Source organism: Oncorhynchus gorbuscha, linkage group LG23 (assembly GCF_021184085.1).
Source record: "Oncorhynchus gorbuscha isolate QuinsamMale2020 ecotype Even-year linkage group LG23, OgorEven_v1.0, whole genome shotgun sequence".
NCBI classification, from domain to species: domain Eukaryota; kingdom Metazoa; phylum Chordata; class Actinopteri; order Salmoniformes; family Salmonidae; genus Oncorhynchus; species Oncorhynchus gorbuscha.
Genome location: NC_060195.1, coordinates 55,049,915 through 55,122,003, shown reverse-complemented (window position 1 = coordinate 55,122,003; position 72,089 = coordinate 55,049,915). Strand labels below are relative to the sequence as shown.

Below are 72,089 nucleotides of genomic sequence, written 5' to 3'. Positions count from 1 at the left end.
TGGGTCTAATGAGACTGGAACATATCGTAACTAAAAGGACCAAAGGTAGGATCTGATGAATAAATATCATGGCCTCAGGTCAGGTAGAAACCACCCAAATCAAATAATGATACTACACGTTTCGACAGCACTGTCAGTTCAGTCCCATAATACACTAGAATGTAACAGACGTTGTGGGGTTAAACAATAATTACTGTAACTACCAGCCAAGTCCATCTTTCTTGCTGTCTTCTTGCTAGCAATGTCATTCTCAGTATAATGGGACATGGCGTGAATCTTGTGTTGTGAGTGGGGGTGGTCACTAAATGGCTAACTCGTTCCACGACTGGTGCGAGAGATTAGAGAATTCAGACCCATCCCCAGATCAAAGCTGAAGCTTTATCTCTGATCCCAGATCTGGGCTCAACACTTCTCCCTAACCCTCGTCAATGAGATGGGGAACTTAAATGCTCTCTGAGTATTCTCCTTTTATCTGGAACAACCACTAATATTCCTCATTACTCCAGCAGTCTGGCGAGAAGAAAAAGAGAAATGGATTGGAGGGGACTGACCCTTCCGGAATTCCTGTTGAGCCATCTTGCCTTTTGTTTTCAATGATTAAACAAGTCAACGATGGCATCAGGGTCAGAGATATGTGGTGTATCATGACTGCACGATGAGCTTGGTGGTGGGCTAGAGAGCCCCTTAACAGTAGGCCGGTGGTACCTTGCTGCGGCAGCCTAGACATAGACAAAACTGCTTGACTCAGGGAAGTGGTAGGCTAGAGGAGTACAACATGCTGGCGGTGGCAAAGGAGGCGGGGAGAAGAGGTAGAAAGAAAGAACTTAACACATCTGTTCCAAATGTTTTCTCTGTGAGCGAGCTAACTCCCGGGGGACTCTGAGAGACTCTCACCTTGGCGCGTCCCAGGGGGGTGTTGGGGAGCACCACTTCGACAGGTGCAAAAGCTTGTTTCACACCACAGTGCACACCTAATAGGCATACTGGAGTTGGGTGTGTGCTTTGCGAAGCTGGACCTGAACTGATGGCAGGCAAAATGTAGTACAGTCCCCATCCCCCATTCCACTCCACGGCTGAACAGCAGATGGTACGGTAGCCTATGGGAACCGAACCTGCAATTCCCTGTTCATCAGAGGATACAGGGCAGAGCAGGCAGGCCAGCCCATCCTTTAAAAAACCTAGATTGAAGCTATTAAGCTATAATAAACTGCAAAATAAAAAACCTAGGCTACCTCATGGACTGGAACTGTTGTTGTTTGGCATTCAAAGAAACAAATTTGTTCTTTCATAAGTACATCATTTATTAACCATAAATAAATAAATAATTTATTATCCTCTACGAGAGCGTCTAAATTGCTACAGTCTATTTCCTACCATGACTTTTTTTTTAACTTGCAACTAGGAGTAAGAAAGTAAAACATGTATACAATATTGAGTGTTAAAATTGAGCATTTGGAGCAAGAGTGTTAAAATGGAGCATTTGCTTCCTGAGTTGGGAAAGGACGAAAAGCCATATCTGATGCCACTAGGCCTGTGTTTGCTGGAGCATATACAGTATAACCACTGCGAGTCTGAGCCCTGGAGCCTAGCGGCTTGCCTTTGAGTGAGAAACCCATGAAAATGTAGCTATCTGGGGGGGGGGGGGGATGTTTCAAGGTGCTAATGCATTACTAGACAGGTGTTAGGGTGGCACTCCGAGCTCAAATCTACAATGCTAATGTCTTCAAAAACAACAAGCTGGTCTTGTGGGTCCTTTTGGAGGATGCGGCCTGTTTATCCCATGTTGGTTCCAAAATAACCCAGCAGAGGTTTGGTCGGTAATAGCTGCAATCAATAATTGAAGGTACATCTCCCTCTGTGTGAGCGCCAGGCTCTGGCACACCAGCACAGAGGCAGACAACACGATTGCTGACTGCGTCGCAAGACTTGTTTTCGATCTTCTGCAGCGAAAGAAAGTAGGACAGAGAAAACAAGAGAGATTTATGCCGTCGTGGCTGTGCCGTACTTGGCGTATATAGCTGGTGTATCACTTGTAAACTTGAGCTCGGTAGTTTTGTTGACGAGGGACCTTTTGTAATTAATCTCAGTTACAGGAGATACGCTCTGATAAAATGTGATGAGTTAACTGTTCGCAAACATCAGGCGTTATGTGGTGAATATGAAACCGAGCTATCACAGGCCACTGGACTGGAGAGAGATATATCAACTGTAATTTAACAACACTATGTCTCTATGATGAGTTGTCAAAATGAAGAACATGTGAATTGTGAACAGATTTTTCAAACGGTACAATTTCAATGGCTGAAGGTACAGCTCTGCTAACAACATAGTTGACTTACCTAAGGCACCCAGATAACTGACAATGGCTCAACCCAACATACTGTAGACCTTGTCCTTGGTAACCTGAAAGAACAATGATAGGTAAATAGAAGAGCATATAAACGCTTAGAACAAAAAGGTTCTATCTAGAACCAAAAAGGATTCATCGGCTGTCCCCATAGGAGAACCCTTTGAAGAACCCCTTTTGAGTTCCATGTAGAATCCTTTCCAGAGGATTCTACGTTGGGACCCAAAGGAGTTCTACCTGGAACCAAAAAGGGATCTCCTATGGGGACACAGGAAGAACCCCTTTTGAGTTCCATGTAGAATCCTTTCCAGAGGATTCTACGTTGGGACCCAAAGGAGTTCTACCTGAGACCAAAAAGGGATCTCCTATGGGGACACAGGAAGAACCCCTTTTGAGTTCCATGTAGAATCCTTTCCAGAGGATTCTACGTTGGGACCCAAAGGAGTTCTACCTGGGACCAAAAAGGGATCTCCTATGGGGACACAGGAAGAACCCTTTTGGAACCCTTCTTTCTAGAAGTTTAGAACATCTACCATTCCCGTGTTTCAATTGTAATTGTAAATTACTATATTGTAATTACTTCGCCACCATGGCCTATTTATTGCCTTAATTCCCTTATCTTACCTCATTTACACTCACTGTATATAGACTTTTTTGTTTTCTCTTGATCTGGTGTATTATTGACTATGTTTTGTTTATTCCATGTGTAACTCTGTGTTGTTGTATGTGTCGAATTGCTATGCTTTATCTTGGCCAGGTGGCAGTTGTAAATGAGAACTTGTTCTCAACTAGCCTACCTGGTTAAATAAAGGTGAAATAAAAAGAAAGGAAGAAAAAAAAAGAAAGAAAGAAAGAAAGAAAGAAAGAAAGAAAGAAAGAACAACAATATATGTTTTTGAAATGTCTCTCCAAAGATGATGAGGGATTCTGCCTGCACTTCTCATCGGTTTGCCTGTGTTGCCGTGACTACAAGAGTATGTAGTCCAAACGTGGCAGGCTTATGTAAAAGAGGATAGATAGAAGCTGTAAAAACTGGACGCACACACACACACACACACACACACACACACACACACACACACACACACACACACACACACACACACACACGCACGCACACGCACACGCACCCAAAGACTCTTCAGACACACAGACGCGCACACACTTTTCAGCCCCACCTCAAGGTCATCCTCAGCAATAGCTTAGCACTCATAAAAACAGAACACGTCAACTCGGATGCACCCATTTCAGCATCAGCAGCAGAGCTCTGATAATCACGGCCCTGGGTATTCTCTTATATTCTGACTGACTGTCCACCATCCATTTACACACCATCTGTAGTCAATACGCATCCGAAAGCTCAATCTACTCGAAAGACCTTTCTGAATGCCTGTGCTTCTTTAGCCAGTCAGTGACAGGTAGGCGTGGTTTTCCATGACACTAATGGGTTGTGATGTTCTGAAAATGATCTACAGCTTATATGAGTCACTCACAGAGAAGGGGAACAAAGAAGAACAAAAACAAATCTAATTTATATGGAAGGCATAAACAAACTAAAATGAGAGGACTAACATTTTTTAAACATTTGAGTTGTTTTGCAGATGCTCTTATCCAGAGCGACATGCAGGAGTGAGCGCATACATTTCCATATTTGTTTGAACTGGTTCCCCGTGGGAATCGATCCCACAACCCTGGTGTTGCATTTGCCATCCTCTACCAACTGAGCCACACATGACATGTTAACAGCCGGACTCCTATCCCCCCCTCTCTGCGACAGCTGTAGTGAGAGGACTCTTTTCTATAGCAGTCATTTATCCACCAAGGCAGTCAGCCATCATGCAGTATTGAACTGTCATTTGGTAAATACAGGTTGATATACCCTGTTGGGAGAGTATTGTCTTGTATAGTTTTTTTTAAAGTCAACTTAGATGATATCCACTAGTAGCTTATATAACCACTGTTTTACACATGAATACAAGTTAATATGTACCTTTTGTAACTATTTTCAATAAAGATGAGATTACATCCAAAAGTATAATGGAACCCACTCTCTCCCACAGTGATGCGCAACAAGCAAGGTTTTATTCTAACTAGTTGCTCTACAGGAGAGACAGTCAATTCCCCCAATGGGGTAATTTTGGGAACACCACAGTAATCAATGCATTTACCTTAGGGCATGTAATCAGGTATTAAGATGCAGCTTGTAAAATATATGTTTTATTCTATTTTAAACCCCTTCTTGCCAGCTGTAGTCTCCGGATGATTAGGACCAGAATAACTATGCTAATTGTTCAATCAGCGCACTTTGCTCCGCTTCAAAGCAGAAGATTTTTGCATAACATTTCCCTGCAAGTTCAAAGTGATCGCTATGCCGAACAAATGGCCTTGACTATGGGGGCTGGTTTAAACGACGCCCCGAAGAGAGGGAGAGCGGTTGTGAGTTGGCCATGTAATTGCGTAATTAAAACAAGGTTATCATAGAGTAGAACATTTCGTTATATGTGTTGTAAAAGCCCATACTTTCTCACTGAAAAAGCCCATGCTTTCTAACTGATCCTAATTGGGTATTCGTGACAAGTGCTTAAGCGTTGTCTCATGGTGTATGTCAAAATAGGGTAGGCCTATTAGCGCCATTTTGGTGAGCAGGACTTTCATTCAAAAGCACTGCTTTTCCATATAGTCAGGTACTTTCAATGTGGGTCACCAGACCGGTCCTTCAAACCTTTCCAGTGCGGCGGATTCCCTCCAGGAGGCCTTTCCTTTCCTAAAAGGTTGTTTGAACAGAGTCCCTAAACTTAGATGTATGTGGTGGGCCTGGCATTTTGCTGAAGAAAAAAAAATGCTTCCAAGATTGTACTTTTAAGGTTGATTGTACAGGGTCCCTAATCTATCGTTCCAGGACGACATGTCACATCAACTCCTCAAAGTTCTCCTGACCAAGTTTCAGTCCTAACAGTCTTCTGTCACAGAGCACTGCAACGTGCTTTCTCCGATCCCCAGAGTCTGACAGACAGACAGCTACATGAAGCAGCCCAGGAAGGAAGCAGGATTTGGGACTGACGGACACGGCTGAGGCCCTACCTAAGGAGCAGTAACCCCTCCGAGGGACGAGTGGAGTGGCAGTCAGTCGGCAAGGTCATGATAGCAAAAGGGGGCTGCGTGCCTCCCAGCACTGCATTAATCCATCCACAATGTCACCGCACTGCCTCACCGAGTCACTGCCACCTCGATCACCGCCACCTCTCCTGACATTTTCGCTGTGTGTGAAGCTCAGTTGTATCGCACTTCTGTCATACATTTGATCAATTATTTGTTTGGTTTATTACTGCATTATTTCAATGAGAAGACTTGAATCTATTTTATTTTTTAATATATTTTTTTTTGTATAAATATGTCCACGTTGTCTTGGCTTTACAGACTGTGGGAAGGAAGGCTTGATCTTATTGCTAAACAAATCAGGTTCACTGAAGGTTAGAGGTTAGGTTAGAGAATCTAACATTATCCAGGATTGCTTCGATTTGGGGATTTACCTAGCATTGTATCTGGTACAACTTTACAGTGGTTGGTGACAAAATCGTTTGCATTTCCTGGAACAACTCAGCAATGAATGTGGTAGGCGGTATGTGATCCTGGACGTGGTGGATGTGGAATGTTGTGATGAAGAGAGCTGCATACCAGACGGGTGTTTTTGTCTGTGTCCACTGATTTTTTTTAAAAGTAGAAATTGTGCACCAATACTTAATTTAACAGCCTGTTTGTAACGGCTGTTGGAAGGAGAGGACCAAGATGCAGCGTGGTAAGTGTCCATGTTTGATTTATTCGATAAGCTGAACACTGATACACAAAGTAAATAGAATAACAACCGAAACAGTCCTGTTTGTTAGAGAGACAGAGAAAACTACCCACAACTCAAGTGGGAAAAACAGGCTGCCTAAGTATGGTTCTCAATCAGAGACACCGATTGCCAGCTGCCTCTGATTGGGAACCATACCAGGCCAAACACATAAAAATGGAAAACATAGAGCATAAAACATAGAATATCCACACCAACTCACGCCCTGACCAAACTAAAACAGAGACATAAAAAAGGAACTACGGTCAGGATGTGACACTGTTATATTAACATAATAATTCAATAAATCAGACTTATAATATGAGAAAACAATTCAGCATTTTGATTTCTAGGAAGGGTTTAACCCATTTAACCCCAACATGTCACCATTATTGTAAAGCCCGAGGTATTTTGTTGCTTTGACGGTCATTTCTGAAGATCAATTATTTCATGTGATTAGTGATTTTTAAACTTTATTTAACTAGGCAAGTCAGTTAAGAACAATTTCTTATTTACAATGACGGCCTACCAGTGAACAGTGGGTTAACTGCCTTGTTCAGGGGCAGAACGACTGATTTTTAGCTTGTCAGCTCGGGATCCTATCCAACAACCTTTCGGTTACTGGCCCAACGCTTTAACCACTAGGCTACCTGCTGCCCCAATTCATTTACATCTGTCCCAAATTTTAAGGTCAACCCTGTTACGTGAACTGAAATCAGCAGGGGTTCAAACTGTAGAACCCAGTTCCTACATTTCAATAAACAAATTGATTATATCAAACAAAACTATGCTACCTTGTATCTCTGGGACCTTCAGGACGACAAAATGGAGCAAGATTACTGAATGTAAGTACACTATTTACCTTCAGAGTTCAATGTATCAAACCAGTTGCCGTGATAAATGCATTTTGTTGTTGTGCACTCTCCTCAAACAATAAAATTGTCTTTTTTCAGTGTAATAGCTAGTGTATATTCAACAGTACAGTTAGATGAACAGGAATTTAAGCTTTCTGCCCATATAAGACATGTCTATGTCCTGGAAAGTTGTTAGTTACAATGTCATTCCAAACACATTAGCACACGTTAGCAACAACCGTCCCGGTTTAGGGACACCAATCCCGTAGATGTGAAGAACGCCTGCTCTTTCCATGAGATAGACTGACCAAGCTATGATCCCTCATTGATGTCACATGTTAAATCCACTTCAATCCTTGACACAATTGAGACATGGATTGTGCATGTGTGCCATTTAGGAGGGAGGATGGGCAACACAAAAGATTTAATTGCATTTGAACGGGGTATGGTAGTAGGTACAGCTGAAGTCGGAAGTTTACATACACTTACATTGGAGTCATTAAAACTGGTTTTTCAACCACTCCACACATTTCTTGTAAACAAACTATTGTTTTGGCAACTCGGTTAGGACATCTACTTTGTGAATGACACAAGTAATTTTTCAAAAAATTGTTTACAGACAGATCATTTAACTTATAATTCACTGTATCACAACTCCAGTGGGTCAGACGTTTACATACACTGAGTTCACTGTGCCTTAAACAGCTTGGAAAATACCAAAAAATGATGTCATGGCTTTAGGAGCTTCTGATAGGCAAATTGACATAACTTGAGTCAATTGGAGGAGTACTTGTGGATGTATTTCAAGGCCTACCTTCAATCTCAGTGCCTCTTTGCTTGACATCATGGGAAAATTAAAAGAAATCAGCCAAGACCTCAGAAAATAAATTGTAGACCTCCACAAGTCAGATTAATTTTTAAGAGCAATTTCCAAATGCCTGAAGGTACCACGTTCATCTGTACAAACAATAGTACGTAAGGATAAACACCATGGGACCAAGCAGCCGTCATACCACTCAGGAAGAAGACACGTTCTGTCTCCTAGAGATGAATGTACCTTCGTGCAAAAAGTGCAAATCAATCCCAATACAGCAAAGAACCTTGTGAAGATGCTGGAGGAAACAGGTACACAAGTATCTATATCCACAGTAAAACGAGTCCTATATCGACATAACCTGAAAGGCCGGTCAGCAAGGAACCCACTTCTACAAAACCGCCATAAAAAAGCCAGACTACGGTTTGCAACTGCACATGAGGACAAAGAATGTACCGTTTGGAGAAATGTCCTCTGGTCTGATGAAACACAAATAGAACTGTTTGGCCATAAAGACCATCGTTATGTTTGGAGGAAAAAGGGGGAGGCTTGCAAGCCGAAGAACACCATCCCAACCATGAAGCACAGGGGTACAGCATCATGTTGTGGGGTACTTTGCTACAGGAGGGACTGGTGCACTTCACAATAATCATGAGGGAGGAAAATTATGTGGCTATACTGTAGAAAAATCTGAAGACATCAGTTATAGCTTGGTCGCAAATGGGTCTTCCAAATGGACAATTACTCCAATCATACTTCCAAAGTTGTGGCAAAATGGCTGAAGGACAACAAAGTCACGGTACTGGAGTGGCCATCACAAAGCCCTGACCTCCATCCTATAGGAAATGTGTGGGCAGAACTGAAAAAGCATGTGTGAGCAAGGAGGCCCACAAACCTGACTCAGTTACACCAGCTCTATCAGGAGGAATGGGCCAAAATTCACCCAATTTATTGTGGGAAGCTTGTGGAAGGCTTCCCGAAACGTTTGATCCAAGTTAAACAATTTAAAGGCAATGCTACCAAATACTAATTGAGTGTTTGTGAACTTCTGACCCACTGGGAACGAGATGAAAAAAAACCATAGCTGAAATAAATCATTCTCTCTACTATTATTCTGACATTTCACATTCTTAGAAAAAAAGTGTTGATCCTAACTGACCTAAAACAGGGAATTTGTACTCGGATTAAATGTCAGGAATTGTGAAAAACTGAGTTTAAATGTATTTGGCTAAGGTGTATGTAAACTTCCGACTTCAACTGTACCTGACGAACAGGGTTGTGTCAAGATCTGCTGCTGGGTTTTTCACACTCAACAGTTCCCTGTGTGTGTCAATGGTCCACCACCCAAAGAACATCCAGCCAACTTGACACAACTATGGGAAGCATTGGAGTCAACATTGGTCAGCATCCCTGTGGAAGTCAATGCCACAACAAATTGAGGCTGTTCTGAAGGCAAAAATAATTAGGAATGTGTTCTTTGTACACTTACTGTAGATCTGGCTATAAAGGTACGTAGCGCATCACTCTTACTTTGGTACCTTTTGCACACTCTATCTCTCAATTTCTCTCTCTCTAGCGCCCTCTCATTCTCTCTGTCACTCTCTTTAGCTCTCTCTATCTCCCTCATCGCTCTCTATATCTCTCTCTAGCTCCCTCATCTTTCCCATGTCTTGCTCTCTCTCTCTTCTCTATCTATGTCTGGCTATTTCACTCCCCCTCCTCTCTCACTTGCTTCAATGTTTAATGTTTAATTTAAACCATCACTGCAAAGTAAAATCAACAGGGGGCTGCATGCTGTGTGGAGAAGTGACAGTTCCACAGTGCCCCCAACTGGTTATCTGGGGAAGTGTCTCATTGATGGGATGCAGCATTACAGAAGTTTCAAAGGCAACAGGCTGTTTATTAAAGCAGACCGAGCTCAGCCATATAGCCAAAGGTGTTTTGCTATGTTTAGCTAAAATAAGAACCTCAGAAGATTTCCTTTATAACACACTCCATCCATTTCAGAGACAGCTAGCATATAAATGTACTGTCAGTCAGGAACAGTGTTGGGTAGGTTACTTTCTAAATGTAATAATTTACAGTTACTAGTTACCTGTCCAACATTTGTATCAATAACGTAACTTTTGGATTACCTAAACTCAGTAAGGTAATCTGATTACTTTCATCTACTTTCAAATTACTTTCCTGTTAAGAGACATTAGAAGAAGACAGAAAGGATACATCAAATGTATTTGGTGTGTCATCATAGTGGTCTCTGACTTGCTGTCAGACTCGCTCAGGTGAATCAAACCTAAACTTGTGTCTTTTTCAATGCTGAATTGAATGACATTGAGTAAACAGAAAGGTGTCGTGTGTTTTTTTTTAGCAAACACCCTTTCTGAATTGAAAAGTAATCCAAGAAATAATCATCTAGTTTTTTTAAAAGTATCTGTAATCTGATTGCAATATTTTAGCTGGTAACATAACTGTTTACAGTTACTGTTTTTTGTAATCATATTTCATGCAACTGATTACATGTAATCAATTACTCCCCAACCCTTGTCACGAAACTACAGAGACAGACAGAGAGAAAGAGAGATCCTTTTCTTTGTCTTGGTCATGATTAGAGGGAAAGAGAAAGACTGGTTAGCCTACTGCTGTGTGGAATGATGTCAGTGCCTTTGTGGTCTAATGAGACAGGTACAGCTTGACAAACAAGTCTTTTTCACGGTTACATTTTCTGGAGATTGTCTCTTATTTAAAAATAATAATAATAATAATTTACCCCCTTTTTCAAACCCAGGTTCGTCTGGGTTTGGCCGGTGTAGGCCGTCATTGTAAATAAGAATTTGTTCTTAAACCTAGTTAAATAAAGGTTAAACATTTATGTAGGTGTCATAAGCAGCCATAAAATAACGCAATATATGTCACAGCAGGTCTAAATACATGTGTCATGACGGTGTTATGACCACATCATGACATGGTTATGACCGTGGCATAACGTGTTATGACACTGGGTGTCTAGTGGAACCCAACTGGAAAATGCAAATATGTATAACTAACGTTATGTCCTCAAGCGTTGGTGTATAATTGTATTTAAATTCCGTTCACTTGGGAAGTGAGTTGAAACTACAATTCAAAAATGCACATTCAATTCTTGAATTGTCATTTCACTTGAACTGAATTGAAATGTAATTAACCCCATGGTTGCAACCCTGCATGGTGACAACTGAGTACAACGACACTAGGATCTAGCACCGGACACTTATCACGTTGTTATTGTCTTTTCATTGACAGACAATGAGAGGATAAAAACACTTCAGACCTGCTTCATATCTTACTCATCTTCAGCCGGCTCTGACAGGTTCCTGTATCGCGCTTTATCCTGCCGGATTACCTTCACACTCTCATCTGAGCAGCTCAGTTTTCTCACAGCATTTTACTCGTGTGGAGAGTAGACACTGTAGTAAGAGTGAAATGGGGAACAGTGTGAACAAAATAATCACCACGTTACTTGAAACGAGATCCTCCAGAGAGAAGCCTGGAGATTGTGTTGTTTTACACTACAAAACACTAAACTGTAAATGAGATTGAGGTCACATTTTGAGTCTAGGATTCGGTTTCGTTACAGAAAGCAGATGTTAATTACCGAGAGGGCAGTTTAGTTCTCTCTCTCTCTCCTTTACGGAGAACCAGAAAAGGAGTTTGTTTGTGCACAGTTTAACTGTCTTTTAGCCTATTAAGGGCTTGTAAGTAAGCATTTCACAGTAAGGTCTACACACGTTGTATTCGGCGCATGTGACAAATAAAGTTTGATTTTATTTTTGTTTTCTACTGTTTCCATTATCAAACAGGATAATACTTGGTATCTCAATGACATGGCAGCTCAATGGCAGCTGATAACCAATGCAGCTGACAAATAGATTTTGCACAAACAGGTCCATTTTATCGATGAGTGTCTCTTCCATGGGAGATTAAGGATTTTTTTTTAAAGAACACCAAGGCCCTACCTAACCCATAACGCTCCCTATCACTTAGAACAAGCATCAGAGGCTGAGTAGAATTCAATACTCTAGAATAAGGAAGTCATACAAAGCAGCAGGACAAACACACAAGCCGTGCGCCCTCCTGCTCCCGTCTTAGCTTTGCAGTCACATTTTGTCTCTGTAGACGCTGGTCAATGGAAAGTCTTTCAGGGCACTCTGGGATCCACCTCTTATCAGTGAGACTTGCCACAAAATAATGGAGGGAAAAAAAGCTCTCTGTTTGAGATTGATAAAAGGCAGGAAGACCGTTTACCCATCAAATGCTCGGGCTTATCAGTAACGCCGGTCTCGAGGGGTCGTCGGCTCTGCACTCGTGTGCTCTAAAGAGTATGTCTGTCTGTGACTGGGTCCAAATTGGCACCATATTCTATAGACCCTGGTCAAACGTAGTGCACTAAATAGCGAACAGGGACACAGTCTCCGGAGCCATCTATCCCAGCTTTATGACTCTGTTTATTGATGCATCCCGGATTTTTTTTCATTAAAACCAGAAGTACCTTGTTTGAAGATATGCCTCTCAATTGTGTTTGCTCATAGTGTTTTATGACCATCTGGCCTCAGAGACATGCTAATATTTTTCACGGACTATCTGTTTTTTGTTTGTTTGTGTGTACGCACGCATGAGTGTATGTGTGCATCTGTCCGTCTGTGTCTGTCCGTCTGTTTGTGGGTGCCGGTGCATGCAAGCGTGCATACATTTACATTACATTTAAGTCATTTAGCAGACGCTCTTATCCAGAGCGACTTACAAATTGGTGCATTCACCCTATGACATCCAGTGGAACAGTCACTTTACAATAGTGCATCTAAAATCAGTCACTTAACAATAGTGCATCTAAAACTTAGGGGTGGGGTGAGAGGGATTACTTAACCTATCCTAGGTATTCCTTAAAGAGGTGGGGTTTCAGGTGTCTCCGGAAGGTGGTGATTGACTCCGCTGTCCTGGCGTCGTGAGGAGTTTGTTCCACCATTGGGGGCCAGGGCAGCGAACAGTTTTGACTGGGCTGAGCGCGGGAGCTGTACTTCCTCAGTGGTAGGGAGGCGAGCAGGCCAGAGGTGGATGAACGCAGTGCCCTTGTTTGGGTGTAGGGCCTGATCAGAGCCTGGAGGTACTGAGGTGCCGTTCCCCTCACAGCTCCGTAGGCAAGCACCATGGTCTTGTAGCGGATGCGAGCTTCAACTGGAAGCCAGTGGAGAGAACGGAGGAGCGGGGTGACGTGAGAGAACTTGGGAAGGTTGAACACCAGACGGGCTGCGGCGTTCTGGATGAGTTGAAGGGTTTTAATGGCACAGGCAGGGAGCCCAGCCAACAGCGAGTTGCAGTAATCCAGACGGGAGATGACAAGTGCCTGGATTAGGACCTGCGCCGCTTCCTGTGTGAGGCAGGGTCGTACTCTGCGGATGTTGTAGAGCATGAACCTACAGGAACGGGCCACCGCCTTGATGTTAGTTGAGAACGACAGGGTGTTGTCCAGGATCACGCCAAGGTTCTTGGCGCTCTGGGAGGAGGACACAATGGAGTTGTCAACCGTGATGGCGAGATCATGGAACGGGCAGTCCTTCCCGGGAGGAAGAGCAGCTCCGTCTTGCCGAGTTCAGCTTGAGGTGGTGATCCGTCATCCACACTGATATGTCTGCCAGACATGCAGAGATGCGATTCGCCACCTGGTCATCAGAAGGGGAAAGGAGAGATTAATTAGCAATGATAAGAGAGACCATGTGAGGTTATGACAGAGCCAAGTGACTTGGTGTATAGCGAGAATAGGAGAGGGCCAAGAACAGAGCCCTGGGGACACCAGTGGTGAGAGCGCGTGGTGAGGAGACAGATTCTCGCCACGCCACCTGGTAGGAGCGACCTGTCAGGTAGGACGCAATCCAAGCGTGGGCCGCGCCGGAGATGCCCAACTCGGAGAGGGTGGAGAGGAGGATCTGATGGTTCACAGTATCGAAGGCAGCCGATAGATCTAGAAGGATGAGAGCAGAGGAGAGAGAGTTAGCTTTAGCAGTGCGGAGCGCCTCCGTGATACAGAGGAGAGCAGTCTCAGTTGAATGACTAGTCTTGAAACCTATCCTAGGTATTCCTTAAAGAGGTGGGGTTTCAGGTGTCTCCGGAAGGTGGTGATTGACTCCGCTGTCCTGGCGTCGTGAGGGAGTTTGTTCCACCATTGGGGGCCAGGGCAGCGAACAGTTTTGACTGGAGCTGTACTTCCTCAGTGGTAGGGAGGCGAGCAGGCCAGAGGTGGATGAACGCAGTGCCCTTGTTTGGGTGTAGGGCCTGATCAGAGCCTGGAGGTACTGAGGTGCCGTTCCCCTCACAGCTCCGTAGGCAAGCACCATGGTCTTGTAGCGGATGCGAGCTTCAACTGGAAGCCAGTGGAGAGAACGGAGGAGCGGGGTGACGTGAGAGAACTTGGGAAGGTTGAACACCAGACGGGCTGCGGCGTTCTGGATGAGTTGAAGGGGTTTAATGGCACAGGCAGGGAGCCCAGCCAACAGCGAGTTGCAGTAATCCAGACGGGAGATGACAAGTGCCTGGATTAGGACCTGCGCCGCTTCCTGTGTGAGGCAGGGTCGTACTCTGCGGATGTTGTAGAGCATGAACCTAGGAACGGGCCACCGCCTTGATGTTGGTTGAGAACGACAGGGTGTTGTCCAGGATCACGCCAAGGTTCTTGGCGCTCTGGGAGGAGGACACAATGGAGTTGTCAACCGTGATGGCGAGATCATGGAACGGGCAGTCCTTCCCGGGAGGAAGAGCAGCTCCGTCTTGCCGAGGTTCAGCTTGAGGTGGTGATCCGTCATCCACACTGATATGTCTGCCAGACATGCAGAGATGCGATTCGCCACCTGGTCATCAGAAGGGGAAAGGAGAAGATTAATTGTGTGTCGTCTGCATAGCAATGATAAGAGAGACCATGTGAGGTTATGACAGAGCCAAGTGACTTGGTGTATAGCGAGAATAGGAGAGGGCCAAGAACAGAGCCCTGGGGACACCAGTGGTGAGAGCGCGTGGTGAGGAGACAGATTCTCGCCACGCCACCTGGTAGGAGCGACCTGTCAGGTAGGACGCAATCAAGCGTGGGCCGCGGAGATGCCCAACTCGGAGAGGGTGGAGAGGAGGATCTGATGGTTCACAGTATCGAAGGCAGCCGATAGATCTAGAAGGATGAGAGCAGAGGAGAGAGAGTTAGCTTTAGCAGTGCGGAGCGCCTCCGTGATACAGAGGAGAGCAGTCTCAGTTGAATGACTAGTCTTGAAACCTGACTGATTTGGATCAAGAAGGTCATTCAGAGAGAGATAGCGGGAGAGCTGGCCAAGGACGGCACGTTCAAGAGTTTTGGAGAGAAAAGAAAGAAGGGATACTGGTCTGTAATTGTTGACATCGGAGGGATCGAGTGTAGGTTTTTTCAGAAGGGGTGCAACTCTCGCTCTCTTGCCATAAGGTCAACTCTCGCTCCCTTGCCATAAGGTCAGATGGGTCTCCATTTTGTCATGTCACAATACTGTGGTGCAAAGTAAAGTCTGACATTTTCTACCATACCTCAGTGTCTTTCCCCATCTCAAACACCAGCCAAACAGGTGTGGTGCTCTCTCTACGCAGCCCTGACAGCCCAGTCATGTTGTGTCTACAGAGTGACAGAAACACAGGTCGTCATTGTGCAACATGCTGCAAATTTGAGTTCCTGTAGGCAGTGAGCCTGTCAGTGTTTCCAACTATGTACTGTAGCCTATGTCACTGTGTTGGTGTTTGTCTGCAGTCTTCTGCAGACAGAGAGCAGAGGTGCCACTGCCACCCACATAGTGGGCACGGCAGGGGGGAGAGGAGTGTGGAGGTGTGGTACTGTAGTAACCAAGCATACGTAAGGGAAGAACTGAGACAAAATGTTAATGATTTTGCATTGTGTTTTGATTAAAGGGACGGGTATGTTCTATTGTCTCCTGCTCTTATAGCATATGAATATCACATCAAAATCAAATGTATTTATATAGCCCTTCTTACATTAGCTTATATCTCAAAATGCTGTACAGAAACCCAGCCTTAAACCCCAAACAGCAAGCAATGCAGGTGTAGAAGCACGGTTGCTAGGTAAATCTCCCTAGAAAGGCCAAAACCTAGGAAGAAACCTAGAGAGGAACCAGGCTATGAGGGATGGCCAGTCCTCTTCTGGCTGTGCCAGGTGGAGATTATAACAGAACATGGCCAAGATGTTCAAATGTTCATAAATGACCAGCATGGTCAAATAATAATAATCACAGTAGTTATCGAGGGTGCAACAGGTCACCACCCCAGGATTAAATGTCAGTTGGCTTTTCATGAGAGTATCTCTACCGCTCCTGCTGTCTCTAGAGAGTTGAAAACAGCAGGTCTGGGACAGGTAGCACGTCCGGTGAACAGGTCAGGATTCCATAGCCGCAGACAGAACAGTTGAAACTGGAGCAGCATCACGGCCAGGTGGACTGGGGACAGCAAGGCGTCATCATGCCAGGTAGTCCTAAGGCATGGTCCTAGGGCTCAGGTCCTCCGAGTGAAAAAGAGAATTAGAGAAAGCATACTTAAATTCACATAGGACACCGGATAAGACAGGAGAAGTACTCCAGATATAACAGACTGACCCTAGCCCCCCGACACATAAACTACTGCAGCATAAATACTGGAGGCTGAAACAGGAGGGGTCAGGAGACACTGTGCCTCCATCCGAAGATACACCCGGACAGGGCCAAACAGGCAGGATATAACCACACCCACCTTGCCAAAGCACAGCCCCCAAACCACTAGAGGGATATCTTCAACCACCAACTTACCATCCTGAGACAAGGCAGAGTATAGCCCACAAAGATCTCCGCCACGGCACAACCCAGGGAAGTTGGAATGCAGTGTGTTTGATCCGTTTTCAGTGAATAGGCTATGTTATGCAAATGTCATCAGCCTACATTGTAAAGTGCGTTTGGAGGTCAAAAGCTAATGTGGCCAGACTTGTGGCCTGGACTTCAACCTTCAATACTAATGCTCATCCTAAACCCTTGGTCATAAGCAAATGTTGAACTCTACGTGAGCCAGTGCAGTAAAGTCAACATCTTTACCTTCTGCAAACACTGAGCACGCAGCACCAGTCCATTGGCAAATGTTTATTACCCATTAACCTTGAATGATAGAAGACCTTTTGGCTGTAACGTACATATCAGCCTCACTGCCTACTTAGTCTACTGAGGTTGAACTGTCAATGTTAACTTGGCTGAATGTATTACAAGTTAAAGGACTTAATGTTGCAAGGTGATGCTATGTATGACACACACACACACACACACACACACACACACACACACACACACACACACACACACACACACACACACACACACACACACACACACACACACACACACATGAATATAAGGGATCTGACGTTGCATATTACACACAATCACATGAATAAGATGTCTTCCGAAACTTGAAATACACCATATGGGACTCTTTCCTTCTGACTAGAGCATATACAGTCAGAGAGAGTGCATGAATCCATTCTATCAGTTCCAGCCACTGGTTGCAGCAACCAATCATAACCTCAGGAGGTCTATGGGGAGATAAGAAGACAGACTGGTTTGGTACGCATTGTTTCTACAGACAGACTGGTGTGTTATGGGAGGGCAGGCAAGGTGAACTGGACGTAGAAGTGTTGCAGGTAACTCTAACACTGTGGCCAATACAGACACATAGTTGGACACATGACAGAGTTTTGACTCAGATCGATGCTTGATTATATTGGATGAAAAGAGCAGCACATTACTGCAGTTTCTAATATTCCAGCTAGGGGGTAACAGTATTAACAACAACACAAGTTACATAACTAAACTAACAGATGGCTTCTCTCTCTCTCTCTCTCTCTCTCTCTCTCTCTCTCTCTCTCTCTCTCTCTCTCTCTCTCTCTCTCTCTCTCTCTCTCTCTCTCTCTCTCTCACACACATACATACAAAGACTCACACATAGAAAGACTCACACACATAGACTCTCACACAAAGACTCACACACATAGACTCACACACATAGACTCACAGATTTACAGCAAGCTAGTTTAAGATGACAAATGACACAGTCGACTGGCTATATTATCAGTGACTCCAGCAGATGGGAGAGGGATTTGAGAGAGAAGGGATAATTGCAGTCATTTTAAACACTGGTGGCTGTCCTAAAAATCCCTTTAGGAATATTATAGTTAATCTTATGGGTATTTATGAGAGCCATCCACCACTTTCAATACAAACACACAAGTTGTTCTTAGTGCTAGTGTTGGTCAGAGTTGGACTGCTGATCTAAGATCAGGTCCCCATGTTGATGCAATCTCATTAGTTATGAAAATCTGATCCCAAATCAGCACTCTTACTCTAAGATGATTCATATATGCAGCCCCTGTTCTGCTGTATCATGGCCTTTTGTTTTGGAAAAAAATCTCTATTCCCTGCAGGTTATTAGGCCCTGAAGAATAGGGATATCCCAGCTCTCACTAGTTACCTTAGATGCAGCTCACTACTATTGACTGTAACAGACTGTTGTCAACATGTGTTCCATCAGGTGAAGATAACTCAAACAACTCCAGTTATCGGGCAAAGTGGTTCTCCTCTGCTTCCTTGTGCTTGCAGGAGTCTTTTTACAAACCTCAATCGTGACGTGAATCGTGAAGGTCGTTCCTTTACCCTATTTAAAAAAATTAAAAAATCCACCAGTTTTTGATCCTATATAGTTGTATACTGTGCGTTTTTTTTATCTATCAAATTCCTGTCCATGCTTGCATGTATGAAGGCTACCTACTGTAGCATTCCGCTCTCCATTCCAAAGCCCAGTCAAAGTGTCATCGTTGTTATACAATAACACAGTGTGCTGTCTTGCTATGTGCTGTATATTTCCAGTCCCTGAAGGGTGAACATTACTCTACAATAGCTATGATGACAGGGTCTCTCTGTTAGCTCCAGCATGACCTCACCACGCCCTTTTACAATGCAAAGGTTGTTACATTGTTGCTTTTACTACACCAACGCAAACATACTGGGGATTACAGTAATGTCTATTGTCCTCTTTCATTCTGAGTTTGTATCTGCGTAGTAGTATGAGGAAGAAAACCCTGTAGGCTGTCAAAAAATAGGTATGTCAGAGAGCCAATAGTTTAATGTGTTGGACAAATATGACAACTGTTCGTGTCTCATGTGCCAAGTTACCTGGATGTTACCCTTATGCTGTTGCAGGGACATCTATCTAGCATTTTATCTATCAAATTCCTGTCCATGCTTGCAATCATTGGAAAATAAAATTGACGACCTACGAGGAAGATTAAACTATCAACAGGACATTAAAAACTGTAATATCTTATACTTTACGGAGTCGTGGCTGAACGATGACATTATCAACATACAGCTGGCTGGCTATATGCTGTATCGGCAGGATAGAACAGCGGTGTCTGGTAAGACAAGGGGTGGTGGACTATGCATATATGTAAATAACATCTAAGGAAGTCTCAAGGTTTTGCTCGCCTGAGGTAGAGTATCTAATGATAAGATGTAGACCACACTATCTACCTAGAGAGTTTTCATCTGTATTTTCCATATTTGTTTTGTGTCTACATACCACCATAGACCGATGCTGGCACTAAGACCGCACTCAATGAGTTGTATTCTGCCATAAGCAAACAGTAAAATGCTCACCTAGAGGTGTTAAATGTGATGCTCCTAGTGGCCGGGGACTTTAATGCAGGGAAACTTAAATCTGTTTTTACCAAATGTCTATCAGCATGTTAAATGTACAACCATGGAGAAAAAAACGCTAGGCCACCTTTACTCCACACACAGAGATGCATACAGAGCTCTCCCTCGCCCTCCATTTGGCAAATCCGACTATCATTCTATCCTCCTGATTCTGGCTTACAAGCAAAAATGAATGCAGGAAGCACCAGTGACTCGGTCAATAAAAAAGTGATCAAATGAATCAGATGCTAAGCTACATGACTGTTTTGCTAGCACAGACTGGAATATGTTCCGGGATTCTTCCTATGGCATTGTGGAGTACACCGCATCAGTCATTGGCTTCATCAATAAGTGCATTGATGACGTCGTCCCCACAGTGAATGTGCGTACATACCCCAACCAGAAGCCATGGATTACAGGCAACATCCGCACTGAGCTAAAGGCTAGAGCTGTTGCTTTCAATGAGCGGGACATACACCCGAAAGCTTATAAGAAATCCTGCTATGCCCTTCGATGAACCATAAAACAGGCAAAGTGTCAACACAGGACTAAGATCAATCGTACTACACAGGTTCCGACGCTCGCCAGATGTGGCAGGGCTTGCAAACCATTACAGACTACAAAGGAAACACAGTCGAGAGCTGCTCAGTGACACAAGCCTACCAGACGAGCTAAACTACTTCTATGCTTGCTTCGAGGCAAATAACACTGAAACATGCATTAGAGCACCAGCTGTTCCGGGACGACTATCCAGTCACACTCTCCGCAGCCGATGTGAGTAAGACCTTTAAACAGGTCAACAATCACAAGGCCGGAGGGCCAGACGGATTAGCAGGACATGTACTGTGAGCATGCACTGACCAACTGGCAAGTGTCTTCACTGACATTTTCAACCTCTCCCTGTTCGAGTCTGTAATACCAACATGTTTCAACCAGACCACCATAGTCCCTGTGCCCAAGAACACTAAGGTAACCTGCCTAAATGACTACCAACCCATAGCACTCACATCTATCTCAAAGTGCTGTACAGAAACCCAGCCTAAAACCCCAAACAGCAAACAATGCAGGTGTAAAAGCACGGTGGCTAGGAAAACTCCCTAGAAAGGCCAAAACCTAGGAAGAAACCTAGAGAGGAACCGGGCTATGTGGGGTGGCCAGTCCTCTTCTGGCTGTGCCGGGAGATTATAACAGAACATGACCAAGATGTTCAAATGTTCATAAATGACCAGCATGGTCAAATAATAATAAGGCAGAACAGTTGAAACTGGAGCAGCAGCACAGTCAGATGGACTGGGGACAGCAAGGAGCCATCATGTCAGGTAGTCCTGGGGCACGGTCCTAGGGCTCAGGTCCTCCGAGAGAGAGAAAGAAAGAGAGAATTAGAGAGAGCATATGTGGGGTGGCCAGTCCTCTTCTGGCTGTGCCAGGTGGAGATTATAACAGAACGTGGCCAAGATGTTCAAATGTTCATAAATGACCAGCATGGTTGAATAATAGTAAGGCAGAACAGTTGAAACTGGAGCAGGAGCATGGCCAGGTGGACTGGGGACAGCAAGGAGTCCTCATGTCAGGTAGTCCTGGGACATGGTCCTAGGGCCCAGGCCAGTTGAAACTGAGCAGCAGCATGGCCAGGTGGACTGGGGACAGCAAGGAGTCATCATGTCAGGTAGTCCTGGGGCATGGTTCTAGGGCTCAGGTCCTCCGAGAGAGAGAAAGAAAGAGAGAAGGAGAGAATTAGAGAACGCACACTTAGATTTACACAGGACACCGAATAGGACAGGAGAAGTACTCCAGATAAACAAACTGACCCTAGCCCCCCGACACATAAACTACTGCAGCATAAATACTGGAGGCTGAGACAGGAGGGGTCAGGAGACACTGTGGCCCCATCCGAGGACACCCCCGGACAGGGCCAAACAGGAAGGATATAACCCCACCCACTTTGCCAAAGCACAGCCCCCACACCACTAGAGGGAAATCTTCAACCACCAACTTACCATCCTGAGACAAGGCCGAGTATAGCCCACAAAGATCTCCGACACGGTACAACCCAAGGGGGGGGAACCCAGACAGGCCGACCACAACAGTGAATCAACCCACCCAGGTGACGCATCCCCCCCAGGGACGGCACGAGAGAGCCCCAGCAAGCCAGTGACTCAGCCCCGTAACAGGGTTAGAGGCAGAGAATCCCAGTGGAAAACGGGGAACCGGCCAGGCAGAGACAGCAAGGGCGGTTCGTTGCTCCAGAGCCTTTCCGTTCACCTTCCCACTCCTGGGCCAGACTACACTCAATCATATGACCCACTGAAGAGATGAGTCTTCAGTAAAGACTTAAAGGTTGAGACCGAGTTTGCGTCTCTGACATGGGTAGGCAGACCGTTCCATAAAAATGGAGCTCTATAGGAGAAAGCCCTGCCTCCAGCTGTTTGCTTAGAAATTCTAGGGACAATTAGGAGGCCTGCGTCTTGTGACCGTAGCGTACGTATATAGGTATGTACGGCAGGACCAAATCAGAGAGGTAGGTAGGAGCAAGCCCATGTAATGCTTTGTAGGTTAGCAGTAAAACCTTGAAATCAGCCCTTGCTTTGACAGGAAGCCAGTGTAGAGAGGCTAGCACTGGAGTAATATGATCAAATTTTTTGGTTCTAGTCAGGATTCTAGCAGCCGTATTTAGCACTAACTGAAGTTTATTTAGTGCTTTATCCGGGTAGCCGGAAAATAGAGCATTGCAGTAGTCTAACCTAGAAGTGACAAAAGCATGGATTAATTTTTCTGCATCATTTTTGGACAGAAAGTTTCTGATTTTTGCAATGTTACGTAGATGGAAAAAGCTGTCCTCGAAATGGTCTTGATATGTTCTTCAAAAGAGAGATCAGGGTCCAGAGTAACGCCGAGGTCCTTCACAGTTTTATTTGAGACGACTGTACAACCATTAAGATTAATTGTCAGATTCAACAGAAGATCTCTTTGTTTCTTGGGACCTAGAACAAGCATCTCTGTTTTGTCCGAGTTTAATAGTAGAAAGTTTGCAGCCATCCACTTCCTTATGTCTGAAACACATGCTTCTAGCGAGGGCAATTTTGGTGCTTCACCATGTTTCATTGAAATGTACAGCTGTGTGTCATCCGCATAGTGAAAGTTTACATTATGTTTTCGAATAACATCCCCAAGAGGTAAAATATATAGTGAAAACAATAGTGGTCCTAAAACAGAACCTTGAGGAACACCGAAATGTACAGTTGATTTGTCAGAGGACAAACCATTCACAGAGACAAACTGATATCTTTCCGACAGATAAGACCTAAACCAGGCCAGAACATGTCCGTGTAGACCAATTTGGGTTTCCAATCTCTCCAAAAGAATGTGGTGATCGATGGTATCAAAAGCAGCACTAAGGTCTAGGAGCACGAGGACAGATGCAGAGCCTCGGTCCGATGCCATCAAAATGTCATTTACCACCTTCACAAGTGCCGTCTCAGTGCTATGATGGGGTCTAAAACCAGACTGAAGCATTTCGTATACATTGTTTGTCTTCAGGAAGGCAGTGAGTTGCTGCGCAACAGCCTTCTCTAAAATCTTTGAGAGGAATGGAAGATTCGATATAGGCCGATAGTTTTTTATATTTTCTGGGTCAAGGTTTGGCTTTTTCAAGAGAGGCTTTATTACTGCCACTTTTAGTGAGTTTGGTACACATCCAGTGGATAGAGAGCCGTTTATTATGTTCAACATAGGAGGGCCAAGCACAGGAAGCAGCTCTTTCAGTAGTTTAGTTGGAATAGGGTCCAGTATACAGCTTGAAGGTTTAGAGGCCATGATTATTTTCATCATTGTGTCAAGAGATATAGTACTAAAACACTTGAGCGTCTCTCTTGATCCTAGGTCCTGGCAGAGTTGTGCAGACTCAGGACAACTGAGGTTTGGAGGAATACGCAGGTTTAAAGAGGAGTCCGTAATTTGCTTTCTAATAATCATAATCTTTTCCTCAAAGAAGTTCATGAATTTATCACTGCTAAAGTGCAAGTCATCCTCTCTTGGGGAATGCTGCTTTTTAGTTAGCTTTGCCACAGTATCAAAAAGGAATTTCGGATTGTTCTTATTTTCCTCAATTAAGTTAGAAAAATAGGACGATCGAGCAGCAGTAAGGGCTCTTCGGTACTGCACGGTACCATCCTTCCAAGCTAGTCGGAAGACTTCCAGTTTGGTGTGGCGCCATTTCCGTTCCAATTTTCTGGAAGCTTGCTTCAGAGCTCGGGTATTTTCTGTGTACCATGGAGCTAGTTTCTTATGAGACATTTTTTAGTTTTTAGGGGTGCAACTGCATCTAGGGTATTGCGCAAGGTTAAATTGAGATCCTCAGTTAGGTGGTTAACGGATTTTTGTCCTCTGGCGTCCTTGGGTAGGCAGAGGGAGTCTGGAAGGGCATCAAGGAATCTTTGTGTTGTCTGTGAATTTATAGCACGACTTTTGATGTTCCTTGGTTGGGGTCTGAGCAGATTATTTGTTGCAATTGCAAACGTAATAAAATGGTGGTCTGATAGTCCAGGATTATGAGGAAAAACATTAAGATCCACAACATTTATTCCATGGGACAAAACTAGGTCCAGCGTATGACTGTGAGAGTGAGTGGGTCCAGAGACATGTTGGACAAAACCCACTGAGTCGATGATGGCTCCAAAAGCCTTTTGGAGTGGGTCTGTGGACTTTTCCATGTGAATATTAAAGTCACCAAAGATTAGAATATTATCTGCAATGACTACAAGGTCTGATAGGAATTCAGGGAACTCAGTGAGAAACGCTGTATATGGCCCAGGAGGCCTGTAAACAGTAGCTATAAAAAGTGATTGAGTAGGCTGCATAGATTTCATGACTAGAAGCTCAAAAGACGAAAACGTCATTTTTTTTTTTTTTTTTTGTAAATTGAAATTTGCTATCGTAAATGTTAGCAACACCTCCGCCTTTGCGGGATGCACGGGGATATGGTCACTAGTGTAGCCAGGAGGTGAGGCCTCATTTAACACAGTAAATTCATCAGGCTTAAGCCATGTTTCAGTCAGGCCAATCACATCAAGATTATGATCAGTGATTAGTTCATTGACTATAATTGCCTTTGAAGTAAGGGATCTAACATTAAGTAGCCCTATTTTGAGATGTGAGGTATCATGATCTCTTTCAGTAATGACAGGAATGGAGGTGGTCTTTATCCTAGTGAGATTGCTAAGGCGAACACCGCCATGTTTAGTTTTGCCCAACCCAGGTCGAGGCACAGACACGGTCTCAATGGTGATAGCTGAGCTGACTACACTAACTATGCTAGTGGCAGACTCCACTATGCTGGCAGGCTGGCTAATAGCCTGCTGCCTGGCCTGCACCCTATTTCATTGTGGAGCTAGAGGAGTTAGAGCCCTGTCTATGTTGGCAGATAAGATGAGAGCACCCCTCCAGCTAGGATGGAGTCCGTCACTCCTCAGCAGGTCAGGCTTGGTCCTGTTTGTGGGCGAGTCCCAGAAAGAGGGCCAATTATCTACAAATTCTATCTTTTGGGAGGGGCAGAAAACAGTTTTCAACCAGCGATTGAGTTGTGAGACTCTGCTGTAGAGCTCATCACTCCCCCTAACTGGGAGGGGGCCAGAGACAATTACTCGATGCCGACACATCTTTCTAGCTGATATGCACGCAGAAGCTATGTTGCGCTTGGTGATCTCTGACTGTTTCATCCTAACATCGTTGGTGCCGACGTGGATAACAATATCTCTATACTCTCTACACTCGCCAGTTTTAGCTTTAGCCAGCACCATCTTCAGATTAGCCTTAACGTCGGTAGCCCTGCCCCCGGTAAACAGTGTATGATCGCTGGATGATTCGCTTTAAGTCTAATACTGCGGGTAATGGAGTCGCCAATGACTAGAGTTTTCAATTTGTCAGAGCTAATGGTGGGAAGCTCGGCGTCTCAGACCCCGTAACGGGAGGAGTAGAGACCAGAGAAGACTCGGCCTCTGACACCGACCCGCTGCTTAATGGGGAGAACCGGTTGAAAGTTTCTGTCTGCTGAATGAGCGACACCGGTTGAGCGTTCCTACAGCATTTCCTTCCAGAAACCGTGAGAAAGTTGTCCGGCTGCGGGGACTGTGCCAGGGGATTTATACTACTATCTGTACTTACTGGTGGCACAGACGCTGTTTCATCCTTTCCTACACTGAAATTACCCTTGCCTAACGATTGCGTCTGAAGCTGGGCTTGCAGTACAGCTATCCTCGCCGTAAGGGGCGAGCACAGCGGCTGCAATTAGAAGGCATCATGTTAATGTTACTACTTAGCTTCGGCTGTTGGAGGTCCTGACGAATCGTGTCCAGATAAAGCGTCCGGAGTGAAAAAGTCGAGGAAAAAATAAATATATGAACGGTAATTAAAAAGTGAAACCCGTAAAGTTGTCAGGTAGCAAAATAGGTTGGCAACAAAACGCACAGCAATTTGAAAACAAGCCTGCAAGTTGTGACCGGAAATGACGTCTCACCTGTTAAATCAGCCAAGCTGATCCTTAACACAGGGGTCCCTCAGGGGGTGCATGCTCACTCCCCTCCTGTACTCCCTGTTCACTCGTGACTGCACGGCCAGGCACGACTCCAACACCATCATTAAGTTGCCAATGACACAACAGTGGTAGGCCTGATCACCAACAACGACGAGACAGCCTATAGGGAGGAGGTCAAAGACCTGGCCGTGTGGTAGTTGGACAACAACCTCTCCCTCATCAAGACAAAGGAGATGATTGTGGACTACAGCACGACCCCATTCTCATCGACGGGGCTGTAGTGGAGCAAGTAGAGAGCTTTAAGTTCTGGTGTCCACATCACCAACAAACTAACATGGTCCAAGCACACAAGACACATAAGACAGTCGTGAAGAGGGCACGACAAAACCTATTTCCCCTCAGGAGACTGAAAAGATTTGGTATGGGTCCTCAGGTCCTCAAAAGGTTCTACAGCTGCACCATCGAGAGCATCCTGACTGGTTGCATCACTGCCTGGTATGGCAACTGCTCGGCCTCCAACCACAAGGTACTACAGAGGGTAGTGCGTACAGCCCAGTATATCACTGGGGCCAAGCTTCCTGCCATCCAGGACCTCTATACCAGGCGGTGTCAGAGGAAGACCCTAAAAATTGTCAAAGACTCCAGCCACCCTAGTTTTTTTCTTTGTTTTTTTCCAGTCACCCTAGTTATAAACTGTTCTCTCTGCTACCGCACTGCAAGCGGTACCGGAACTAGGTCCAAGAGGCTTCTAAACATCTTCTACCCCCAAGCCATAAGACTCCTGAACATCTAATTAAATGGCTACCCATACTATTTGCATTGCTCCCCCTCTTTTATGCTGCTGCTACTCCCTGTTATTATCTATGTATAGTAACTTTAATAACTCTACCTACATGTACATATTACCTAAATTACCTCGACTAACCGGGTGCCCCCGCACATTGACTCTGTACCGGTACCCCCTGTATATAGTCTTGCTATTGTTATTTTAATGCTTATTTTTAACTACTTGTTACTTTTATTTGTTATTCAGATTTTTAAACTGCATTGTTAGTTAGGGGCGTGTAAGTAAGCATTTCACTGTAAGGTCTACCTACACCTGTTGAATTCGGCGCATTTGACTAATACAATTTTATTTGCAATGTCCTGTTTTTATTTTCTCGCAGCTCTCTATGGGTCATTCTACCCCCTTCCTCTTCACCCTCAGGCCCCCAAGGGGACCCACCTCCAGCAGGTGTAAAACCAACAGCCACATACCTCTCCTCACCTCTTCTCACCTCTCCTCTCCTATACCCATCTCTCCTCCGCTCTCCAAAAATTAACATTTATATTTACATTGAAAATGTTGTTTGTGATTACTTTTGAAATAAATAGGTGGTCTAGATAGATTTACTGTATATTTTAGTTAGATGTCTACTACGTTGGTCTAGATTCTAGAACTTGAGATAGCAAGCTAACAAGCTTGTGTTTGCAGAGCGGCACCAGAATTAAAAGCACATATTACCTTTTGTAAATATAAAAACAAAAAATTGTTTTCTATTTCAGGAACCATCCTGGATAAATACTAAAAGAGCACATTTTCCATAAGCTGTAGGTAGGACTCTGGTCTAAATGGATAGTTCAGAGCTTCTGCACTTTTCTATAAACTTTAGGAAACACAATACTGTATATGGTCTATACATAACACGTACTGTAGGTTTTTCACTTATGGGTGGCACAAATTACGATATGGGGAGGGGAATTGGCAGGTATGTGCACATTTATTTGTGTAGTGTTTACTACAGATAAAAAGTGTAGTGTTTTAGTGGACATTACTATAATACTTACTACAGTGTTCATTTTTGCAGATAATACTGTAGTATTTACTATAGTATTCTACGGTATACTACAGTTTACTATATAATTATATAGTAAGATCTGTAGTATTCTATAGTAAACTGTAGTATTATATAGTAAACTGTATTCTATAGTAAACTGTAGTAATATATATTAAACTGTAGTATTCTATAGTAAACTGTAGTATTCTATAGTAAACTGTATGATCATATATTCAACTGTAATATTCTATAGTAAACTGTAGTATTTATTATGTGGGGGAAAAGTAGGTGCAGACACTTATGGCTCCAATATTACTTGTGGGTAGAGGTGTATCATACATAACTCTGTGTGTGTGTGTGTGTGTGTGTGTGTGTGTGTGTGTGTGTGTGTGTGTGTGTGTGTGTGTGTGTGTGTGTGTGTGTGTGTGTGTGTGTGTGTGTGTGTGTGTGTGTGTGTGTGTGTGTGTGTGTGTGTGTGTGTGTGTGTGTGTGTGTCAACCTGAGTCTGGCCCCTTAGTGTATCATGTGTCAAGTGACAAATCATCTGAGGGTCGGAAACAGCTGTTCTAATTTGGGAATTTTGAGAGTTGGTCATTTCCTATGAAAATTGAGAAGGCAGTGAGGCACTCCACTAGTCACTCCCACACCACCCTCATCCCCACCGCAGTCCATGAGTAAGTAATACACACCCCATTACTCAGAGCTTTCAGGTTTCACTGTGTCAAGGGTTTACAGAGAGAGTGGAGATTAGTTCGCTATCTAAAACCTTGCAATTTGAGATTTAGACTACATTTAGCTAGTGCTATGTACGTGTACTCTTTACTGTCTGTATCAGTCTAATCTCAGTGGAAAGCAGACGGTGTTTCATTTGAGTGGCATGTCTTCAAACTACATGTGGAAAGAATTTACGGCCGTTTTCCAGCTGTCTGTCAAACGGGTCTCCGCCCCTTTAATCATACCATTGGTTTAATTTGCAGATGGGGTGTTTAGTCATTGGTCTGTTTTTTGTCAACACAAAGCATCCCCATTCCTCCCTTGCCCTGTCTGTGTGTTGTTGAACTGGGTGAGGTTCTACTTGCGAACGAAGGAGAGAAGTAAATTATTTAAATGTCTCATATCTTTCTTGCTAGCCAACTAGCTTCCGAGGACGGAAGTTAAGCTAGCGAGACAACACGAGACCCCCTAACTACTCAAGCGGAGGCTCGTACGGAAACGGGCAGTATGAGTTTGTAGTTTGACATTAGCTAGCTAACGTTGGTCATTCATTCAGACTCGAGGTGTGGGATGCTTTTCTTTTGTGTTTAGCTATAGCTACTCCGTTTGCTATGGCTAGCTCGCTTCTGCATTTGACAGCAGTGACCGCTCGAGCTACATCATGCGATTCCGCATGGATATGATCGTCACCTATTTTCCAGCAATCAATACAAATAAGATGCTCGCTTGTCCAAGGGAAGTAGCCACATTTGATTTAAAACCGTAGTTGGTATTAGGGAATTAAGGCGGACATTGATCTCGATAATTGTCTACTGTAGCCGTCATTGGCTATCTATCCTCGGCGAAACCGGTTTGGTAAAGTGGCTAAAGTGATTGCTAGCATAGCTACATTTGGATGCATACGGAAAATGGCATCAACAAAGGCAAAGGTTGGGATAATTAATGAAAGCAACTCCATTCACGAGAGTGCCAAGACCTGCGCGAGCAGTCCCATATTGTTGGCCGGAGCAGCATCGTTAACGCTGAACAACAGGACATACTCACTCGATGACCTGGACACCATTTCCACAGTTGGTAAGTTTAGGCAGCAAGACAGTATGTTACAGTACACACACTGGTGAAACTGGTCTGCCTATCACAGGACTTCTCACACTATCCAGGCCTATCAACTAGGCTATAGGGAATAAGCTACTACTGGTACATGTGTGGCTCGTGCAGAACAGCACAAGCAATGAAATCCAAGGCGACAATGTGATCAGCCATTTCATGGAATTCGACATGGGGATATGCTGACCATGAAACATCATTCAACTCTTGAGTCAGAAGATAGCTGTCATGACTCTGTTCGCTCTGCTACTTAATCTGTCAACCGGAAGTGGACAAGGACGTTCTCGGTTTCAGTCAAGCTCACCCATGGGTTTATGGCCCGCTCTGTGGCCAATCATTGAGGAATTCGTGATCCCACACAGTTGCTGGGATGGTCAACATTTTCTTGACATGGCATTAGGGGAAATATCTGTGTGCATCTCGGGGATCAAGAAGGATTAATGGTTTCATTGCACACGTGGAATAACCAGCTTGAGAAGTGAAAGCTTAATGGAGAAAACTCTTACTTTCCTTATCAGACTTTTGTTACATTGAAACCCTTTGCACGAGTTTAGAGAGGATGAGTATATCTTTTTTTTTGTAAAAAAAAAAAAAGGAACTAGCTATATTAGTAAGGTGAGGTGTCAGATGTTCCTGTTGTTATTGTGAGCAGTGCCCTGTGAATGTCAAAGTTCATGTTTGGTTCTGCTCACTCTTGTCTGGGCATGTAAGTCCTTTCACTGCATGGGTAATGTGTCAGCAGACTCAGCTGTTGAACTGTTTTTCTTCTCACATGGGTGGAGTCCACTCTGTGGTGAGTCTAATGCCAGAAACCAAGAAAGTTCAAACAACATGCACTACTTCAAGACTGAACACAGGCTTCTGATCACGAAAACCACTTAGTCTTTTACAGCGCTCTCATATTTGATTCATGACGAGGAGGGACACTTGGCTAATAGAGAATTCCCATCTCATTCTTAAGCCCACGTGATCAGGGAAAGCATGAAGCTTAAAATCCCAAGATAAAATCATCCAATATGCAAAACCTTTTGTTAGATGATGATGAGAGGGATTTACTGCTTATGGCAAATCAGTTACATGTCTTGAGGACTGCTTTTGTCTAATGGTCATTGAAATAATGAGGCACCTGGCTCTCACGTGACATTTGAAGCTTACAGGCATTTTTCCCATCTTTCGTGCATATGAAATGTTTTCTGGTGCTGAGGCAAAAAATGGTGAGTCCTAAGCCTACATCAAGATACGTGGCCGCTGGCTAAGTGCATTGAGTAGCATCAACAAGCTAGGTGCATATTATTCCACGTCTGGCCTTGTTCCATCAAATATGTAGTGCCATTCAGATCAAATAAAAACACGGGCCTATCTATTTCGTCTCCCACAAAATTAGAACAAGAAACATTCTGTATTCTATTCAAATACATGTAGGCTAGCATCCAGCAGACCAAGAATCTGGCCAAATAACACACCGTAGCTGTGAAAATAAGTGTCACTGTTTCTCACTAATTGATTCGATTCAGGTGTGGAGGAAAAAAAAATAGGTCAGCTATTTTAACCTTCTTTTCCAAGTTAGCTAGATCTCTGGTTTGTTTCCATGAAACATACCTCACGTTGGTGTTGAGAGAAGCATCCATTTTGTGCCATTTGTTATCACATAGTCTGGCTGTTTTTCTTTCTTTTTTTGGAAACACTTCAGTATTCAGTACACTGTTCAAGTAATCAGTGCAGTATTTGGTGCATATCACCTTGCCTCAGGTGTTGCTCTATTGGAGAGAAAAGGACAAACCAGGCATGACCTACTTGCAGGGGAAATCCTGTGTCACATGTCCAAAATCATGGGACATTTCTGGTGGTAATCACTCAATTTGATGAAAATAGTATATACATGCACACATCTAAAAATGCAACAGGAGCTACAAAATCAGTGGAAGAAAACTGTCAGTTGCTTCCACAGGAAGATTAGGCTACTTGAGGGAGCAACAAACGGTGATCGGAAAATGACATTTCCATATGTCTTTACTGTGCAGACAGGTAGTAGTCCTAATCTCTCTAGACAGTTGGCTTCTGCGGCAAGGGTTCCTTCTGAATAGAAACAAAATATTGATTGAGATGTTGCCTAAAGACTACGCACATGTCATTATTAGCTCATTTATATTGAGCAAGGTGCTCAATATAAAATATTTTCTTTTTCTGTTTTTTTGTGCTTTAGTAGTGTCGGCCTAAAGTCTGCTTGTTGGGAATCTCTAGATAAGTAGTACTAGGCCCATGAGGAGAGGACAAACATCCATAGAATATCCATCTGATTGTGCTGAGTGTACGAGAACATATCTGCCTTGAGGCGAAATATTACACCAGCAATATTTTCAGATATAGGAGTGCAGCTGAACTCAGAGTCAAACCTGACCGTTGTCTAACCTCTGTCTTATCATATATTGGGGTGGCAGGGTAGCCTAGTGGTTAGTGTTGGACTAGTAACCAGAAGGTTGCAAGTTCAAACCCCCGAGCTGACAAGGTACAAATCTGTCATTCTGCCCCTGAACAGGCAGTTAACCCATTGAAAATAAGAATTTGTTCTTAACTGACTTGCCTATTTAAATAAAGGTTACAAAAAATTACAATTAAATATGATGAGTAAAAACACAAAGAAAGGGTTTGAGCTTTGGTTGCTTGCGTACTCCTATTAGATTACCATGGAGACTGAGAACCGGGAAGGACAAAGACCCCTTGTAGGAGGTAAGCCCAAACGTGCTAGAAGCCAACATTCCATGACTCTATCGGGGGATTGTGAGTCCATCTCTCTGTTTGCTCTGTTTGTCTCCTCCCTCTCTCCTTACTCACAGTGAAATATGACTAGACATAGGGTGTTATTTTGTACTCCTCTTGACCTGGAGATGGGAATAGAGAAACAATCTGAATTGTTGACCTGAAATAATGAGCTCAGACTTGTGAAAGAGTGAGAAGACAACTCAAGGAATCTTGGCCAGTTCTTCCAGATTCAACCTCTTTAATTGATGGACGGGTTGTAATTGTGGTTGATTTGTTGTAGAAATAATCTGAATTGAATGTTGCTCTATGACATTTGGGTGTGTGTGTGTGACAGAGAACTTAACGCCTTGTCTAATGACTGTTCCTCTCCTTGCTTCAGGCACAGGGACCTTTGGCAGGGTGTTCCTGGTGAAAGACAAGAAGAGCAGGGCGTTCTACGCTCTAAAGGCTATGAAGATCCCTGACGTGATCCGGCTCAAGCAGGAGCAGCACGTCCACAACGAGAAGGAAGTCCTGACCGAAGTCAACCACCCCTTCCTCATCAGACTGTGAGTGTCTGATCACCTCAACACCACATAGCATAAATGGCTATGTTTTGTTAAGTTATGCTATCATGACATAAAGTGAAGGAAGTCCTGACCGAAGTCAACCTCCACTTCCTCATCAGACTGTGAGTGTCTGATCACCTCAACACCATCATCAGCCACTGATCTGCTGGAGATGGATTTAATATACACTACCGTTCAAAAGTTTAGGGTCCCTTAGAAATGTCCTTGTTTTTGAAAGAAAAGCAAAAAATAATGTCCATTAAAATAACATCAAATTGATCATAAATACAGTGTAGTCATGGTTAATGTTGTAAATGACTATTGTAGCTGGAAACGGCAGATTTTTAATGGAATATCTACATAAGTTTACAGAGGCCCATTATCAGCAACCATCACCCCTGGTTTCCAATGGAAAGTTGTTATCTAATCCAAGTTTATAATTTTAAAAGGCTAATTGATCATTAGAAAACACTTTTTTGCACAACCTAGCAAGAAGACAAATTATAGTGTCTAGTTTGAGAAACGGGTGCCTCACAAATCCTCAACTGTCAGCTTCATTAAATAGGACCCGCAAAACACCAGTCTCAACGTCAACAGTGGAATGCTGGCCTTGGTGTTTTGCAGGGACTCTTTAATGAAGCTGCCAGTTGAGAACTTGTGAGGCTTCTGTTTCTCAAACTAGACACTCTAATGTACTTGTCCTCTTGCTCAGTTGTGCACCGGGGCCTCCCACTCCTCTTTCTATTCTGGTTAGAGACTGTTTGCAACGTTCTGTGAAGGGAGTAGTAATCAGCGTTGTATGAGATCTTCAGTTTCTTGGCAATTTCTCGCATTGTATAGCCCACATTTCTCAGAACAAGAATAGAATGACGAGTTTCAGAAGAAAGTTATTTGTTTCTGTCCATTTTGAGCCTGTAATCAAACCAACAAATGCTGATGCTCCAGATACTCAGTCTAAAGAAGGCCAGTTTTATTGCGTCTTTAATCAGAACAACAGTTTTCAGCTGTGTTAACATAATTGCAAAAGTGTTTTCTAATGGTCAATAAACCTGTTAAAATTATCAACTTTGACTAGCTAACACAACTTGCCATTGGAACACATGGGTGATGGTTGCTGATAATGGGCCTCTGTACGCCTATGTAGACATTCCATAAAAGTCAGCCGTTTCCAGCTACACTAGTCATTTACAACATTAACAATGTCTACTCTGTATTTCTGATCAATTTGATGTTATTTTAATGGACAAAAAAATGTGCTTTTCTTTCAAAAACAAGGACATTTCTAAGTGACCCCAAACTTTTGAACGGTAGTGTATAAATAATACATATGCCATTAAGCAGAAGTATTTTTCCAAGGTGACCTCTCCTACAGTGAGTGTTTACATTTCTATTATATGTATGTGATTAGGGGTATTGAAAACCCACGACCTTGGTGTTGATTGCACCACGCTCTTACCGACTAAGCCACACAGGGCCACTTTCCACTTGTCCTCTACAACTGTTTTGACAAGGTCCATGCCACATACTATAAGCTGAGCAAACACTGCCCAGACTACCGTGTAGTTTAGCTCTCTTACATCCAACCACTGTTACCCGGCAAATATTTGTGTTTGAATAGAGTCACCTTGTTCAAATGTACCAGTGTGTTTATTTCCTGTTCGTACCTTCCAGGTTCTGGACCCACCATGACGATCGTTTACTCTACATGCTGATGGACTACGTTCCAGGCGGGGAGCTGTTCAGTTACCTCCGTAGCCGCGGGCGCTTCAGCAACACCACGGGCCTCTTCTACTCCACGGAGATCGTGTGTGCCATCGAGTACCTCCACTCCAAAGAGATAGTCTACCGCGACCTGAAGCCGGAGAATATACTGCTGGACAGCGAGGGACACATCCGCCTCACGGACTTCGGCTTCGCTAAGAAGCTCTCGGACAGGTATGATGTCATGCCGTAGAGTGCAACTTTGTTGTCCGTCGAGACGGAAATGTCTCTGTGGACTGTGTTATTATATTTCCAGCCTCCCTGAGACCACACACACACACACACACACACACACACACACACACAGAGAAACGCATACCCAAGAGACTGGAAGCAGCACAGGGTCAGCCGCAGAGCAGCGTCCCAGTATGAGCTGTTCGTCCCCACCGGTATCATTCCATCTGGGAGCAGGTGTACTGCACAGCCAGGACATCCTTAATTGTTAGACACTATGCCCCCTAACAAGTCATAACCACGATATTATTAGACTGCCATGTTAATTGCGGGAGTGAATGCTGTTTGTTTTTCTGTCTCATTGTAAGACTATATCACGTTTAGGAATTGTAGCCATACAGACACATTTGCCTGATTGGCACAGTAGGGATATAGATATCCTTCCGGGAGTTGTTATATTACACGGGCATACAATATTCACAGAATGTATGGAGGGGAATCCTCGCTCTAAGACAGAATCCCAAAACATGAGGGAAAAATGCAGAGCTGAGATGAAGTTGCTGTTATTTTGTTTTTATATTCGCGTTACAAGCAGCTAGTCCTCTTCGGTAACCTCAGTAGGATTGGAAGGCTGCAGCACTCAGGTTAAAAGAGTTTTGTATCTGCAGTGCAGTAGCGATACTGCAGTAGCGCTAGTGTTTTGCAGGGAGCCTCGCTGTACACAAACCTGACCCACTGACATGTAAACAGAATGGACTAAGATTACATTTTCTCTGGCCGGGAGAGTAAAACAGAGTTAGAGTAGATGTGTCTCTGATGTGCAACTTGTGACCCACTTAAAGAAATGGAAGGCAAAAGAAATTGCCTCGAATGCGGCGAGAGTGTGAAGAACAAACGAATGAGCGAGCTGGCTGCCTTGCCGTGTGTGTGTGTGTGTGTGTGTGTGTGTGTGTGTGTGTGTGTGTGTGTGTGTGTGTGTGTGTGTGTGTGTGTGTGTGTGTGTGTGTGTGTGTGTGTGTGTGTGTGTGTGTGTGTGTGTGTGTGTGTGTGTGTGTGTGTGTGTGTGATCAGTTTAGAAGGTGAAACATCACACACTACACTGTTGATGCTTCCACAGTGCCACCTAGTGGCACAATAGAATGAACCCGCTTTAGGTTCTAGGATGTGCTCAGAGGTTACCGGTTTACGAGACTAACTTTCCCAGTCGTAGAGCAGCACTCTGTCCAGAGAGTACTCTGCGTCTGAGGTAGGTACTGTATGCCTATCTGATAAAGGTTTCAATGCGACAAAAAAAAATCTATAATTACAATGCAAGCTGCATTTTCCACATCGCAACCAAAGTGTCCCGTTCTCGTTCACTTCAAAATGTATAATAAAGATGGAAATGAAATCAGGGACCTTGAGCCTGCCCCTTAAACAGAGTAACTATTTGCATGCAAATGAACCATCACCACGGCAACTGAACAAGAGTTATATTCCAGAGGGCCATTTTTTACAAATGTTTTATTCAGAACATTAGAACATCTGATAAAAATGATAATTTGTTGTGTCATATTCTGCTCCCCAGTTTAGATTATCTCCCTGGCCTGATAATAGTGATCCAGGGTTTTATATGTCCTCCATACAGTGTTAATCAGCTGTACTATTGAACCAAAGACATTGATCTACCAATAACGCAACCAGAACCAATCCTTCCAGCAAACTAAAGCTCCGTCACTCTGTTGGCTCCAAATACCATCCGATAGTACTGTGAGATCAGGCTACACACGTGTTAGTTATACCATATCAGTGTACATACTACTGTGAGATCAGCCTGCATAGGCTACACTACTACTGACTGAAGGACCAGTCGACTGACAGCTGATACTATTGTGAGAGCAACCTACATACAGGACACTACTATAAAACGGCAGGGTGATTACTTCACAAGACTGGGGTTGTCATTCCCTGTATGTAACAGAAGTCTCCCCTTCTAGGGTGAACTCATTGGAATGTGCAGTGTGTGTGCTGCGTACAGGGTGACCCTTGGGGAAACCTAGGCTTAGAAGATTCATCAGTCAGACATGATTGGCCACGCCGCCGAAATAAGCGTTGTATGTGTGCGCATGTTCCTGTGTTCTGTTGGTGTAACGTAACATCTAGAATTGAAGTAGTTCAAACTGATATTGTTTCTCTTTTGTCTCTTTCGGTGTCTCTCCATCCAGGACGTGGACTCTGTGTGGAACCCCGGAGTACCTGGCCCCAGAGGTCATCCAGAGCAAAGGTCATGGCCGGGCGGTGGACTGGTGGGCCCTGGGGATCCTCATCTTTGAGATGCTGGCTGGGTGAGTAGTAGTGTCCTGTCCTCTGACTGAATGGGAAGGACTGGTGTTGAGCTGAACACTAGTGTCATGACTGGGCAGGGGTTTAACTGAATACTGTAATGTCCCCTGACAGGGCAGGGTTCAACACCAGGGGGCCCCAGTCCACCAGAGGACAAGATGAATGTGTGTTAGTAGCAGGGGTTTAACTGAATACTGTTAATGTCCCCTGACATGGCAGGGTTGAACACCAGGGGGCTCCAGTCCACCAGAGAACAAGATGACTGGGTGTTAGTAGCAGGGTTTGGGGTCAATTTAATTTATATTCAGAAAGTAAACTAACATTCCATTTCTCCTCATTGATTTTTAATACGAAATATTGGAATCGGAATTTCAGTTTACTTCCTGAATTGAATCCTATCCTCTATGGACAATTGGCTCTGTCTACATTGGGTAGTATCCAGCAGAATGTCTGTGGCGAGTCAATGGTAAGACAAGTGTGCTGTTATTCGGAGAGTTGACCTCATGAGGTTACGTCACTCTGTAGTGGGCTTAATTCCAAGACCAGCCTGCCTTTTGTTTCTGTGATGACAGAGGTGGACGGTCTTAAGGATGAAAGGAAGGTTACAGATTGAAGAAAGGTCTAAGGTAACTTATTCTGACACCTTTCCACGTGCGTGATCTGTGGAGACCAAGGGTTCATAATAACAAACTCTGGTGCCTTAAAGCTATGCTCTCTCGTCTAAGAACCCCACTCAGTCACTCATTAATTCAAGGCCTACAGAAGTACTGCTGAAATAGGATTTCTATAGACGGGCCGTTACCATAGCTTAACGATGCCGGGCCTGTGTTCCAAATGGCACCTTATTCCCTAAGTAGTGCACTACTTTTGACCGTAATCCTGGTCAAACGTTGTGCACTACATAGGGAATAGGGTGCCATTTGGAACAGAGGCAGTGGTGCTGGGCCATTTAGCTATGGTACATCTGCAGCCTGATGTCTATAGAAATCCTAATTCAGCAGTGCTTCTGTAGAGTACACTGGCCTTGAATGAATGAATGACTGACTGAGTGGATGTCTGCCAGCAGCATATAGCATCACTCACGTGGCCGGCTGCTCTTCCGCTCCTCTTTGAGACGAGGGAACCAAGTTAAATGATTTGTTCTATATAGCCCAGCCTACACATGAGTTAAGCGCTTGCTTTTTGCTTGTAATCCACATGCATTTCTGCAGGCGTCACAGCCTAGGCCCTACATATTTAGCCGAGTATATGTAGCCTATGTATGCACTCACTGAACTGTTGAGTCGATAAGTGTCTGCCAAGTGCCATATTATTAAGCAATAAGGCACGAGGGGGTGTGGTATATGGCCAGTATACCACGGCTAAGGGCTGTTCTTACACACGACGCAACGCGGAGTGCCTGGATACAGCCCGTAGCCATGGTATATTGGCCATATATCACAAACCCCTGAGGTGCCTTATTGCTATTTATAAACTGGTTACGAACGTAATTAAAGCAGTAAAAATTGAATGTTTTGTCATACCTGTGGTATATGGTCTGATATACCATGGCTGTCAGCCAATCAGCATTCAGGGCTCGAACCACCCGGTTTATAATATTACATTGATAATGCGTTGGCTCATATAATCCATGGAAGCAAGGAGGGCTCTGATAGCATACTGAACATAACACTATCACAGAGGTTCCCAACCTGAGGGTACTTTGCCTATCCACAGGGGGTACTTGAGAAGACTCAGGAGACCATAGGCCTACTGGTAAAATGGACATGAGGGGGTAAATCAGGGGTACTCCAGCCGAGCAAAATTCAGTTGATGGTACAGTAACCGAAAAAAGGTTGGGAACCACTCCCTATCATGTGAATTAGGCGCCCCTAGAGGGCACTAGTTATTATGACCTCGGTACAGTACACAGGATGGGTTTGGGTGTGTGTTGTTTGTTTTGCTATGGAAATGTAGCATAGCCCTTGTCCCCAGAGTGGGTCAAAATGTTAAATCTGAGATTTGACTTCATAGCTACGCCTTTTGAATAAAATCAAAGTTGATGGGCCTAGAATGTTAATTTTATTCAATCTTTTTTAGTATTTTACATGTTGATTAAATCTATATGAATATAGAAACCTGCGACTCGACAAGAGTGGCAGGGAAGTTGTCAGTGAATCAGAGGTCGTTCTGTACGTGCCTCTTCACCTCACCCTAGTCTTTTCATGTACCCGTGGAGAATTCAGTGGCCTTGGCTTCGAGTGAAGAAAAATGTGACCTTCTCCATACCATTCGTCACACTGGCCTTTTGAAGTGTGCGCACACACTCGGCGCTCCAGGAGACAAAAGCTCCCTTCAGAACAACGCGCCCTAAAGGTTGACTGCCGCGTAACTGTTTTGTCAAAGGTCCTGTAGCTTCCGTAGTGGAAGAATGTAGAGGGGGTGCTTCTGAAAGTTACGTGGTGTGGTAGGTTTACGCACTCAGACATCCATCCGCCCCAGGGTTCTGACTTCTGGGAATAGTCATGACAAGGTCACCTGTGCACTTAACTCCACACACACACTCAGTCCAGCCCGTTTGTATCTTACACACACACACACACACACACACACACACACACACACACACACACACACACACACACACACACACACACACACACACACACACACACACACACACACTGACACACAGACAGTCCAGTAGGCTTGTATCATCTTGTATCTAATCCTGCCTGGAGGGGGAGCCTGCCCTCCTTAATGGAAACCGCCCTGTCTTTGTGTGTGGTCCTCCCTCACACTCACATCACAACATCTTATCTGGTCAATGTAGACCATTCCAGGTCCATGTGAACCGGAAACAGTTTTAATTTCTTGACTTATCGGCATAACTGTTTTTCTACAATATATGGAAGATGGATATTCTTGAGTCTTCTTGTCGATTCTTGCTGTAGCTGTGCTAGTTTTAAATCTACTCCTGAACACCTAGGCCTACTCCTACATACAGATGATCCTAACTCCTACTAATAAACACCTAGGCCTATCCTACATACGGACTATCCTAACTCCTACTAATAAACACCTAGGCCTATCCTACATACGGACTATCCTAACTCCTACTAATAAACACAGAGGCCTACTCCTACATACGGACTATCCTAACTCCTACTAATAAACACAGAGGCCTACTCCTACATACGGACGATCCTAACTCCTACTGCTAAACATGTTAGTAGTTCCCTGTTTTTGATTTATCCTGTTTTCACCGTATCCTCCATCCGCTCCTCTCCCCATCCTCCTCCCTGTGGAATCTTGGCGACACCTCAGGTGTTACGTAAACCGTAGGTTACTGTTGCATAAGAGGAGCCGAGTCTCTAGGCTCTCACTGTCCATCACCGGGGACCTAGACTAATCTACCGGCAGGCTGGCGGGGGTACCTGGGGGAGCGGAGTGGTAGCCTGGGGGAAGGGGGGGGGGTAGTAGTCTGCACTTGGCCTCCCTCCCTCTCTCTCTCTACCATCCAGTAAGAGGAGGAGCCATTAGAACAGCAGCTCTCTGTTGATTCATCCTCTGGCTCCCTTCGTATTCTACCAACGCCCAGACTCTTCCTCCCCCCCCTCCCTTCTGCTCTGGCATTCACTGTAGAGACCTGTCCCTGCTTAAGACATCACATTCCCCTTGGCAACGAGCTTCTCCGAAGGACTTTATTCTGATCTCGGGTCATGACCAAAAAAATCATTACCGGACATTATTTATCCCTTCCTTATCCTGTTCGTATTAGTCATTTCAGTTTATTGACAGGTTTGGACTGATGCGTGCCCTGGTCACAGGATGCAGTTCAACCTTTGATCGTTGGCAATGTGTCTTATCTGGCTTTCGTCTAACCGTCTTAGTTCAATGAATCTATGACACAATTCTCTCAGGCTTTTTATGTAACAATTGCTTAACACTACGGGCTACTGTATGTTTAAGCTTAAACTCTATTGGACCAGGTTCGCTACTGGAGCAGTACGGAGAAATGAAAACCACACAACTTGAATAATTTAGGAAAAGAATGCCGGCTTGTATAAATAAAAATAGTTTCAAAAGAATGAATCGCCGTGAGTAAATATTGATATGTGAAATTTGTACGATGAGCTCAATATGAATGAAATGCATCAATAGCACAATAGACTTAGATATGGGCCGTACATCCTGCCTATAGAGTTGGGTGGGCCCTAGTAAACTATCTTAATCTGACGGTCACTCAGATTTCATTGTTCAATAGAAATCAAGTAAACATGAATCCTCAAAAAAACACAACCCAATTGACAAATACGGACTTATAAACCACTATGACATGGAATCAAATGTGCGTGACTGTGCCTATCAATATACACCGTAAGGCGTTTTAAGTGTAGCATGTGCTTAAAACAATCCCACTGCAATGTATGATGCAATGATGTCTTGCAAGAAAAATCTTTCCCTCAATCCCTTCACAGCTCATTTGTATAAATAAGTGAGTGTTAATATCCAGGTCTCTCTTTTTAGTTCAGTTTCATACAACTTCTCAACAATTTGAAACATAGTTTATCTTCCATGGAATGGCGGTAGCTCTTCACATTCCGTTCTAGCTCTTTTTTTTTTAAATCTTTTTTTTTATGCATGTTGGCGCCAACTGGTGTAGAGCGTGAGGTTAGGAGAGGGACTAAGAGAATATTGAGTTCTGATTGGCTCAAAATAAACTGCTCGTCATGCAGCTTCTGGCAGCTGATTTGTAATGGCTGTCAACTTAAACATATAGCAATATTGTATAATGTGATTGGTTACTGGAATCTCACTGGTAACGATAGGTCATCAACGTTAGTTGACCTGCGTTACGTTTGTTTTGTGTTACACATCTAACAGCCTCCAGGCCCCCATTCCACTGGAGGAGGTTTCCCATTCCATTTTGACAGGCTCAGCTCGGCAGCCCCTGTGACAAACTGGTGTGATTATCCGTCTGTCTGCTGCATGTGTAATGCGTTTAGCTCGGCTGGCCTGGCCCATTGTGTAACGCGGCCTGCACGGTTAATGGCTTGTCCAGGCTGGAGTAGTGCTGGGGAAGCATTCACCATTAAACCATCAAGAGTCACCAGAATGCAGCTGATTGGTCTGAGGAGCTTACGGCTCTGTACTGCACAGAGACACATAGGCGAGTGTGTTCATACATGTTGCGGAAACACACACACACACACACACAAACTGTAGGTTCATGTGTTTCACTGCTTTGTGTTGTAGTGCAGCCCATTCAATTTTCTGTTTATAGCTAGGCTTCCATCCATCAACAATCTGCATAAAAATAATATGTGCATTCTCCCGCCACAGATGTGTTTTCATCAAATTGATTTGTTGCGGATAACAAGCTGTGCGTGGTGACGTCGGACATATCAAAATAACTTTTGCGGTTAAATTCCCATGTACCGACAAATAAATACAGGTAAATGGGTTTCCATCTCATTTTTAACTCTACTGATGGTTTTTGTCACAAACAGCTGGTCTTGACAGCTGGGCTCTAGTCGACAGCTCACAGAGTGCGGGTAGGCAACATAATTATGAGATTGTAATGGACAAAAAATAGATTATTTGTCGAACAGCAGCATCACATCTGTAGTCTAATAAACTGCATGCTTTTCCATGCCGTAGTGGGAGGACATTTCAACATTTAGCAGACGCTCTGTAGCCGATGATCCAGAGCGACTTACAGTAGTGAGTGCATACATTTTTGTACTGGACCTCTGTGGGAATCGAACCCACAACCCTGGTGTTGCAAGTGCCATGCTCTACCAACTGAGCCACACGAGACCACACCAAATATCACCGTTTTGACACTTAAGTTTACTTCAGTATAATGGTTGTCAATATTTGTGCCATAAAAGCATTTCCACTGCCATTTTTCGCCCAATCAATTTTACAGACACGTCTTGTATAGCGTATTCTGCTTGGCGGACATTTAGAAAGTTTACCGACAAATTTGCTGTTTCCATCAAGCCTGTCGTGACATTTTAATCTGACGTACTTGACTCGCAAAAATCTGTTGGATGGAAACCTGGCTTTTGATGCTATTTTTACACTGTGATTTAATTTTTTGTGTGTGTGTTTGCCAATAGGAGCAAACATTTTGAAGGTTGAGGAGCGATGACTGTTTTCTGACATGTTCTTTTATTTTTCCCTCCAGGTACCCACCGTTTTTCGATGACAATCCTTTTGGTATTTATCAGAAGATCCTCGCCGGAAAGCTGGAATTCCCACGGCATCTGGATTTCTATGTAAAGTAAGTCGCACACACCCAAGCACAGGGGATTGTGGGTGAAATCATGGAGGGAAAGTACCCAAAGTCTACCACTACCTCGGCACAAACGTATTCCATTATGATACATAATATACGATAAGCCGTCTTATATCATTTCAACTTGAGAGGAGAATTTATGGAAGTTGTTTTTCACATCACATTTCAATCAGATTTTTAGATTTAGGTCTTGGCAAGCAGGAAACAAAATGTTCCTGAGAGAAGTCTTTCTCCAGACTGTAATTGGAAACAACCGCATTCACCCCAACACACTCTCTACCCATAATAAACCGTGTGTTTTGGAAATGCATTATTGCCAAAACTTATGATTAGGACCTGACAATTGGAATTTGTCAGAGGTGCATTGGGAATACCTTTCGTTGTGTATGTGCATCTGGGAATGTACTACATCCTATATTTAACCTATCCAGTGTGAGACCGTGTGTGTGAGACCGTGTGTGTGAGACCGTGTGTGTGAGACCGTGTGTGTGAGACCGTGTGTGTGAGACCGTGTGTGTGAGACCGTGTGTGTGAGACCGTGTGTGTGTGTGTGTGTGAGACCGTGTGTGTGTGTGTGTGTGAGACCGTGTGTGTGTGTGTGAGACCGTGTGTGTGTGTGAGACCGTGTGTGTGTGAGAGACCGTGTGTGTGTGAGAGACCGTGTGTGTGTGAGAGACCGTGTGTGTGTGTGTGAGACCGTGTGTGTGTGTGTGTGCCTGCCCGCGCACGCAGACAACAGCTCTACATGTGTGTGTGTGTGTGTGCGCGCTAACGGCTGCGTCACACAGCGCAACCATCCTCCCAAACGACCGGGTCAATCTGCCTCCCATGCAGAAGATGAAGAGCTAGCTACGCCTAATGTGGGGTGCGGGCCCTCACTAATGACACACCCTGCTGAGTTGGAACTCGTCCTTTTAAACCCATCAGAACCGTCACACTGCTCCTCAGAACAGCTGGGGGTTGGAGTAATGTGAGGAGATTACCGGCTTTAGGAGGAGAGGGCCTGGGACGCACTCAATCAGCTCTGACACACTGGCCCAACCGGATACCTGGGAGAGGCCACACACACACACACAGTCCCGCTGATACATAACACACTAACAATAGAGCCCCCAAACACTTAAGCCGTCTATCTTTTGGTCACCAGACTTTTTAAAATATTCCCTCCAGCTATATCACTGTCACTTTGACCCACTCCCATCCATCCATCAGAGTTGCCTGTCTCTGGCTCTGGCTGTGTTTGTCTGTCCATTGCAGTAACTCTTTTCTATCGCAGAGAAGATAAGACATGTTACAGTATAACTGAACAGGTGTAAGGCGTAAAGTTTTATATGCCATTCTAAATATAATGTATTTAGTAACGTCACTGTGCAGGGCTTTCTGCATAAAAAAGTATTTTGGGGGGGTGGCCTATTTTTTTCAGGCCGCCTTAATCCAAACAGAAAGGAGGAAAGATGCAAAGTGTTTTCAGTGTAAACTTAAATGACTAAAACCAGATATAAACTATGAAGAAAAGATAATGGACCTATGTATTTTTAAATAAGAGAACTGTCGACTAACAATCACCAAAATAAAAACAAGCGAGTCAGGGGAAAATCAAAATTTCAAAAAACAATGCATTCAGGAGTATTTTTGTCATGGCATGGGGCCCCCATTTGATTTTGTTATAATTTTAGAGTCACTCAGATAGCATAAGTCATGGCAAAATGTGTAGATTTGCAGGAAATGTGCTTTATAAACTGCAACAAAGCAAACGATCTCCGCCACAAGGCAAAATATGTAGAATTCCACAAAAATGTCGATTGGTGACTTCTCCATTGGCCACGCCCACTGCCACGCTCCTGCCACTCCCACCGCCTATGCCCCATTTTGATCCAGAAAAAAAGCCATGCTGTGTGGTGTATTTTCATAGAAATGTACAGTGACATTGTTTGTCGATTGCATAAGATAGAGTTGTCTCAGAATGGGCAATCAATTGGGATTAAGGAAAGTTGTATTTCCCCCCTCAACGTTTCATAAGGCAGGCTACATGACCATATTTCTATTTAACCAGGGAACAAAAACTGTTGATGTTAGAAATGTCTTTTGTGAGGGAGACCTAGCGAGAGGTCAGCAGGAAGTAGCCAGTGGGTACATACAATTACAATGGTCAGTGACATTTTCTTTTAATCAGAGCTTTAAACTCTGATTAAAGTCTTTTGTAGTTTGTTCCAGGACCAAGGAGTATTATAGGAGTCGGATTGTTTCCCCATTTCAGTCCTTGCCCTAGGAACTGTAAAAGAGGGCACTGAATGAGAGCGGAGGCTGTCGGATTGTGAAGTTGGTGTTTGGGTTTAAGACACTAAAATGCAGACGGTCAATATTCGGCTCGTATATTTACATCTTGTGCTGGCATCTCGTTGGTTGTAATATATACGTCGGCTTTATTGAAAGCTCACTCTGTCAGCGCCGGCAGCATTTCATTGGAAAACTTACACTGTCCTTTTTAAAGACAAATTAATCCCTAAAGTATGCCTACTCCAGCATCTTCATAGTTGTGAAAAGTTTCACTTTAAAACCTGTCACTTTCCCTCATTTAAAAGAGAGGGAGGGAAAGAGCAAGAGCGAGAGAGATGTTTCTGTTTGGATGCAACTCGCATATATATATATATATATATATATATTTTATACACACACACACACACACACAGGATGTACCGCTCTGTTACCCCATGGCACCTTTATGAGTCCGTCAGGTTATCTGTTGTTCCAATGGCCAAAGCTCATCCATCTTGTTGTCAGCTTTTGGATGGAAATGGACTTCTTGGCTTCTGACTGAAACTGCAGACATGCAGTAGATCTGCTGTCTGAACACACAGACACAGACACACACACACACTGCTGTCTGGAGATAGATTGCTAGTGTGAAGTCATTGTAACTCTCTACCTGACTGTCTTTCTATTGTTTTCCAGAGATCTCATCAAGAAGTTCCTCGTCATTGACCGAGCCAGGAGGTTAGGCAATATGAAGGTGCGTTTCAAGATCAAATCACTATTGGGATTTGATTTCAGAAAGGTTTATTACCCCAAGCTATACTAAAACGTTACGTGAGAACAGATACACAGTAATACTTAAACAGAATTTCAAGTATTTTGTTCACTCTGCAGGTTGTGGAGTGAGAATTCTGCAGTTTGACGTCACCCTCTCAACACTGAGACGGGAAAGGAAAAGGCCTAGGAAGTGACTGAATGTCTGCATTTGGTTCCAATTAGCTGGATACATAGAGGAAGTTGTTGTAGAGGTAGTTTGCACCGTTATAGGGGTGGCAGGGGTTTAGGGTGGATCACAGAAAAACGCAATTCCCCTTCCTATGCACTGTCAGTAAGTCAGTTTAGTAGTTAATCACATGGGGTGTTGGTTCATTACTTAGTCCTGCCATTTCAGCATGACTGCATTCTATGCAAATATAAATTACATCTTGCTGGTAGCCAGGATGTCCACTGTAGTAGTAGGAGTGAAGCCAGTATGCACAAGCCATCTACACAGGAAATGTATAGGAGGCAACAGAGAAGCTGTGTTTGCACAGTGAGAAATGGAGTCTCCCTCCACAATGAACACGGCCTCTTGGTAACGCCATATTCCCTTTTTATAGTGCACTGCCTTTGAACAGGGCCCATAGGGCTCTGGTTGAAAGTAGTGCACTATGTCGGGAATAGGGTTCCATTTGGGACGCTGTGTCACTCAGTGGAGTGATCTGTAATTCCTCTTGTGTGAAATAATGTATTTTTTTACACCACTGTGATTGAATTGGCTCTCCCGTCATAACAGGAGGGATTTTATTTCTTGAACTGCACAATGCTGCCCATTCTACGAGACACTGAGCGGTCCAACGTAGACGCCATGCACATCTTTAACTCTCATGGCGAACTGATTGTTCCTTGATTGCTTGCCACCGTTCTGTGCAGTATGTGTGTGTATGCCTCAGGAACACTGCAGGCCTGGTTTGTACTCATCCACCTAGGATGGAAAGATGGCGTGAAAGAAGAAAAACAACAACTTGTATTTATCTGTTTCAGACTTCTAGTCCCTGTAGTCCACCGCCATTTTATGATTCATTCATTGGAATAATGCATGTGTCTGGCACTGACGTTCAATCGAAGGATGATGTCTGAGTGTTTTGAATTACACCGTTCAAAGGCATGAGAGTCAATGTGGGAGTATATGAAGGCTCTTTTCAATAAAACAACTGTTGGTAAGCACAATGATTAAATAAACATAATTCAGCACACAGTCTGTTATTGACTTGTGCCTCAAAGGGTTTTCTGAGGGAAATGTGCTAGTTAGCCGACTAGCTAGCTGACTCATGGAGTGGTCGAGCCACACACTCCCAGTATACCGGGTGAATCACCACAGACACCACAAAGTGTTTAGAAGGAACGAAGTGTTTTGCTCTAATTATTCTTATTTCAAACTGTTTATTCCCGGACGAGAGAAATACTTTATTTATCCTGATTCCAGATTGTGTCGAATAGACCGCCCACAGACGGCTCTGATGCACAGTGTCTTCTCTTGCAGAACGGAGCAGACGATGTGAAAAAGCACAGATGGTTCAAGTCTATAGACTGGGATGGTGTACCTCTGAGAAAACTGAAGGTCTGTCACGTTGGCGATATTACACCCACAATCATCCAGACACATCAATGGGAACACTCGTAAAACGTACACTTTATTTTCAGCATATACTGTTTTCATTAAACCCACCATTTTAGAGTTGATTTTTTTTTTAACACCTGCTTTTTTTTAAAGCTCTTTTTCATGTATTCATCGTCACATTATTTTTGTTCCCTCAGCCACCCATAGTTCCCAAGGTGTCCCACGAAGGTGACACGTCTAACTTTGATGCCTACCCCGAGGAAGAGTGGAAGAAAGATGCACCTGTGCCAGCAAAGGATTTAGAAATCTTCAAGAACTTCTAAAAAAAAAAAAATTTTTAAGGCGGAAGTAACGACAGAAAGACTTCAAGAACATATAGGTCTTGTAGAGAAAGACTCGAGAACGTTTAGATCTTGGAAAAGGTGAGTTAAACTGCTAGATGTTGAAAAAAAAATATAGAAAGAGTTCTGGATCTTGCTGAATAACAGAAGGACTGGTAAATCATCTGAGATGTCACCATTTTATGGTCAGCAAGAGAACTTCTAAGCTTCCAAGTCCCAGAACTTTATCTTGCTTGAAGACATTGACGTGTTCCACATTGAGTGGAAGAGCAGGAGAGAATTTACCTTAAAAATAACTAAAAGCGTCATCATATCACCACACTATTTATCTATCATTAATTTATTTTTGTTTGAAAAAGTTTTTTTCCACTGAACTAAAACCTCAATCCTCAGTCCTCAGTTTCTTTGTTTCTCTGAGCCTTCTCCTGTTATGCAAAAATAAAATGATGGTCCTCTTTGAACCAAAGGACATTGTTACTGAAATGAATATGTTTAAAATGCAATAATCAGGAATTTTTATATTTTGTTGGGCCAAAAAGGTTCCAGTTTTCTTTGTTGGAACTTGTGGGACTCAACCAACCGAGCAAAGCTTATGATCCAAAAATGATCACGCATACAGTAGACTCAGTATTGAGCTGTACAGTAAATGGAATTTACATGTGTGGTTACTACATCCTTACTTAGTAGATTGTACTGGATATTTGTCAATGAGAAAGTATGAAACTTGTACAGGAACGTACTACAATATCATGCCAAGCAAGCTTTGTAATATCATTTTATTGACTGGCCGCTAGTCAAATAGTCTGTTAAACTTGTCATTTTGAGCTGTAAGTACTTGGCTATCTATTGGCCAGACTTCCGTGCATGTGTGCATCAAGGCCAGACCAAAAAGCACTTGTAAAAGGTGCCTTTGGATGTGACATACTGTGTGTCTTCTTCTTTTCTCCTGACAAGCTAGTGGTACTTTTTCCAACTTTATTTATATCACACACACTGTTTATACTTGAGCTGTGCCGTTGAAAACATTGACTGTTAATAATGATATACGTGGAATAATTGTTGTGTGGAAGAAGTGTAGCTAGTTGCTATATGTGGAATTGGGTTTCCTCCCATCTTTTTCTTCCATCCACTTTGTCCTATTTTGCTGTTCACGCAATAACAGGAAATGTCCCTGTATATTGACTGGTATGTCTATCTTTCTCTAGGTCTCTTTCACGTACTATAAAGAACTGTAGAATACAGATCTCCAGCTGGTTTCATGTATAGCCAAGCAGGAAGTTGGCTTCAGGCAGCCAATAAACTTTTGTCTTCTCTCCACCAATCATATCACTGGCCAGTAGAAAGCACATCATGACTAGACGCATCATAGTACAATCACAAACTGTCTCTCACACTTACTTAGTAACACTTAAGTCATTTGTGTCCCTTTTTAGTAAACTTAAATTATTTGAATTGAACAATTTGGTTGCTTGTATATAATGTTTTATGTAGTTTTCTTAACCAATTATGAAACAATACTCCGTGTGAGTTTACACCAAACGGACCGAATAATTAGGACTTTTGGTCAATGCGTGTATTGTTTCTTTGCATCTTTTTGTTGTGTATCTTAGGGAATTTGCTTTACAATCCTCAGCCTTTTGCCTTTTTTTAAGATGTTTATGTATTAGCAAAAAGAAAATGAATATGAAAGAAGAAATACTGTACTTTTAGGTCAATACAAGCAAATTATATTTTATACCCATACCATTTTACCAATGCCTTTTGTCAAAGTGTGTAGATTTTTTAAAAGTATTATTTAACAGCCTACCTTACAAACTTTGTATGGCCTTTTCATATTGTTAATGTTGCAGTACTGTATTTAACGTCTTGAGATACTGTTTAAAAGATCCACACAACCAGGATTAAAAACACCTCCTATCCACTGACTCAACAACCGATTCTCTTTCCTCTCCGAAGTGTGATTGTAATATATCGTAATGTATTAATAGCAATTGCGACACTTCACTTTCTGATAGGCTAGGTAGAATTGTCTCCATATTGCTTACATCTATGTAATCGTTTCAGATGTATCAGAGTACTTGTGGTGGTAGGAGCCAGGGTTAGATTTGTAATTCAGAATAGGATGTGATTATCTATTTCCACATTGGTTTTGTATATACTGTAGGTGATGTGACTGACGGTTGTCTGGTTGGCCAAACGCTATTAAGTGTATCATAACCTTTAATCTTCTCTATGATTCAATAGCTCTTAGCTGGCCTTAGACGTATTAGCTACCACTATTTCCAGTCATCAGACAAATGAGATTTCGGAGTGTTTCAGTCGGTTGGTAATTTGTCTACAAGTTCACCGGCCTAGTCTATTTACACAACATTGTAATTGAGTTGTGTGTGTGTGTGTGCATGAACACTTTAAACCGCACAGCAGTCATCGATTTTAGGAGCTTCATTATCCCCTCTCTTAAAGGCTCTCATTCATCCAAATGAATCTAAAAGGTATAATTTCAAGAAAGTAATTAGTGTTAACAGTGGAAAGTGACTCGTGGTGTCTGGACCTTGTGTTGCATGACATCCAAGGCTGCTCCAGAGACTCATAGCAGAGTGGTTCAGCCTCGGTAATAACCGACTAATGTATCCCTTATGATCAGAGAGACTCCACTGAGACTCCTTGGCTGTTTTCAAATGGCACTCTATTCCCTATATAGCGCACTACTTTTGATCAGGGCCCATAGGGCTTGGGTCAGGAGTAGTGAACTATATAGAGAATAGGGTGCCAATTGAGAGACTGACATACTTTCTACCCACTGCACAGTGCAGCTCATGTACTGTTATTTTCTGTAATGGACGTGTGAAGATGTTTGTACATCTGTGTTTACCATTTTATGTTTCTGTGTTCAGCAGATGCTCACGGTGACTCATGTTTGACTGGGGAGAGGGGATCCAGTCGACCACAGCGACTCAACCATATCACAGTCTTACCATAGACACCCATAAGGCATTGAAGGAAATGAACTCTCTCTGAATCATTACGAATGATTGAGAATAAGTTAATTGAATTAAACCCTGATAAAAACGATTTACATTCCGGAAATTCTAATTCAAGCCTTAGGACAATAAGTGCTGTGAGGTACCTCTGCTCTGTCATTGATAGCTGTCATCAATGCTAGAGCCCTAACAACACACTTTAGCGTTAACCTCTCACCTCCGGGCGGTCGTAAACAGGAGCCCCGCCTGGACGCCTGACCACCAAGTAAACGACTAGAGTCTCCTCAGAGCATCCCCCACCCACCCCTTAATGACAAGCAGAGGTCCTTCCTGACAACACTTTAAACATTGTTGTTATGTCAGATTGTCAACGGCACCTGTCATCAGTTTAGCATTGCAAGTACATGTACCCTCCTCAACGCTATACTTGAGTTAACCACTGAATGAACACATCAAGAAGACTAGGTCTTATCTGTCTGGTGATAGCAACCTATAGGCCGGTGCACTCACTATGACTTAGCCTGGCAGTGTAGGATGGCTGCTAGGTCTCCTATTGGTGGATGAATGCAGAGTCCAGCCAGTTGTGAAAGAATACCTGAGACGGGAGGATTGAGCTAGCAAATGACCTTAATTACAGGGTTCTTTTCATGAGAGCACGGAGCAGGAACCACTTTAATTTGAGAGGTAGCGTATGTCTGGGCCAATAGCCGAGCAGTTAATGGCCTGAATTTGAATTACATGACATATGTTCCCTACAAGGATTCACCACTCAGGTAGTATCACTATTCAGAGGTTGGTGGATTTAAAAAATAAATTTAAAAAACTGAACAATAATAATAAATTCACCATGCAACAATTTCTAAGATTTTCATGAGTTACAGTTCATATCACTCAATTGAAATAAATTCATTCGGCCCTAATCTATGGATTTCACATGACTGGGCATACAAATATGCAGCTGTTGGTCACAGATACCTTAAAAACAAAAGTAGGGGCGTGGATCAGAAAACCAGTCAGTATTTGGTGTGACTACCATTTGCCTCATGCAGCGCGATGCATCTCCTTCGCATAGAGTTGATCAGGCTGTGCAAAGTTGCTGGATATGGGCAGGAACTGGAACACGCTGTCGTACGCGTTGATCCAGAGCAACCCAAACGTGCTTAGTGGGTGACATGTCTGGTGAGTATGCAGGCTGGGACATTTTCAGCTTCCAGGAATTGTGTACAGATCCTTGCGACATGGGGTCGTGCATTATAATGCTGAAACATGAGGTGATGATGATGGTGGATGAATGGCACGACAATGGGCCTCAGGATCTCGTCACGTTATCTCTGTGGTTTTAAATTGCCATCGATAAAATACAATTGTGTTCATTGTCTTATGCCTGCCCACACCATAACCCCACCGCCACCATGGGGCACTCTGTTGACAACGTTGACATCTGCAAAGCTCTCCCACACGACACCATACACGTGGTCTGCAGTTTTGAGGCCGGTTGGACGTACTGACAAATTCTCTAAAACGACGTTGGAATCTGCTTATGGTAGAGAAATGAGCATTAAATTCTCTGGCAACCGCTCTGGTGGACATTCCTGCAGTCAGCATGCCAATTGCACGCTCCCTCAAAACTTCAGACACCTGTGGCATTGTGTTGTGTGACAAAACTACACATTTTAGAGTGACCTTTTATTGTACACAGCACAAGGTGCACCTGTGTAATGATCATGCTGTTCAATCTGCTTCTTGTTATGCCACACCTGTCAGGTGGATGGATTATCTTTGCAAAGGAGAAATGCTCACTAACAGGCATGTAAACAAATTTGTGCACAATATTTGAGAGAAATACGCTTTTTGTGGGAATGGAACATTTCTGGGATTATTTACTTCAGCTCATGAAACATGAGACCAACACTTTACATGTTGCGTTTATATTTTTGTTCAGTAGATACACATTGTGTTTTTTGCATGCTGCATAGTTTGAAATCTTATCATATTTAGTAGCATTTATTTACTCTCACTCTCCAAGTTTGCTCCTATCCTAATAAAGTGAGAGACAGGTAGAGGAGATAGAGAGCATATGTGTAAGTTTGAACTATTTTGCCCTAACTCTTTCACTAGTAAATGGATATATATGCTTCACAAAAAAATGATCCATCAACATAACAGCTGAACAGCTGGATGTGATTGTGTCTCACAAATCTTGTCCCTAAGATACGTCCTCTGGTGCTGAAGGCCCGTATTGGAGCGCTTCACAATGGCGCTAAATCATTCACAACTCCAAATACCTCGAATCTCAATGTGTTTTGAAATGTTGACATATAATTCCAGCACAGTTATCCTTATTAGTTGAGGTCTACTTTCATAGTTTTGATTGTTTATTCTTATCAGTTCCTACATTTAGACGGTGCTCAGACAGCGGCTGTAGGAATGTTTGGTTGTTCATACATGTTTGTTGTGAGTGAAAGCTGTGTAGCTTTTTAACCTATTGACACACTAAATAAGCAGTTTTGGCTACCGCCCTGGCATCGGTGCAATGTATAAATGTCTAGTATGATTTGGAATCATCTCCAAGATACATCTTTCTGGCACGGAGGAAGGAAACATTAAACAGAGCCTGATGGCTGGGAGACAGCAGTGAAATGTATCATCCCTCAGGCAAGGAACAAGTCCAAACACAGCCTGCCTGGCCTCTCTTCTGCCCACTGTCTTCTCCCTCTTCCCTCTCCTCCACCGCTGTCTCTCTCAAGCTAAGCTCACATATGAAATAGTTTTAATATGATCACACCATGGATCATTTAGTTGTTTGATTTTGAATTTTAGGATCCCTTTAGGTATCACCAAAATATATAAAAACATGATTTGAGAAAATATTGAATTTAACCTTTATTTTATTTTTATTTATTTCACTTTTATTTAACCAGGTAGGCTAGTTGAGAACAAGTTCTCATTTACAACTGCGACCTGGCCAAGATAAAGCAAAGCAGTTCGACACAAACAACAACACAGAGTTACACTTGGAATGAACAAACATACAGTCAATAATACAATAGAAAACGTGTATATACAGTGTGTGCAAATGAGGTAGGATAAGAGAGGTGAGCCATAGTGGCTAAATAAATACAATATAGCAATTAAACACTGGAGTGACACAGTTGAAGTCAGAAAGTTACATTCACCTAGGTTGGAGTCATTAAAACTAGTTTTTCAACCACTCCACAAATGTCTTGTTAACAAACTGTACATTTTGCAAGTTGGTTAGGACATGTACTTTGTGCATGACACAAGTAATTTTTCCAACAATTGTTTACAGACAGATTATTTCACTTATAATTCACTGTATCACAATTCCAGGGGGTCAGAAGTTTACATACACTAAGTTGACTGTCCCTGTCCCTCAACAGCTTGGACAATTCCAGAAAATGTCATGGCTTTAAAAGCTTCTGATGGGTTAATTGACATCATTTGAGTCAATTGGAGGTGTACCTGTGGATGTATTTCAAGGCCTACCTTCAAACTCAGTGCCTCTGCTTGACATCATGGGAAAACTAAAAGAAATCAGCCAATACCTCAGAAAAAGAATTGTAGACCTCCACAAGTCTGTTTCCAAACGCCTGAAGGTACCACGTTCATCTGTACAAACAATAATACACAAGTATAAACACCATGGGACCATGCAGCCGTCATACCGCTCAGGAAGGAGAAAGCTTGGCCAGCCATAGAAAAATGCTACTTGAAATTCTGAATTATCGTGGATTTATCAGTGGTGATAGTGTTTCCTAGCCTCGGTGCAGTGGGCAGCTGGGAGGAGGTGCTCTTATTCTCCATAGACTTTACAGTGTCCCAGAACTTTTTGGAGTTTGTTCTACAGGATGCAAATTTATGTTTGAAAAAGCTAGCCTTTGCTTTCCTAACTGCCTGTGTATATTGGTTCCTAACTTCCCTGCAAAGTTGCATATTGTGGGGGCTATTTGATGCTAATGCAGTACGCCACAGGATATTTTTGTGCTGGTCTAGGGCAGTCAGGTCTGGAGTGAACCAAGGGCTATATCTGTTGCTGGTTCTACATTTTTGGAATGGGGCATGCTTATTTAAGATGGTGAGGAAAGCACTTTTAAAGAATAACCAGGCATCCTCTACTGATGGAATGAGGTCAATATCTCTCCAGGATACCCGGGCCAGGTTGATTACAAAGGCCTGATAGCTGAAGTGTTTTAGGGAGCGTTTGGCAGTGATGAGGGGTGGCCGTTTGCCCGCAGACCCATTACAGACGCAGGCAATGAGGCAGTGATCACTGAGATCCTGGTTGAAGACAGCAGAGGTGTATTTGGAGGGCAGGTTGGTTAGGATGATATCTATGAGTGTGCCCGTGTTTATGGATTAACTAAAGGCTATAAGAACTGGTCGTCTAGTACGTTCGGAACAGAGAGTAAAAGGATCAGGTTTCTGGGCACGGTAGAATAGATTCAAGGCAATAGATATTGTCTCTGGAAACATAATTTAAACCAGGCGAGGTCACTGCATGTGTGGGAGGTGGAACTAAAGGTTTAGCTAAGGCGTATTGAGCAGGGCTAGAGGCTCTACAGTGAAATAAGGCAATAATCACTAACCAAAACAGCAATGGACAAGGCATATTGACATTAGGGAGAGGCATGCATAGCCGAGTGATCATAGGGGTCCAGTGATTAGCTCGGTGGGCTGGAGACACGGCGATTCAGACAGCTAGCGGGCCGGGGCTAGCAAGCTAGCAGAAGGGCCTTAGAGGGACGTCGTGATGGAAGAAGTCGGTTGTAGCCCACTCGTGCTGTTACGTTGGAAGACCAGTCGTGATAGATCAGCAGGGCTCTGTGTGGTAAAAGGGACCAGGTCAATTGGCAAACAGGTATAATGGCCAAAGAATTTGTCCGATGGGCCTCTTCAGCTAACAGTCTATATGCTCTAGCTAGCAGGACGCGGCTAGCAGATGGACATTCAGGGGACGTCGCGACGGAGGAGCCAGTTGAAAAAAAGAACTCGGGCAGATTACGTCGGTAGTCCAGTCTTGATGGATCGGCGGGGCTCCATGTCGTTAGAAAAAGGGGCCCGGGCCAATTGGTAAAATAGGTCTGTAGCCCAAGGAGTGGCTGATGGACCACTTCGGCTAGCTGGGAGAAGGGTTTAGCAAAGGCTAGCTCCAGGTTAATTGTTTCTTGCTTCGGGACAGAGACGTTAGCCAGGAGTGGCCACTCGGATATCAGCTAGCTAGCTGTGATGATCCAGGTGAAAAAGTTCAAAGCTTGCGGTAGGAATTGGGAGATATGGAGAAAAATAAGTCTGATTCACTCTGGTTTGAATCGCGCTGTGCAGACTGGCAAGAGTTGTCCGGGCTAAAGATTAGATGATGACCGCTAGCAGTGGCTAGCTGACTACTAGCTAGTAGGTAGTTAGCTGGCTAGCTGCTGTTGGGGGTTCCGGTTCAAAAGCAAAGAAAATAGCAGAGCCATACCACATTGGGTTAGGCGGATTGCAGGAGAGTATGTTGAAGTTGAGGTTAGGAAAAATATTTTTTAAATATATGCGAAGAACAAAAATCTAAAAAGATATATACACAACACGACAAAAACGTCTGACTGCTATGCCATCTTGGAAATGTAGTACTATAGCCCATAGAAACACACTGAATAACACATTCATAAATGGGGAAAAAATCAATCATAAGGAATAAGGTTTTGAATTGTCTGTTCTATGTCTAGGAGATATAAAAAAAAGCTCAGGGAATACTTTTTGGACACATATTTAACCCCTTATTTTTGATGGCACAAAACTACTTCCATATTTCCATTAGTTTGTATGGGTTACCTTCAGACAACTCCAAAACAGAGAGATTCGTGAGAGTCTCCCCTTTCCATAATGGGGTCATATTAGTTTGTAGTCCAAACCGTTCGGACGCTACAGATGATTTCGTGAGAAGACCGATTTTCGGGATGTCTCATGATCTGTCAATCACCGCTGTAGCTCGACCACCTTCCAACACAGATGTGGAAGGCCGACATCAGTGGATGCGGTGGATTGAGACGCAGCCCATGCAAAAATATCCCTAGATTAAACTTCGGGATTTTGATTGGGATTGTTTTTTTTATGTTACTTAGATTTAGGCAGGGGTCGACTTTTAATTAATCTACTCTTAATTAATATCCAGAGATGGTAGTAAATGTACAGTCCTGGCCAGGTACAGTCGTGGCCAAGGTTTTGAGAATGACACAAATATTAATTTTCACAAAGTCTGCCACCACAGTAGGTATGATGGCAATTTGCATATACTCCAGAATGCTATGAAGAGTGATCAGATGAATTGCAAAGTCCCTCTTTGCCATGCAAATGAACTGAATCCCCCAAAAACATTTCCACTGCATTTCAGCCATGCCACAAAAGGACCAGCTGACATCATGTCAGTGATTCTCTCGTTAACACAGGTGTGAGTGTAGACGATGACAAGGCTGGAGGTCACTCTGTCATGCTGATTGAGTTTGAATAACAGACTGGAAGCTTAAAAGGGAGGGTGGTGCTTGGAATCATTGTTCTTCCTCTGTCAACCATGGTTACCTGCAAGGAAACACATGCCATCATCATTGCTTTGCACAAAAAGGGCTTCACAGGCAAGGATATTGCTGCCAGTAAGATTGCAGCTAAATCAACCATTTATCAGATCATCAAGAACTTCAAGGAGAGCGGTTCAATTGTTGTGAAGAAGGCTTCAGGGCTCCCAAGAAAGTCCAGCAAGTGCCAGGACCGTCTCCTAAAGTTGATTCAGCTGTGGGATCAGGGCACCACCAGTACAGAGCTTTCTCAGGAATGGCAGCAGGCAGGTGTGAGTGCATCTGCACACACAGTGAGACAAAGACTTTTGGAGGATGGCCTGGTGTCAAGAAGGGCAGCAAAGAAGCCACTTCTCTCCAGGAAAAACATCAGGGACAGACTGATATTCTGCAAAAGGTACGGGGATTGGACTGCTGAGGACTGGGGGAAAGTTATTTTCTCTGATGAATCCCCTTTCCGATTGTTTGGGGCAATCCAGAAAAAAGCTTGTCCGGATAAGACAAGGTGAGCGCTACCATCGGTCCTGTGTCATGCCAACAGTAAAGCATCCTGAGACCATCCCCATGTGTGGGGTTGCTTCTCAGCCAACGGAGTGGGCCCACTCACAATTTTGCCTAAGAACACAGCCATGAATAAAGAATGGTACCAACACATCCTCTGAGAGCAACTTCTCCCAACCATCCAGGAACAGTTTGGTGATGAGCAATACCTTTTCCAGTATGATGGAGCACCTTTCCATTAGGCGGAAGTGATAACTAAGTGGCTCGGGGAAAAAACATTGATATTTTGGGTCCATGGCCAGGAAACTCCCCAGACCTTAATCCCATTGAGAACCTGTGGTCTGTCCTCAAGAGGCGGGTGGACAAACAAAAACCCACAAATTCTGACAAACTCCAAGCATTGATTATGCAAGAATGGGCTGCCATCAGTCAGGATGTGGCCCAGAAGTTAAAAAAAACAGCAGAGGTCTTGAAAAAGAAGGGTCAACACTGCAAATATCGACTCTTTGCATCAACTTCATGTATAATTGTCAATAAAAGCCTTTGACACTTATGAAATGCTTGTAATTATAGTTCAGTATTCCATAGTAACATCTGACAAAAAATATCTAAAGACACTGAAGCAGCAAACTTTGTGGAAATTAATATTTGTGCCATTCTCAAAACTTTTGGCCACGACTGTACTATCCGGGCTGTACCTTGGACAGACATCCAAAAACGCCGGTGGCGGATTGAGACCTTGGTTTGAGACCTGGCTGGTTTGAGAATGCTCTTGTATAGTTGTGGCAGGTTTAGAACTTCCCTCTTGTATAGACTAGTAGTACACAGCAGAATGTGAACTCCCTCCCTGCATAATAGTATCATATTGGGCAGGTTGATCTTGTCTCCCCAAAGCAGTCAGACATTTCTTCTCCCTGTCAACACCCTGTTATTATTGGCTGAGTGATTTACTCTCGCTCTGTCTCTTATATTCATATTCCAAATGCTTTATTGGCATGAAGCACAAGGTCAATGTTGCCAAAGCGTAGTGATACACAACATTCTGAAAACAACAGTGACAACCATGAGAATAGTAGATATAATACTAATGGAAAAATGCATACAGTTGATTCATACAGTACAAATACATTTAACCAAGTACATTTAACCAATTACATTTAGCCAAATACCTTTAAAATCAGTTTTTCACAATTCTTGATATTTAATCCTCGTAAAAATTCCCTGTTTTAGGTCAGTTAAGTTCACCACTTTATTTTAAGAATGTGAAATGTCAGAATAATAGTAGAGAGAATGATTTATTTCAGCATTTCTTTCTTTCATCACATTCCCAGTGGGTCAGAAGTTTACATACACTCAATTAGTAATTGGTAGCATTGCCTATAAATTGTTTATCTTGGGTCAAATGCTTCGGGTAGCCTTCCACAAGCATCCCACAATAAGTTAGGGGAATTTTGGCCCGTTCCTCCTGACAGAGCTGGTGTAACTGAGTCAGGTTTGTAGGCCTCCTTGCTCGCACACGCTTTTTCAGTTCTGCCCACAAATATTATATGGGATTGAGGTCAGGGCTTTGTGATGGCCACTCCAATACCTTGACTTTGTTGTCCTTAAGCCATTTTGCCACAACTTTGGAAGTATACTTGGGATCATTGTCCATTTAGATACCCATTTGCGACCAAGCTTTAAGCTTTAACTGATGTCTTGAGATGTCACTTCAATATATCCACATAATTTCCCTGCCTCACGATGCCATCTATTTTGTGAAGTGCACCAGTCCCTCCTGCAGCAAAGCACCCTCACAACATGATGCTTCCACCCCGTGCTTCACGTTTGGGGTGGTGTTCTTCGGCTTGCAAGCCTCCCCACTTTTCGCACCAAAGTACGTTCATCTCTAGGAGACAGTACTGAGCAGCATGACGGCTGCATGGTCCCATGGTGTTTATACTTGTGTACCGTTGTTTGTACAGATGAACGTGGTACCTTCAGGCATTTGGAAATTGCTCCCAAAGATGAACCAGACTTGTGGAGTTCTACAATTTTTTTCTGATGTCTTGGCTGATTTCTTTTGATTTTCCCATGATGTCAAGCAAAGAGGCATTGAGTTTGAAGGTAGGCCTTGAAATACATCCACAGGTACACCTCCAATTGACTCTAATTATGTCAATTTGCCCATCAGAAGCTTCTAAAGCCATTACATAATTTTCTGGAATTTTCCAAGCTGTTTAAAGACACAGTCAACTTAATGTATGTAAACTTCTGACCTACTGGAATTGTGATACAGTGAAATAATCTGTCTGTAAACAATTGTTGGAAAAATTACTTGTGTCATGCACAAAGTAGATATCCTAACCGACTTGACAAAACTATAGTTTGTTAACAAGAAATTTGTGGAGTGGTTGATAAACGAGTTTTCATGACTCCAACCTAAGTGTATGTAAACTTCAGACTTCAACTGTATATATAACAAATAAATATACAATACAGAAATGTAATAATGGTCAACGTTCAGACAAAAACAGAACAACTTCAATTCGTCGGGGCATGGACACGACAAGGTGTCGAAAGTGTTCAACAGGGATGCTGGCCCATATTGACTCCAATGCTTCCCACAGGTGTGTCAAGTTGGCTGGATGTCCTTTGGGTGGTGGTTCATTCTTGATACACAAGGAATACTGTTGAGCGTGAAAAACCCAGCGGCGTTGCAGTTCTTGACACACTCAAGCTAGTGCGGTCGGCTCCTACTACCATACCCCGTTCAAAGGCACTTAAATATTTTGTCTTGCCCCATTCATCCTCTGAATGCCACACATACAAATGCTGTGTCTCAATTATCTAAATGCTTAATCCTTCTTTAACCCGTCTCCTCCCCTTCATCTAGACTGATTTGAAGTGGATTTAACAAGTGACATCAATAATAGATCATAGCTCTCACCTGGATTCCCCTGGTTAGTCATGGAAAACCCAGTGTATGTTGTCTATTACTTATAATACATGGAGAAAATAGTACATTTTATGTTTCCTCCCTTAGCTTGTGGCAGGCTGTGACATACCATGCTGCCAACTCTGTAACATCAGACCTTTCCCCAAAAATATACAAAGTGTGTAACGGTTGTCTTCGGTGGAAGGAGAGGAGGACCAAAGCACAGCGTGGTATGTGTTCAGGATATATATTTATTTAAACTCAGAACACTAAACAAAAATAACAAAGAGAATGAAACGAAACCGAAACAGTTCTGTAAAGGTGACGAAAAACACTAAACAGAAAACAATCACCCACAAAACACAGGTGGGAAAAGGCTACCTAAGTATGATTCTCAATCAGAGACAACGAACGACACCTGCCTCTGATTGAGATCCATACCAGGGCAAACACATAAACACAACATAGGAAAAAGAACATGGACTACCCACCCCAACTCACGCCCTGACCAAACTAAAACAAAGACATAACAAAGGAACGAACAAAGGTCAGAACGTGACAAAGTGTCACTTTGTTTGATTGTTCTGTGAATGTTGAACTTTTCATTTTGAATTTGGGGAAGAATGAGTCTTTAATTTATAGATATTTGGGGCAGGTGATTAGAAAATGTTCTTCATTTTTTAATCTCTCCTGACACAGAGTGATGACAGAGTCTGTCCTCTATGGCTAACCATGTTTTTTGATTGCATCCAGTTTCAATTGCCAGGCTATGATCTCTAATTCTGTATTTGGTTAATGTTTTCTTTGGAGTCTTTTACATGGGTTAAGTATTCAGTTAAAGTGAAGTCTCTTTCCAATGTTCGGTAGCATTCCAACTTTCGCTGACCTTTGACCTCTCTCCACCAATAGTTGATGGATGCATTCTTATTATTCACCTCAGCTTCTCTTAAGTGTTGCCCTTGGGGCCAGATCACTTGTGCTAATTTCAATCTTGTGTTTTTGGGCCAGTTTTGATAAACAGTTACTCTCTGGGCAGAGACTGTTGTCCATAAATGCTCTGTCTTTCTCTGTCTCTTGCTCTGTCTGTCTCACTCTCTCTGTTTTGCTCTCCCACTCGCTCTCCCAGGGCCTTTGAAGTATTACTGTTCACTTCAAGATGTCTTATCAATCCTGATGACACTTCAAGGAAGGAGCGTTATTAGGTGGTTGAGGTCGAGGTGATGTAACGTTACATCGTCATGGTTTACAGGAATTGATGGTGCATCTTTCAGTAATTGGAAGACTTTGTATGAGTTGCTCACTAGGAAACATTCCACTGGGCAAAACTGGTTGAATCAACGTTGTTTCCACATAATTTCAACAGCAAAGAAATATTATGTGATGACATTGAATCAACACGGAAAACTGATTGGATTTGCAAAAAGTAATCAGCGTAAAGGAATTGTATCTTTTAACCTAAATCCAATGTCATGGTGAATTCTTTTGTTGCTTTCACGTTGACTTCACGTTAATCATAAAGAGGGCACGACTAAGCCTATTATACCCCTCAGGAGACTGAAACGATTTGGCATGGGTCCTCAGATCCTAAGTTCTACAGCTGCATCATCGAGAGCATCCTGACTGGTCACATCACTGCCTGGTATGGCAACTGCTCAGCCTCCGACCGCAAGGCACTACAGAGGGTAGTGCGTTCGGCCCAGTAGATCACTGGGGCCAAGCTTCCTGCCATCCATGACCTTTATACCAGGCGGTGTCAGAGGAAGGCCCTAAAAATTGCCAAATACTCCAGCCACCCTAGTCATAGACTGTTCTCTCTGCTACCACACGGCAAGCGGCACCGGAGTGCCAAGTCTAGGTCCAAAAGGCTACTTAATAGCTTCTACCACCAAGCCATAAGACTCCTGAACAGCTCATCCAATGGCTACCCAGAATATTTGCATTGTCGCCCCACCAATCCCCTCTTTTATGCTGATGCTACTCTCTGTTAATTATCTATGCATAGTCATTTTAACTCTACCTACATGTACATATTACCTCAATTACCTCGACTAACCGGTACCCCCAGTATATAGCCTCGCTACTGTTATTTTACTGCTGCTCCTTAATTATTTTTTATTTTTTTACTTTAACACTTATTTTTCTTAAAACTGCATACTTGGTTAAGGGCTTGTAAGTAAACATTTCACTGTAAGCATTTCACCTGTTGTCTTCGGTGCATGTGACAAATAAAATGTTATTTGATTTGATTAGTTGACAACTCAACCAAATGTAAGTAGACGTTGTAAATAGACATTGAACTGATATCTATGCCAAGTGGGACGTCAAATTGGAGAAAATGTAGCGATATGTAACATATTATAAACCTTTACAAGATGTTATAAAGGTTCATACAGGCTTATAACAAGTAATAAAGCATTAACCTGTCAGCTGTAAATGAAGTGTTATTCTCCAGCTGAGGGCCATCCTCTCGCTCCCTCTGCCTCACTGTCTCTCTCTCTCTCTCTCTCTCTCGCTCCCTCTGCCTCTCTCTCTCTCGCTCTCGCTCTCGCTCTCGCTCTCGCTCTCGCTCTCTCTCTCTCTCGCTCCCTCTGCCTCTCTCACTTTCTCTCTCTCTCACTGTCTCTCTCTGTCATGTTTGTCATTTATTATCATGTCTTGTCCCTGTGCTCCCCATTCTATTCGTTTCCCTCTGCTGGTCTTATTTGGTTCTTTCCCTCCTTCTATCCCTCTCTCTCCCCCTCCCTCTCTCACTCTCTCGCTCTCTCTTCTCTCTATCGTTCCGTTCCTGCTCCCAGCTGTTCCTATTCCCTAATCATCATTTAGTCTTCCCACACCTGTTCCCGATCCTTTCCCCTGATTAGAGTCCCTATTTATTCCTTTGTGTTCCGTTCCTGTCCCGTCGGTTCCGTGTTTAGTATTCACCATGCTGTGATTGCGTTTCGCCCTGTCCTGTCGTGTTTTTGCTGTGATTGTGTATCGCCCTGTCCTGTCGTGTTTTTTGCCTTCATCAGATGCTGCGTGTGAGCAGGTGTCTCTGTCAACTACGGCCTGCGCCTAGAAGACCTGCAGTCTGTGGCCGCTTCTCCAGTTATTCCCCTCTACAGACTAGAGGATTTCTGTTATTCCCTGTTTGGACTTAAATAAACTCTATTTCTGTTAAGTCGCTTTTGGGTCCTCTTTCACCTGCATGACAGAAGGAACCGACCAAGGAATGGACCCAGCGACTTCAGACGCTCGTTACACTGCCGTCGAGATCCAAGGAGCCATGCTCGGCAGACACGAGCAGGAATTGTCTGCTGCTCGCCATGCCGTGGAGAACCTGGCCGCTCAGGTTTCCGACCTCTCTGGACAGTTCCAGAGTCTACGTCTCGTGCCACCTGTTACTTCCTGGCCTGCCGAGCCTCCAGAACCTAGGGTTAATAACCCACCTTGCTACTCCGGGCAGCCCACTGAGTGCCGCTCCTTTCTCACGCAGTGTGAGATTGTGTTCTCTCTCCAACCCAACACATACTCTAGAGAGAGAGCTCGGGTTGCTTACGTCATTTCACTCCTTACTGGCCGGGCTCGAGAATGGGGCACAGCTATCTGGGAGGCAAGGGCTGATTGCTCTAACAAGTTCCAGAACTTTAAAGAGGAGATGATTCGGGTTTTTGACCGTTCAGTTTTTGGTGGGGAGGCTTCTAGGGCCCTGGCTTCCTTATGCCAAGGTGAACGGTCCATAACGGATTATTCTATTGAGTTTCGCACTCTTGCTGCCTCTAGTGACTGGAACGAGCCGGCGCTGCTCGCTCGTTTTCTGGAGGGACTCCACGCAGTGGTTAAGGATGAGATTCTCTCCCGGGAGGTTCCTTCAGATGTGGACTCTCTGATTGCTCTCGCCATCCGCATAGAACGACGGGTAGATCTTCGTCACCGGGCTCGTGGAAGAGAGCTCGCATCAACGGTGTTTCCCTGCTCCGCATCGCAACCATCTCCCTCCTCTGGCTTTGAGACTGAGCCCATGCAGCTGGGAGGGATTCGCATCTCGAATAAGGAGAGAACGGAGGATCACCAACCGCCTGTGCCTCTATTGCGGAGTTGCTGGACATTTTGTTAATTCATGTCCAGTAAAAGCCAGAGCTCATCTGTAAGCGGAGGGCTACAGGTGAGCGCAACTACTCAAGTCTCTCCATCAAAGTCCTGTACTACTTTGTCGGTCCACCTACGCTGGACCGGTTCGGGTGCTACATGTAGTGCCTTGATAGACTCTGGGGCTGAGGGTTGTTTCATGGACGAAGCATGGGTTCGAAACATGACATTCCTTTCAGAGAGTTAGAGAAGCCTACGCCCATGTTCGCCTTAGATGGTAGTCATCTTCCCAGTATCAGATTTGAGACACTACCTTTAACCCTCACAGTATCTGGTAACCACAGTGAGACTATTTCTTTTTTGATTTTCCGTTCACCGTTTACACCTGTTGTTTTGGGTCATCCCTGGCTAGTATGTCATAATCCTTCTATTAATTGGTCTAGTAATTCTATCCTATCCTGGAACGTTTCTTGTCATGTGAAGTGTTTAATGTCTGCCATCCGTCCCGTTTCTTCTGTCCCTACTTCTCAGGAGGAACCTGGCGATTTGACAGGAGTGCCGGAGGAATATCATGATCTGCGCACGGTCTTCAGTCGGTCCCAGCCAACTCCCTTCCTCCTCACCGGTCGTATGATTGTAGTATTGATCTCCTTCCGGGGACCACTCCTCCTCGAGGTAGACTATACTCTCTGTCGGCTCCCGAACGTAAGGCTCTCGAGGATTATTTGTCTGTGTCTCTTGACGGCGGTACCATAGTGCCTTCTTCTTCTCCGGCCGGGGCGGGGTTCTTTTTGTTAAGAAGAAGGACGGTATCCTGCGCCCCTGCGTGGGATTATCGAGGGCTGAATGACATAACGGTTAAGAATCGTTATCCGCTTCCCCTTATGTCATCAGCCTTCGAGATTCTGCAGGGAGCCAGGTGCTTTACTAAGTTGGACCTTCGTAACGCTTACCATCTCGTGCGCATCAGAGAGGGGGACGAGTGGAAAACGGCGTTTAACACTCCGTTAGGGCATTTTGAGTACCGGGTTCTGCCGTTCGGTCTCGCCAATGCGCCAGCTGTTTTTCAGGCATTAGTTAATGATGTTCTGAGAGACATGCTGAACATTTTTGTTTTTGTCTATCTTGACGATATCCTGATTTTTTCTCCGTCACTCGAGATTCATGTTCAGCACGTTCGACGTGTTCTACAGCGCCTTTTAGAGAATTGTCTCTACGTAAAGGCTGAGAAGTGCTCTTTTCATGTCTCCTCCGTTACTTTTCTCGGTTCCGTTATTTCCGCTGAAGGCATTCAGATGGATTCCGCTAAGGTCCAAGCTGTCAGTGATTGGCCCGTTCCAAGGTCACGTGTCGAGTTGCAGCGCTTTTTAGGTTTCGCTAATTTCTATCGGCGTTTCATTCGTAATTTCGGTCAAGTTGCTGCCCCTCTCACAGCTCTTACTTCTGTCAAGACGTGTTTTAAGTGGTCCGGTTCCGCCCAGGGAGCTTTTGATCTTCTAAAAGAACGTTTTACGTCCGCTCCTATCCTCGTTACTCCTGACGTCACTAGACAATTCATTGTCGAGGTTGACGCTTCAGAGGTAGGCGTGGGAGCCATTCTATCCCAGCGCTTCCAGTCTGACGATAAGGTTCATCCTTGCGCTTATTTTTCTCATCGCCTGTCGCCATCTGAGCGCAACTATGATGTGGGTAACCGTGAACTGCTCGCCATCCGCTTAGCCCTAGGCGAATGGCGACAGTGGTTGGAGGGGGCGACCGTTCCTTTTGTCGTTTGGACAGACCATAAGAACCTTGAGTACATCCGTTCTGCCAAACGACTTAATGCCCGTCAAGCTCGTTGGGCGTTGTTTTTCGCTCGTTTCGAGTTTGTGATTTCTTACCGTCCGGGTAGCAAGAACACCAAGCCTGATGCCTTATCCCGTCTGTTTAGTTCTTCTGTGGCTTCTACTGATCCCGAGGGGATTCTTCCTTATGGGCGTGTTGTCGGGTTAACAGTCTGGGGAATTGAAAGACAGGTTAAGCAAGCACTCACGCACACTGCGTCGCCGCGCTTGTCCTAGTAACCTCCTTTTCGTTCCTGTTTCCACTCGTCTGGCTGTTCTTCAGTGGGCTCACTCTGCCAAGTTAGCTGGTCATCCCGGTGTTCGAGGCACTCTTGCGTCTATTCGCCAGCGCTTTTGGTGGCCGACTCAGGAGCGTGACACGCGCCGTTTCGTGGCTGCTTGTTCGGACTGCGCGCAGACTAAGTCGGGTAACTCTCCTCCTGCCGGTCGTCTCAGACCGCTCCCCATTCCTTCTCGACCATGGTCTCACATTGCCTTAGACTTCATTACCGGTCTGCCTTTGTCTGCGGGGAAGACTGTGATTCTGACGGTTGTCGATAGGTTCTCTAAGGCGGCACATTTCATTCCCCTCGCTAAACTTCCTTCCGCTAAGGAGACGGCACAAATCATTATTGAGAATGTATTCAGAATTCATGGCCTCCCGTTAGACGCCGTTTCAGACAGAGGCCCGCAATTCACGTCACAGTTTTGGAGGGAGTTCTGTCGTTTGATTGGTGCGTCCGTCAGTCTCTCTTCCGGGTTTCATCCCCAGTCTAACGGTCAAGCAGAGAGGGCCAATCAGACGATTGGTCGCATACTACGCAGCCTTTCTTTCAGAAACCCTGCGTCTTGGGCAGAACAGCTCCCTGGGCAGAATACGCTCACAATTCGCTTCCTTCGTCTGCTACCGGGTTATCTCCGTTTCAGAGTAGTCTGGGTTACCAGCCTCCTCTGTTCTCATCCCAGCTTGCCGAGTCCAGCGTTCCCTCCGCTCAAGCGTTTGTCCAACGTTGTGAGCGCACCTGGAGGAGGGTGAGGTCTGCACTTTGCCGTTACAGGGCACAGACGGTGAGAGCCGCCAATAAACGCAGGATTAAGAGTCCAAGGTATTGTTGCGGCCAGAGAGTGTGGCTTTCCACTCGCAACCTTCCTCTTACGACAGCTTCTCGTAAGTTGACTCCGCGGTTCATTGGTCCGTTCCGTGTCTCCCAGGTCGTCAATCCTGTCGCTGTGCGACTGCTTCTTCCGCGACATCTTCGTCGCGTCCATCCTGTCTTCCATGTCTCCTGTGTTAAGCCCTTTCTTCGCACCCCCGTTCGTCTTCCCTCCCCCCTCCCGTCCTTGTCGAGAGCGCACCTATTTACAAGGTACATAAGATCATGGACATGCGTTCTCGGGACGGGGTCACCAATACTTAGTGGATTGGGAGGGTTACGGTCCTGAGGAGAGGAGTTGGGTTCCGTCTCGGGACGTGCTGGACCGTTCACTCATCGATGATTTCCTCCGTTGCCGCCAGGATTCCTCCTCGAGTGCGCCAGGAGGCGCTGGTGAGTGGGGGTACTGTCATGTTTGTCATTTATTATCATGTCTTGTCCCTGTGCTCCCCATTCTATTCGTTTCCCTCTGCTGGTCTTATTTGGTTCTTTCCTCCTTCTATCCCTCTCTCTCCCCCTCCCTCTCTCACTCTCTCGCTCTCTCTTCTCTCTATCGTTCCGTTCCTGCTCCCAGCTGTTCCTATTCCCCTAATCATCATTTAGTCTTCCCACACCTGTTCCCGATCCTTTCCCCTGATTAGAGTCCCTATTTATTCCTTTGTGTTCCGTTCCTGTCCCGTCGGTTCCGTGTTTAGTATTCACCATGCTGTGATTGCGTTTCGCCCTGTCCTGTCGTGTTTTTGCTGTGATTGTGTATCGCCCTGTCCTGTCGTGTTTTTTGCCTTCATCAGATGCTGCGTGTGAGCAGGTGTCTCTGTCAACTACGGCCTGCGCCTACCCGAAGCGACCTGCAGTCTGTGGCCGCTTCTCCAGTTATTCCCCTCTACAGACTAGAGGATTTCTGTTATTCCCTGTTTGGACTTAAATAAACTCTATTTCTGTTAAGTCGCTTTTGGGTCCTCTTTCACCTGCATGACACTCTCTCTCTCTCGCTTCCTCTGCCTCTCTCTCTCGCTCCCTCTGCCTCTCTCTCTCTCTCTCTCTCGCTCCCTCTGCCTCACTGTCTCTCACTCTCTCTCTCTCTCTCTCTCTCTCTCTCTCTCTCTCTCTCTCTCTCTCTCTCTCTCTCGGTGGTCCCACAATCCTCTTTCCATATGCTCACCCATCAGTGTTCCTCGAGAGGTATCCTCCCATGTGGCTATGTTTAAAAGGTGCATCCGCTGAGGTCCCCATGCACTGGGCTACTATTCCATCAGTCTTTTTGGAATCACATATTTTGTCATGAAGTGCTGTATCAATGTGTTACTGTTGTGGTTATGCAAGCGGTGCTGTGTCCACACAACCGTTCTGGCTTAGTCTAGATCTTTATTTTCCAGGAGTGGGGCTTTAAGCCAGACCCTCCCTCCTATATATTTGCAGAACTAGCTTCTAATGAAGATTCGATACTCTGAAGAACCCAGCTTAGAGGTAGAAGGACCATACTTTAGATTTACTTAGAGTAAGTTTCCATTGGTGTTCAGTTGCCATCCATAGGTCTATCCCTCCACCACTCTACTCACATGACACATACTGCCATACAGTCGTATATTCATGTAAACACCACATTAACACTCCACAAATCTTCAATTACTGTCTCATGCATACAATGGCCTGTATAGTAACATTTATTTAACAGGCCAATTCAGTAGTTTAGCAGAGTCCGTGGTAACTTTATGATCAGGCTGTGCTCCACATGGTAACAGCCGGAGGGTTAGTTAGCCCTGCACGGTTGTCTCTCTCCGTCTCTGTCATTTTTCTAATGTACCCATTACCCATTAGGTAGTGTTCCATTGACTAGCACATGGACCCTGGCTCTGTTTCTAGTTAAATTAGTATGCATACATTATGTACTGTACTGTCTTCTATGTGCGAAGGCCTTTGTTGCCTTTTATGATTCCAATTAGCCAGTAGCCTACATTGTTTGGGGAACTACAGTACCTGTCGAAAGTTTGAACACACCTACTCATTCAAGGGTTTTCTTTATTTTTACTATTTTCTACATTGTACAAAAAGAATGAAGACATCAAAACAATGAAATGACACATATGGAATCATGTAGTAAGAAAAAAAGTGTTAAACAAATCAAAATATATTTTATGTGTCACACCCTGACCATAGTTTGCTTTGTATGTTCTATGTTTTGTTTGGTCAGGGTGTGATCTGAGTGGGCATTCTATGTTGGATGTCTTTTTTTGTCTGTTTCTGTGTTTGGGCCTGATATGGTTCTCAATCAGAGGCAGGTGTTAGTCATTGTCTCTGATTGGGTGCCATATTTAGGTAGCCTGTTTTGTGTTGGGTTTTGTGGGTGATTGTTCCTGTCTTTGTGTTTGTTATACCAGATAGGGCTGTTTTAGGTTTTTCACATTTCTTGTTTTGTGTATTTTTCATTTATCATCTTCATTAAAGATGTATCTAAATAACCACGCTGTGTTTTGGTCCGCCTCTCCTTCAACAGAACAATCCCGTGACATTATGTTTGAAATTCTTCAAATAGCCACCCTTGCCTTGATGACAGCTTTGCACACTCTTGGCATTCTCTCAACCAGCTTCACATGGAATGCTTTTCCAACAGTCTTGAGGAAGTTCCTGCATATGCTGAGCACTTGGCTGCTTTTCCTTCACTCTGTGGTTCAACTCATCCCAAACCATCTCAATTGGGTTGAGGTTGGGTGATTTTTGAGGCCAGGTCATCTGACGCAACACTCCATCACTCTCCTTCGTGGTCAAATAGCCCTTACACAGCCTGGAGGTTTGTTGGGTCATTGTACTGTTGATAAACAAATGATGATCCCACTAAGTGCAAACCAGATGGGATGGCGTATCGCTGCAGAATGCTGTGGTAGCCATGCTGGTTAAGAGTGCCTTGAATTCAAAATAAATCACAGCGTCACCAGCAAAGCACCACCACACCTCCTCCTCCATGCTTCACGGTGGGAACCACAAATGCGGAGATCATCCGTTCACCTATTCTGCATCTCACAAAGACACAGCGGTTGGAACCAAAAATCTCAAATTTGGACTCATCAGACCAAAGAAAGATTACCACCTGTCTAATGTCCATTGCAAGTCTCATCTTTTAATGGTCCTTTAGTAGTGGTTTCTTTGCAGCAATTTGACCATGAAGGCCTGATTCACGCAGCCTCTTCTGAACAGTTGATGTTGAGATGTGTCTGCTACTTGAACTCTGTGAAGCATTTATTTGGGCTGCAATTTCTGAGGCTGGTAACTATAATGAACTTATCCTCTGCAGCAGAGGAAACTCTGGGTCTTCCTTTCCTGTCCTTGTGAGAACCAGTTTCATCATAGCGCTTGATGGTTTTTGCAACTGCACTTGAAGAAACTTTCCAAGTTTACCTTCATGTCTGAACGTAATGATGGACTGTCATTTCTCTTTGTTTATTTGAGCTGTTCTTGCCATAATATAGACTTGGTCTTT

At 44.0% G+C, this 72,089-nt stretch overlaps 1 protein-coding gene across 3 annotated transcripts; it reads left to right on the top strand.

Moving 5' to 3' along the window:
* The first annotated feature begins 28,970 nt into the window (after positions 1–28,970).
* LOC124011092 (cAMP-dependent protein kinase catalytic subunit PRKX-like) lies at positions 28,971–52,088 on the top strand. Of its 3 annotated transcripts, none has more exons than XR_006834544.1 (9): positions 28,971–29,740; positions 32,913–33,081; positions 34,753–35,016; positions 37,221–37,340; positions 43,514–43,609; positions 46,577–46,634; positions 47,681–47,856; positions 48,180–48,257; positions 48,455–48,517. XR_006834544.1 is itself a non-coding variant. In XM_046324094.1 (8 exons), exons 1-8 carry the CDS (start codon positions 29,575–29,577, stop codon positions 48,578–48,580), a joined length of 1,077 nt encoding a protein of 358 aa, XP_046180050.1. In that variant the 5' UTR covers positions 28,973–29,574; the 3' UTR covers positions 48,581–50,519. The 3 variants fall into 3 exon arrangements, 1 of the variants encoding a protein (XP_046180050.1); XR_006834543.1 differs by lacking the exon at positions 47,681–47,856 and adding an exon at positions 51,493–52,088 and having other exon boundaries at positions 28,973–29,740; positions 48,455–48,679; XM_046324094.1 differs by lacking the exon at positions 47,681–47,856 and having other exon boundaries at positions 28,973–29,740; positions 48,455–50,519.
* The last annotated feature ends 20,001 nt before the right edge of the window (positions 52,089–72,089 follow it).

Bases quoted from the DNA above. Each gene is read 5' to 3' on its own strand.
- LOC124011092 (XM_046324094.1), top strand. From the start codon at position 29,575: ATGGCATCAACAAAGGCAAAGGTTGGGATAATTAATGAAAGCAACTCC. The intron at 29,741-32,912 runs GTAAGTTTAGGC...TCCTTGCTTCAG, and splicing joins GGACACCATTTCCACAGTTG to GCACAGGGACCTTTGGCAGG. The intron at 46,635-48,179 runs GTGCGTTTCAAG...CTTCTCTTGCAG, and splicing joins GGAGGTTAGGCAATATGAAG to AACGGAGCAGACGATGTGAA.